The sequence below is a fragment of the Lupinus angustifolius genome, chromosome LG13 (genome assembly GCF_001865875.1).
Source record: "Lupinus angustifolius cultivar Tanjil chromosome LG13, LupAngTanjil_v1.0, whole genome shotgun sequence".
Classification (NCBI taxonomy): Eukaryota; Viridiplantae; Streptophyta; class Magnoliopsida; order Fabales; family Fabaceae; genus Lupinus; species Lupinus angustifolius.
Window position 1 is genome coordinate 14,798,234 of NC_032021.1, and position 60,260 is coordinate 14,858,493.

The 60,260-nt window shown below is 33.1% G+C and overlaps 3 protein-coding genes across 5 annotated transcripts; 1 reads left to right on the forward strand and 2 right to left on the reverse strand.

Annotated features, from left to right (window-relative positions):
* On the reverse strand, window positions 5,915-7,182 carry LOC109363333. 3 transcript variants are annotated; one of them, XM_019609566.1, is made up of 3 exons: window positions 6,992-7,182; window positions 6,159-6,431; window positions 5,915-6,094 (listed from the first exon to the last, which is right to left on the reverse strand). In XM_019609566.1, coding segments are annotated over exons 1-3 (372 nt in total). In that variant the 5' UTR covers window positions 7,090-7,182; the 3' UTR covers window positions 5,915-6,093. The 3 variants fall into 3 exon arrangements, with proteins under 3 accessions (XP_019465111.1, XP_019465110.1, XP_019465109.1); XM_019609565.1 differs by having other exon boundaries at window positions 5,915-6,088; window positions 6,135-6,431; XM_019609564.1 differs by having other exon boundaries at window positions 5,915-6,431.
* LOC109325610 (elongation factor G-2, mitochondrial) lies at window positions 28,134-53,220 on the reverse strand. The gene is made up of 20 exons (XM_019558064.1): window positions 52,708-53,220; window positions 50,386-50,607; window positions 49,857-49,978; window positions 49,608-49,758; window positions 48,877-48,948; window positions 36,377-36,472; window positions 35,129-35,217; window positions 34,979-35,045; window positions 34,296-34,334; window positions 33,995-34,055; window positions 31,884-31,993; window positions 31,712-31,786; window positions 31,559-31,627; window positions 31,335-31,456; window positions 30,118-30,243; window positions 29,799-29,919; window positions 29,592-29,692; window positions 29,443-29,503; window positions 28,530-28,583; window positions 28,134-28,449 (listed from the first exon to the last, which is right to left on the reverse strand). Exons 1-20 carry the CDS (start codon window positions 53,122-53,124, stop codon window positions 28,345-28,347), a joined length of 2,280 nt encoding a protein of 759 aa, XP_019413609.1. The 5' UTR covers window positions 53,125-53,220; the 3' UTR covers window positions 28,134-28,344.
* Window positions 58,983-59,964, forward strand: LOC109325114 (uncharacterized mitochondrial protein AtMg00810-like). Its single transcript, XM_019557263.1, has 2 exons — window positions 58,983-59,033; window positions 59,460-59,964. Exons 1-2 carry the CDS (start codon window positions 58,989-58,991, stop codon window positions 59,919-59,921), a joined length of 507 nt encoding a protein of 168 aa, XP_019412808.1. The 5' UTR covers window positions 58,983-58,988; the 3' UTR covers window positions 59,922-59,964.

A 60,260-nucleotide genomic window follows, 5' to 3' on the forward strand; every position in this document is an offset into this window, starting at 1 on the left:
AGTTCTAAGACATCTTTAGCTCTTTCGGCACCTAACTTCATTTTGTTTGTCTGTTTTCCCTTTATGCATTCAACACATACCTCAAAGTCTGATATATCTAAAGGGTCAATAATTTCATCTGTCACAAGTCTTTGAATTCTTTGTTTAGATATATGACCTAAACGCTTGTGCCATAAGGTGGCTGAATTCTCTTTTAATTTTCGTTTTGTACCACATGAATTTGTTTGCAGTATTTCATTAGTGGAAATGGAAACATCAAGCATATACAGATTATCTATTAAAGAACCAGAACCAACAACATTTGAATTTTGATAGAGACTAACTTTATTATTTCCAAAAGAACAAGAAAAACCAAATTTGTCCAAGCTGGAAACACTAATTAAATTCCGCCTAAAAGACGGTACAACAAATGTCTCAAATAAATCCAAATGAAAACTAGTTCTTAAACATAATCTAAATGTTGCAATAGCCTCAACTACAACCTTTTTACTATCGCCCACAAAGATGAATCTCTCATCATCACTTGGTTCCTGGCTCCACAGGCAACCTTGCATAGTGATACTAATGTGAGTAGTAGCAACAGAATCTACCTATCAAGTATCATTAGGTACAAAAGTCAAATTAATTTTAGAACAAACAAGAGTTAGAAATTTACCCTTCTTTACACGCCATGAGGCATATTTAGGACACTCTTTCTTCATGTGTCCTTGCTTCTTATAGAAGTAACAGGTAAATTCTTCATTACTCTTCAATTTATTTTGCTTAGAAGATCCTTTCGCAACATCCTTATTGCTCTTCCTTTTCTTATTTTAAGGGGTCATAGCCGAGTGAGCACTTTCAGTCTTATCTCTCTGCAGCCTCTCTTCCTCTTGCACACACTGAGATATAAGCTCATTAAAGGACCATTTGTCCTACTGAGTGTTATTGCTCACTTTGAATTGCCCAAAGTGTGCATGAAGAGAGATCAAAACCAAGTACACGAGTAGGTCATCACCAAGCTCTAACTTAAGTGCCTTGAGTTTTGATGCGAGATTAGACATCTCCATAATGTACTCCCTTATGTTCCCTTTGCCTTTATACTTCATGGAGATGAGTTTAGCCAAAAGTCTACTCGTCTCCGCCTTTTCATTCTTGGCAAAGAATTTTTCTATTTCTTCAAGGAAGTTCCTTGCACTTTCACCCTCAGATATAGAGCCCCGAAACGCATCTATGATAGAGCGTTTCATGATCATCGGGTACATTCGGTTAGAGCGTTCCCATTTTTCAATTTTAGCCTCATCGAGCCAAATCCATACAGCCGAGAATAATTTCTACGGCTTCCTTCCAGACCTTAAAGTTTGTCCCATTCAGTAATGGGATATTACTGATTTGAGCAGAAAATTTTGCAGCATTGGTAAAAGACACTGAATCCACATAACAAAGAATTAATAACATCTTCAAATCTAAACAAACAAAGCATGTAATATATATAAAACAAGACATGTTCACATAATAGACTCATCACAAGATACCTAACACAACATCAATCTCTAGTCTTTGGACAGAGAAATCAATTTGTAAGTGGTAATAATGATCAAATATTAACAATTAGTTCTGTCAAACAATACCCTTTCTTTGGACCGACTATTATTCACATGAAATAAAACTTTATAATTGTTACATATTTATCATCACAGGTATGTTATTATTTGGTCAAATTGTATCTTCCTTTGAGCCAAACACAATTCGCATAAATAATCTCATACTCATATGTGTAATTTCAATTAATTTTCACAATAGAGGTTACTTTGGCAACATATTGCATTAATTAATTCAAAATAATTACTAGACAAAAGGAAAAAACACAATATGGGTCCATTACAAAAAAATATAATCTTGGAATTAAAACTTTCATATTTGATATCTTTTATGATTATCAAATCTAATCCCACAATATAATTCCAAATCAAAAATAAATATTACATATATATCAACGCATAAAAAAAATGCAATCTTAATCAATACAAAATATTATCGAAATTCCAAAAACAAATATGCTCATGCATATTTTAAAACATATTTCAATTATTATGCAATTAGGGTTCATACAAGATTTGGGAAAACATGAATCATAAAAAATTCAGAACCTATGCTCTGATACCATCTTGTTGGGAATTCCTTATAATTGGTGAAATATCAATCATAGGATCTTGAATCTCATGATTCTCACACACATATATGAAACAAAGGCCATAGTATCATACCTGAATCCATGTTCCTGGATGTGCTCCTTTGATCTACGTTTCTGAAAGAGGTTTTGTGGTATGATGACCTTCCTCAACCAAATCTCTGATTCCTCTTGGGACTTGCGTTTTCAGCCTGATGGGGAGAGGAGAAAACTGAATTTGATTTGGTGTGTTTGGGACCATAACCTTCCTTATGCGTTAACTTATAGGGTTCTCATTATCCCCTATGAGTTAACCTGATGGGTATCCACCCATTAAGCTCATATCCGTTATCAGCTTTTAGAAATCTAAGGGGTGTCAGTAATTAGATCACTTATAATATAACCTCAGAAATAAATAATTGATATCATTATATCAAATATATGATACTCACCTTAATTAGAAATTATAAATTTCTAAAGAAGATGACATACAATAGTAGTAGCTTTGATAAAACAATACATTCATGTGTTTTGGTGCTTGAAAAAATGTGATGAATATAAAAATCTTGTGCATGGGTTAAAGAATTAAAGCTAGCTTTAATAGTTTACAATCAAAATATGCGGTTGGTATTGATTTTAATGATTGCATAGAAAAAGGAGAATTGACTCAGAAGTTGCATGTGGAATGAACATTATTGCATGTGTAATGTGTTAATATGTAGTAGATCCTACATTAAGAAAGTTGCTTGTAAAATGGACAATGAAAGGTGTAAGGGGTGAAGAGAAGCCAAGCAAGCATGTGACTCACTTTGATAATGGATTCAAATAAAGGAAAGTGTGGGTAAATGAAAGACACCGCTACCAGACTCATAATGTGTTTCTTATACCTACTTTATTTCATCACATGAATATTATTACTTCCTCATTTCTTAATTATTACTTGTTCATTTCAAAGATTTTTTTTGGTTAAATTTCTAATTATTTGTTTCAATTAGAAGTTTAATATTTTCATGTATACCCTTAATTAATCCTTTATTGATTCATGTACTCATTGATTTTTTTAGGATGGTTAGAGTTCAAGAAGAAAAAAGAAATACCTACTGATAGTATGAATTAATTAGTAACGAACTAATAACTAATTCATCCCTTTAATTTGTATTATTTGGATCTAATGAACTAGTCAAAATAAATATAAAAAATGATAGAATATATTAGAACTAATTCATCATATTGGAGGTGTGATATTGTTCTGAATGATGAATCGTTATGTTCCAATGAGACTTTATTCTTGAACAAAACTCTATAGATTTATTGGTATTGGGGAGGGTCCCATTGGCATGAAAAAGATATTATTATGAGTGGTAATATATATACATTGTTAGAATAAATAGTTATACATTGTAAGTATATTATCCTTTATTCATTTATATTACTTGTATCTAAAATTCAATGATAATTAAATAATAATGAAGATGACGTAGTGAGTATAAAAATCTTTTTAAATGTCCGTGTATATATTTTTCTCTCTATTATTATACAATAATGTGAGAAGGACAAGATACATGATTATGGTTGATATAAGGAAAAGATAGTTGCTAATACACATAATTATAGAATTGTTTAGATGGTAATAAATGCAATATCAATGCATAGAATAGAAGGGCATATATATGCTCCACATGCCTCTTTTTAATGTGATTTAAAGCAAAATTTGTTTACATTCCAAACATAATTATACCGTACCCATATGTTACTGTTGTTTCTTACTTTCCTATGCTATCTGTTTAGTTATAATGAATGACTCTATTGTCTATACTTGTTTGGATCTCATTAAAGTGTTGAAATAATTCTACTTTTCTTTCTACTGATTCCACACTCGGCATGGTAAAAAACTGATTTCAATGTGTTTTTAGTTTGTGTGAAATAGAGGTATTTTGATCATCTTATAAAATATTTAGTAATATATTGATTTTTTCTAAGACCCAGTTGGCTAGTTTAATATTGTTATTTAGCTTGAAGATTGAAATATTTTGATTTATCCTTATATATGCTTATGATTAATTAATGTTGTTCAAAAACAATTTAATAAATTACATTCAAATTAGACTGAAAACTAGACCTAAATGCATGAGAAACATGATATTTTTTTACCAATACTAAAAACAGTAAAAAGCAATGTGAACCTGACCTATCTAATTGAATTCAACTCATTTTTAAGTCGGTTGAATTATATTTAATTTTAAGTTTAAATGTAGATTCACTCAATCCAATCTAATCGAAACTCTTTATATTAGATTGGATTGAATTTTGGTCTTGACCCAATTCTATATAAGATCAGAAATCGTACATTTTTCCTTTTTTTAAATATACAAATTAGTTATAAAAAAGAAGAAAAAAAAGTATTTTATAAAGTTTACCCATGTCACTAGCTCATAAAGTTTCTCTCTTTGATATCACTTCATAAGGTCCCCAACCACATAGGAAGCTTATACTAGGATCAGACAAGATTTGTAAAAGAAGTATGGTGAAGAATATATAATTGAATAATTCTTAGGTAAATTTAGCAAAAGAGAAGAAAAAAAGGATTTGGTTGAATTTATTGTCTTCGAAAGCCATATGAGAAAGCATTTGGTTGGTTTCTAATAAATGTCAGAACTAGCATAGTGAAGTAAACCTTATCAGCTAGTGTGCTTTAGAGATATTACACAAAGTAAGGGTCAACACTGTACAAGCCAAAAAAAAAATATCAACATAGTTTCTTTAGAGTTGAACTCATCTCCAATATTAAAATATAAATAGAAAATAAACTTTCTCAATTTAAATTTTTTATTGAAAATAATATAAAATTATGGTAGTTAAAAATTTGTTTGTGTCCAATATTATAATTTTCATCTAATATTGGACTTTTCTGTAGAGTATTTCAATTCATAAACGTATGGCATAGAAACCACCACCACAAAAGGAAACTATACTCTATAAACACTTAACCACATGCTTTTCTTTCATTCTCCATCTAAACATTAATAAAAGGAAGAAGAAACTTCTAAGGAAAAATTATTTCCTAGCCATGATTTTTATTTTAAACTTATTCATTAAGATTAATGGAGAGTAACCACAAGGGTAGTTCATAAAAGAAAAAGATATCAAAGTTACGTGGTGAAATTTCGGTTCTTTTAATCAAGAACCTTCATTAATTCTTTGACATGGACAATAATAGAGGGCCTAGCAATTAAAGGCTTTCAATGAAACTGCAAAAGTTAGCAGGCTTTCTGGTACTAGAATTCTTCACCTAAAAGGAAACTTGTTGCATTTAATTCACCTCAATAGATTCAACTAAGTAACATAGAAATTGAAATTACCTTGTGTAATATTTCTAAGGAAAAAGCTTAATTCTTTAACCTTAGTTTTAACTAATTTAATGTTCCCATTAATTTAACCTTTGCTTCTCCAATTTGGGTTACAATAAAATATTATTTTCAATCACTCCAACTTAACCAAATCTCATGCACGAAACCAACTTCATGTGTATGTAACATGCATTACCCTCTCAAATTAAAAGGTAAAAAATGGGTATGAAAAATCATTAGTAATCCTATTTGTCCATACAATTTTACATCCGTTTCTGAATTGAGTTTTGGAAGAAAATGAATAGAAAATAAAAGCTTTAAATTTATCTCACCGATGTAATGTATTTCATGGTCTTCAAGCCTTTCATTTTCCTTTCAGACTCGGAAAAAGACCCTAAATATTTAAAAATAAGCATAGAGATAAGCTTGAAACATATGCCATAGATTATGGGGCTAGTAGATATTAAAGTTACATAGTTTTATTAACAACTTGCTAAAAAAGCCACTCAATACAAGATAAGAAATAGAAGAAGAACACTGAAAAGAAACACACACTCTTACTACAAGCTATTAACACTAAACAACTTTTGACACAAGCTATAATCTATAAGCTATAATTGATTTTGGTTGAGATGCTTTATTTGTTTCTTTCTTTCTCATCTCTTTAACACATTACATCCTTGAGAAGCTTGTACCTGCGTGTGGTGGTTCGTGGCGAAGGCGTAGGGCTTTTCCCTTTCTCAGACCCACTCTCTTCACGATCATGCTGCTTTATTTTCTCACCGGAATATTCAGAACGGTTGGTGGTTCCGGCATCGTTTCCGGTCACCGGTTTTTTCGAATTGAAGCCTATATGTCTTGATGAACTCTTCTCTTCGCTTTGGCACCAATCACATAGTTCTATCTCAGGTAATTCCCCGTAGTAATTGCTACAATACCTGCCAAAAAATTCATTAAACTTTAAGTATAATTATTCACCTCGGTGTTTTAGATTCTTTAATCACAACATCGATCGCAATATTACAATTTCAGATACAATATTATCATGACTACAATTGCAGCCATATTGGTCGCATTTTTCCTACAATTACAATAAAACATGTTCAGCATAAGATAACAACCAAAAAACTCTTGTTATCATATGTGATTATGTTCTATAAAGATATGTATGTATAGAATAATGATAGGATAAGTATCTTTATATGATAAATACATGTGTGTATGAAAATTAAAGATGATTCTATTATGACAAAGAAAGATGAGAATGAATGTATGTATATGGGTATATGGGGGATAGATATTACTTGTCCTAACACTGTCTTATTCTCTGTTCCAAGCTAATCAGAATGATACTTTTTATTTTTAATTTTTGTATTTATTCACGTGACAATATCTGATTGACCTAGGACTGAGAATGAGACATCATTAAAGACATGTGATTGTGTTCAGTAAATGGGTTATGTGTATGTAATGATTGAGAAGAGAAATAGAGTTATACGAGTGCTGGAAGCGATGAGAACACTTGTTGCAGCGGAAAAGCTTTTCAGGGAAACCAACATCACCACACATGCAACAAACAGTTTCAAGATCAACCATTATTGTTTTGTATACACAAACTCAAAGATAGAGCAGTGAAAAGAAGAAAAAAGAAGATGAAGATGAAGAGAGAAATAGAACATAAAACTCAGAAAGAAGAATATGATATATGAGGTGAGAGAGAAATCAGAAAATATGAGTGAGAGAGAGAGTTTATATATAATATAGAAAGCAAGAAGCTTTTTATATTTAGATTTGACATCACATTGAATGTGGGTAAAGTTTTTTTTGTATTATAAGAGTTTAATTTTAATATAATATATATGAGTATAAACTTTAAATATTATCTTTTAATAATAAATATTATACAAATTAAATATTTTTTTAACATCTTTACAAGGAAAGATTGACTTCTAAATTATTATTTTTCTAAAGGCACATGTATTTTTCTTCCATGAAAATTTGTTTGATAGTTAAAGAGTATATTCTCATATCAAATTAGTTTTTTAGGAAGTCTATTATTTTGTTAAGAAAAAACACAAATGAACATCAGGACTTGTTGATTTATGGTGATACTCTAGTGAAAACTTAATCAATTTACTCAATGTTATGTTATATGAAAAACAATATATATGTATAATCAATATAAGATTTTAATATTTATATTTATATATAGTCAATATATTATTCATTACTTATCTATATTACTTTTTTTGTCTATTTTATGTATAAAACTCTCATATTATCAGCGTATACATTTTTCTATATGAGAAAACTATAATCATTATTAATAAATGGTAAATAATGAACTGTTTGTGTATAAAATTCTCATATTATTATAATCATTGTTAATATATGATATATTAATATTAGCCAAGTATTAAGTATGTTTTAAATTAGGATGAAGGTATTAAAACATTAATTTATCAATAAAGTGTTGGTCTAGTAGTATAAAATTATATTAGATCTTTATGATAATCAAATGGCTAATGATTCGATTCTTGTGAGCACACTTGTTGTGAGAGATAGTTACACATCCAAAAAGATTAATTCTTTATTAATTAATAGGGTAAGGAGATATCATTAATAATATAAAAAATTGCTATATAATTCTTAGTTTTATAAAATTGCAATGATCGATAATAATAGATAAATTGAAGTGTATATAATTTTATTGTTAAATTTAATGGTAATTAACAGAGTCTTTGTATGTATATAAGAAAATATTGTTGCAAAAAGAAGAAGATAAAATTGACTTCAATAATGGGTAATGGAGTATTAATTTTCAAACATTTAAGTTGTAAAAAAAAGTATGGATTTAATATATATACTGAAAATATGGAAGTAATTTTTGTACTATCATTAAATTAGTCATCATTCATATTCATATGTTAATTATTACTGTCTTTCAAATAAAAGTAATATAAATAAATAGTGAATGGTATACTGATAATATAAAAAACTTTATATTAATATTGTAAAAACTTTATACTAATAATGTAAAAAACTTTAGAATTGTAAACCGTAAATGATGTGGATATAAAATTATGAAAAGTGGATATTTGAGTCGGTGTATGAATCTGGTATATGATATATTTAATTGTTTGTTTTGATTTATAAAATTAAGGTAGTGGATATGTACAGAGGTAGACCACACAGGTTGCTTGATGTCGTTTTCAGCTAGGGCAAAGGATAAAACAAGAGACTGAAAAAGGACAATTCTCACCCATGGTTCACCTTCCTTCACCACTATTTCTTACCTATTTTATTATATTTTACTTTCTTTCCTTATTTTCTTCCATTCCTTGTCAACACTTTTTATAATAGCTATTAAATTCACATCGAACGGTCATCAATGGATTGATAGGTAAGATACCCGATGAAGTATCATCCAACAACATAGATTTTATATTTTAAAATCCGAAAAAAGTATAAATTAAAAAAGTTTAAATTTGATTAAATAATTAGAATTTTGTTGCAAGATAAGCTAACAAATAACAAATATAATTAGAATAATGATAAACATGATTACAATAAGTTATAAACATTCGATTTTTTCCACTCAAAATAATATCTTTTTGGCGTTTTATAAAAAAAATGATTGAAGTTACCGAGTTGAACCGGTCTAACTAGCTGAAACACTAATTTTATGCTTACTCACCTAATCAAATCGATTCATACAAGTTTTAGTGCATGACCGATTGGACGAACGACTCAGTTTAATCATTGATCGACTCCTAGTCAAATATATTTAGTTCTAGGCCCTAATGTTTAGACTCATGGAATTTGACCCCTAATATTTAAAAACATTATTTTATCCCCTAATCTTTATCAAATAGGTAAACGATCCCTTATTGTTAATTTCTTTCAAAATATGCCCTTCAATCTCTTCTTGCTTTGTTGGAGGATTTAACACTTCAGACCTAAATCCTTAATTATAGAAAAACCCACACAATCTACGATAATCCGAAAACAAAAAATTGAATTGAACATTATTCTATTAGTCCAAAAACAATGCATTTAGAACTACTCAAAGGCATGGCTTTCTATGTTCTTTTTGATGTTGGGAGACATGAAAAATCAATTTGCTTTGAGATATTTGTCATCTTGCTGCTCTCAGATATGTTCCAAACTTCCAATTGATATCAATTGCAAACTCCTTTGGTTTCTAAAATGCCTTTTGTTTTCGTGAGTTTGATGTCATTAGGAGGGATCACAATGTGTCTGAATTGGTCTGGTAGTGTACTATATAATCAGACCTGTCTCATTCTATTATTTTAGGATCTAGACATACCTTAGACTTGTGTAAGTACATATTAGATATGCTACTCGTAGGTCCTTGGGTATCCAATAGATTCATGGATACCAAAAAATTCAGAAATATTTAAAATTTTGGGAACAACAACTTAGACATCAAAATAATAAGAAAATTGATGATTACAATAATTACAGGACATAAATAAAATATAAGTACACGACTTTAAATTGACATTTAAATATAAATATTTTCACTAAATAACATAATTTAAAATAAGACAATAATACATATCCAACATCTAAGATCTACCTATCAACAAAATATTCCATAACAGTTATGGATTAACACATAACATCACATTTATGATGAAAATATGTGTAGCTATGTTACTATATATATATAAGGAGTAACTCACATGAGAACATTGCTCTATTATGATAAAAGAGAACAATTAATCTCACAGTTTTATATTGGATAAACTCTTTTATGTTGAGTCATTCCCTATATAATTTTGAAGTTAGAAGTGTTATGTAACATATATGGGAATGGAGTATCTCCTGGTATAAGGAGATAAGTTATCTCCTCCTGCCAGTGAAATCATGACATGTGTCATGTTTCATCATTTTCTATAAAAATATATTTAAAAATAAACAAAATATCACACATGTTACATTTTTACTGACTAGAGGAGATAAGTTATCTCCTGATATGAGGAGATACATTATTCTCAACGGGCAAAAGTAATTGAAGGACACTTTTGGACGAAATTAACAACAAGGGGTTAATTGCACATTTGAGAAATATTAGGAGTGAAATAAACCTTTTTAATTGAATGTGACCGAAATGTGATGAGTGTAAAATGCATTTTCCCTTGATTTTATTATATGTTAACACCACCTTACAAAGATAGATTTTATTCATATTTATACATATATTTAAATTTTACAAATAATACATAACATATTTATAAATAAAACTCCAGAAATAAGCCCCAACCCTTTAATTCCTAGAATATGCCTCACCCTTTCACATGTTGGAAGGAGGGTAACCAACTTATAAATATCCTTTTTTTTGCTTAAGTTTTTAAGTTGAAAAACTACATTAATATGTCGATAACACAAAGTGGTAAAAAAAAACCTAGTCCAAAAGTTAGCACCTCAGAAACTGACTTTTGAGCACTAAAAAAAAGTCAAATGTTAAAGAACAATCGGTTCATTTCTATTAATGAAGAGGTAAGTGATTGTTTTTTCTCATATTTCTAATGACAAAAATATATTTTTATAATAAATAAAAGAATAAAAATATTATTACATATTTTATTTTATGTGTTATTATGTATCACTTACTTCTTCATTAGTTGAGATGATAGATGTTGGTATCTCATAAATCAAAGTGGATAAGAATAGGGATGCTGACTTGGAGAATAAAAGTTGAGGGGCTGATTGTGAATATTATATTTTCTATTGGTATTAATGGGTAAATTTCACTACATAATATACAATAGTATTTATTCTCACTTGACACTTGTATTGAAATACAAATCCAGATGAATAAATATTGTACAAACAAAATGTATTTAAAGAACAATTAACGATATACTTTAATTTATAATCGTGTTGAATATGAATGGTGTCTATGAGACACATTTAACCAATCAGACATTTCTAACTCATTCAAGTAACTAAAATAAAAAAAAATTGTCAAATTCAATGATACAATTTTTTTAACTATTTTCGAATTGCCATGTTTATGTGTATATAATCTTGGTAGGCAGATGATTACGACTTGAAAATGATATGGTTGTTGATACGACCACTCAATTTCCTTTGGTCCAGTAGTGTAAGACACCATTAGATTTTCAGGATGATTGAAATGTTAATGATTTGATTCTCGTGAGCAACACTTATTGATACTTAACTTTATAGGAGATACCTAACAAAAAAAAATCCATTCTACTGGTGTTATCATAGTCTTCGATCATCCTTAATGACTAAGCCATATAATGTAAATGAGAAATCAATAGTGTAAAATAAATCTTAAAAAAGTTTAAATGATACACATTGCTCTTGAAAATTTACTTTGTACTTTCGGATAGCTTAAAAGTTTATACTTTAGAATAATGATTAAAAAAAATCATATATTAATTCCTTTTTATATGTTTCCAGGTGTTCTCAGCTGATAGTTGAAGGTTGACTTTTGTTAACAAGTATAGGAGGTGTGGTTGTTTGAGATTATTTTTTTGCATAAAATTCTTACTTTTTTTAAAATTAATCACTTATAGTATAATGAAAATGTTTGGGCCAGATATAATCAAAATCTGTTAATTAACTTTGAATAACTATATTATAGATTTGATCATAGAAGAAATAGAAAGATGGCACAAAAACCCAAAACAACAAGTAAAAAACAAATTATTAACCAAAGAAAAATATATATACATTAACAATATAAAAGTTTTTTATATTATATTATTATTAAATCATTCATTATCGAAGTTATGCATTAATACCGAAAGAGGCTTTATTTATAGAGCAGTAAAAAATAAAAATCTTAAAAGTTGTGAAAAAGAATGATACAAAAGGACGAATGAGGACCAAGCTCCCCAAATTTTACGTACTCGTACTTGTAAACATTCTTTGTCGCTATATGCATAGAGGACACATGCGTCATTCAACATACTCCTATCTACATTTTTTGCGATAAAATAAAACTCAAAAGTACTTTCATGGATGGGCTATCTTGTGTCGGTTTTATGTCACTTATTGTGTTTTTAGTTGAAAAAATATATTTAAATTAAAAATTGAATAATTAAATATTATATTAATCAATTATAATAAATGACACATTAAACGTGCTTCTTGTAAGAGAAAATGTACTCTATCCTTTAACAAAGTCCACTATGCTATAACTAGTTGTACAATATTTTTGGTACATAGTATTTATTTTTGAGTAGGTAGTATATTAATTTTATAAGACACTAATGGTATAGTGGATTTAGTGATATGTGATACAATGGATTTGGTATGTGATAAATTAGATAATGTAACTATGAACTCAGATTGGATACTATGTGCTGCTTTATAGTCATTGAACCTGGTGCCTAAACCTTTGGGATCTCTAGACTATTGGTTCATGGAACCCAGATTTGTAGATTTTGTGATAGAAAAATGGAATAAGTTCAATAAATATGGGCTATTATTCATTTTGGGTATTGCAATATGAAACCAAAATTATTTTATTATTTATAATAATTTTTTGCTTAAATTTTTTTAAAAATCTGAATCATTAATTTTTTAAAGTTTATATGTCACAATTTTATATGATACTGGACTCTCTAGTAATAGAGATATATATTTTCATTCATTCTACAATTTTAGCTCCAGTAATGACTTCTATACTATGGAGAGGGTTCGTTCTATGAGACTTCCATCTATTTTGATTATTTCAGAAGGAAAATTATACATAAACTAAAATGATAATAACCGGATAATAAAAATATAAAGGGTAACATTATTCTACTATCACATCATGTAATTTTTCTTTTATTTGTCTTACTCAAGAACCAAAACTCTTGCCAAACTGACCATCGTGCATTTATATTAGGGTAAATTACACCAATACCTTTTTTGAATTTTAGAAATTACACAAATCATTTTTTTTATACATACAAAAATCCCTAATTTATTTATATATATTATACAGAAATAAGTGTAATCTTTTAAATAAATAGGGTGATGAGTATAATTAAGTTAAATAAACTATGATGATACATTGTGGAGACAAATCTAAAAATATATGAGTCAATACCATTTTATTATTTTTGGTTCATTACGATATAATATAAGAATGATTTAAACAATATTTGTTAAGAATTGTTGATGCATTTGTAACAAAAAATAATAAAGAAATATATGTATATTATTTTAATTTGTATCCACAATATAACATGTTTTGTTTAACTTAATTGCATTTATCACATTTTTATGTTTAAAATATTACACTTATTTCTCGTATAGGGGTGATCAGTGTAATGAAACAATATAAATTAGGGGGTTTGTGAAGGTGTAGAAAAGTAATAAGTGATTTGTATAATTTCACTAAACTTAGGGATTGCTAGTATAATTTAATCTTTATATTATTATAATTGATACTACAAGAAAAATAAAATAAGTTTCTTAATTACAAACTTTACAGATATTGTTCATGAAGAAAGCAAATGACATTGTTATTAATTTATTTGAGTTGGTACTTTAATTATAAGTTAGAAACAATAAAACCAAATAAGAGAGATTAAACAATAAAACAATATTGGGTTTGAAATTTTTTTGGACTATTCAAGAATTTTTCAATTTTTGCGTGATCAAACTTGTAAGGTCGAAAAATATGAGAGGTTGAATTGAATATTTAGTCTTTTAATATTTTAATGTTTACAAAACTCAATATATATTTATACTTTATTTTCTAAATATATTCTTGTTTATTATTTCTCTTTTTCACCTCCCACTACAACATTTATTATTTCTCTAAAAGGAATTGACAATGGTTTTTTATTATTATTTCTTTTATATACTTTTGGAGTACGGTTTTAAACCATTGTCTATTATATTATAATAGAGACAAATAATAACTATTGTCATTGTATTTGACCACAGTTTTGACAAACGTTCCCTATCAATTTATAAAAACTGTTCTCTTTCATTTATTATTTCATATCTATTATTTTTCATCATTCCAAACCCTCAACCCAAACCCTCACTCATGCCTCCTTCAACTCCTAAACCCTCCACATATTCATTTCACTTTAAAATCAATTTGAATTCGTTCGATCTATGAATGCATTTCAATTCGTTCAATCTATCAATTTGAAGTTGTTCAATCTATCAATTTGAAGTTGTTCAATATATCAATTTCAATTTGTTTCTGTGACTTCTGAAGCTTTGTTTCCTACTTCTTTGAAATCTATGAATGTCGTTTGGAGGAGAAATCTATAAATGTTGTTTGGAGGAGATCATTTGTATTCGATAGCTCCATGGTTTCAATTCAATAGCTTAATGGTTTCAGTTCGATAGCTCCATTAGCTCTGTGTCTTTCGTCTCTGGACACTGGGTGTCAAAAAGATGTCTTGATACGTGTTCAAGGAACTTGTTAAGGTATGTTCAGTTATCCTTAATTTTTTTATTTTGTTGTTAGATTTGTTATATATTCAAATGTTTTTTTTTGTTTTCCTTTAAACGTGTTGTACATCATAGCTCTTCCTTGTTGTTTTGTTTAGAATTTCTTTGTTGCCTTTATCATTTCCATACATGTATATTTGTACTCTTACATTGGCCTTACTACTGTATATTTGAACGCTTCAAATGTGTATCTAAGTAAAGTTATGGTTTTCTACTTTTATCTCATATATGATTCTTATTTTGCTATTTCTCATATATGTTCTATTCACTTGTAATCATTTTGGCAAGAGAGGGAAGTTGTAGATGATTTAAACGAAGACAAGATAACATTGAATCTGAAAAAATAAATAATGAATAATTTAGTTAGCCAGCAAACCTGAATCCTTTCTCTTACTCTACAAAGAAAGATTAGCTTTCAGATATCATACATCATTATATTACATTTTCATCTTTTAACTCTTTTAACTCATGAACTCATTTTTATTAACACACTTCTTCATTCACCTCACCCTTTTATCTATTACTATCTTTGAAGAACACCATTCCATCTATATTATCCTCCTATTCACTTGGAATTGTAGTTATTTTACATTACAATTTATTTTTATATTGAAAATATTATAGTGGTTGCTCTAGTCCAAAGCCAATATGAATATTTGAATTATTTTACCTATCTTCTAGCAATTCCAATTCTTTCTCAACCAATGACTTAATTAGTAGAGTGTGTCTATTGAATCCAACAGTATCAGAGAAAAGATTAAAGCTTTCAAGTTCTGATGCAATGTCTATGACAACCTCCAACACTTGCTCCATTCCAAGATCCTTGATGGTTCTTTTATTTTCTACTTTGTCTTTCGTCATCCAAATTTCCATCTCTATTGTGAACCTCCTTATCCTTGGAACTTTAGTCTGTGGACTTTGTTGTTTCTTGAGAATTTGAATTAATTTATTTGACTTATCCTTGATGGTTCAACCTTAGTGATTCGAATACAATCCATAATTCGTGAGAAGTAATATACTTTAAGACACTTGCTGCTAGTCCAACCATCACTTGTATCTTTTTTAGTCCAACCATCACTACTTGTATCTTCAAATACAATCCTTTTTAGTATTAACTTAAGTCCTTGTTGATAACTAAAACAAGGTATCTCCTCGATTGTAAAAAGGGCTTGATAAAATAGATTATTGTAAGAGTGTGGAGCTTGCAGCCCAACTCATTGAGCAGAAGGTGAGGATTTTGATTTTGATTCTGATTGTGAGGCATGCAAGACATGGTGATTTCTTTAACTGTGGTGTTTGAAGATGATTGTAAGATAGAAAACTTAATATAGTCCAATATAGTTCTTCCCATTGAATTTTCACTAGGACATAGCACTCTGTACTCTGTACTATAATACATCCCTACCTTCCTCAAAACTCTCAACTATTTGGGTCTCCTTGTTCATTTCTTGCATTGGAGCTATGTAAACTTTAGCTAATTATTCTAGGGATATGAGACCATTTCCATCATGCCTTTCACTTGTACAAGGGCCATGTGAGGTTACTGCATATTGTTTTACCGTGTTCATAAAGAAGAAGAAGCTTATAGACGTTAGTGGTTTTTGAAGTCTCGGGTTTTTTTGGTTTTACATCATTTCTTATGCATCTAATTATATACACAATGTAATGCATTTTGGAATATGTGTGTTAGTGTATTGGATTTACACCTTATTTAATTACTGTTGTTGTTGTAGTATATGATAAATTGGCAACCAATAAATTTAGAATTGTATATATTCGTAGAATTGTTTGTAAAATTCATTGCATAAAATCCATTGTTAATTTTAGAATTGTTTATATCTTTAAGTGAAATGAATATGCTGCTTTATTAGGAGCACTAATTAGTTTCATTGTACTTGTGTATTAGTAGTTTTGTAGATACTACTATATGTTGGACTAATTATTTTTAATTTATATTGATGCAGCAGAATGATTTGGAAGACAACTTGCCGCATAGACGGGTCTTGATAATTGAAACACCAAGATTTCATATTTTAGATAGTAATTATATTTTGTTAAATAGAAATGGAAACATAATTGTGTGTCTTTTGCGTTATTTTTTGACAAATACATACATAATTATATGTTTGTTTAATCTATATATATTAAGTACTTTTATCATATTCGCAATATGTTAAACGTGATATTTGACACAAAATATATGATAAAAATAATTATATGTGATACAATGACAAAATTGTTTTTAAATAGCTGAATAAATAAATATTGTTTTAAATGAGAAAATGCAACGATTTTAAAGCCAGACTATTATAGTCAATGGTTTTTAACTATTGGTGTTTATGATGAGCAAATGCAACAGTTTTTAAGCCGTGCTAAATGACCAATGACAACGATTTTCTCCTTTTCCTATGGGCAACGGTTTTTAACCGTTGGTGTTAACGCTGGAAAAAAATTGTTGCCTATTTAAAACATTAGACAACGGTTTTAAGAAAGTGTTGTCAAAAGTCAAAAACTCGTGGCCTAAACAAAAGGCAATGCCTTAGACTACCACAGTTATAAAACTGTTATATTTGATAAAGATAACATTTTTTTTATATTTGGCCACGGTTTTCAGCCATTGACATAGGTCTAAAATGTTGTAGTGTCATATTTCTTCATTTCTTTTTAATTTAATTTCCAATCTAGATTAAATGGGATTAATTTATTCAACTTTTTAGGTCATTTAATGATTTCTTAAACCATAACTTTAAACAAAAGGAAATTAGTAAATATTGGAAGAATGAAGAAGATGTAGAGAGTGAGAAATAGTGCAGAGTGAAAACGTGTGTATGTAAGAGAGAGTAAAAGTGATTTTGTGTAAAGGGGAGTATTAGAGAGTAAAGAGAATAGTATTTTCTGGATAATACATCTTGTATTTCTTATTGATTCATCAAAGTAAGAGTTTCCTATTTATAACATACATGGCAACAAACAAACCTAACTGAATTTTCTAAAAACGAAAACTTCTCTAACTAACTAAACTAACCCAATTTTGAATCACTTCTAACATCCTACCTTGATTTAAAATATATTACAAACATATTGCATTAAATGGTTCCCTTAACTTCTTAAATATGCCAGCCTTTAATGGCTTTGTTAGGATGTTAGCTAGTTGCAATTCTGTCTTGTAATGTCTCAATTGAATCTTGTATTTGCTTACTTGATCTCGAAGGAAATGATACTTGGTATCAATGTATTTGTTTCTACCATGAGATATTAGATTTTTTGGCAAATCAATGGCAGATTTGTTATCAACCAGTAGCTTAAGTTATTCTACAACAGATACCTTCAATTCACAAAGCAGATTGGACAACCAAAGTTCTTAGCAAGCAGCTAAGCATGCTACAATATATTCAGCTTTACAGGTTGATAAGGCCACAACTGATTGCTTCTTTGAACTCCAAGTTATAGGTGTACCTGATAGTAGAAATATTTATCCCATTGTGATTTTTCTATCAACCAAGTCTTCACACCAATCTGAATCTGAGTATGCTACAAGTTTGAGATTGTTGTCACCATTTTGATGAGTTGAGAACATGATTCCATATCCAAGTGTTCCCTTGAGGTATCTCATGATCCTCTTAGTTGCTTGTAAGTGTGATTGCCTTGGATCAATCATGAATCTTCTAATTAGGCCCATAGTGTATGCAATCTCTAGTATGGTGTGACAGATGTATCTAAGGCTGCAAACAATTTGTCTATATACTGTTGCATTCACTACAGCTTCACCTTCTCCAGTTGTGAGCTTTTTATTTGGTTTAGTTGAAGTTTTTGCTGGATTGCAGTCACTCATATTGAACTTCGTTAGCACTTCAAAGATATATTTCTTTTGGTGCATTAGAATCCCTTCTTCATAGTATGAGAATTCTAGTCCTAGGAAGTAGGATAGAATTCCCAAGTCAGTCATCTCAAACTCCTTCTTTAGGCTTTGCTTCAGTGACTCAGTGCCTTCTACACAACTCCCAGTGATTACAAGCTCATCAATATACAAACATATGATTAGTGTGTCAGTTGCACTTGATATCTTAACATACACTCTGTGTTCTACTGAGCATTTCACAAAGCCAATACTATTCAGGAAAGAGTCAATCCCCATATTCCATGCTCTATGTGCTTGCTTTATGCCATATAATGCTTTCCTTAGCATGAGTACCTTCTACTCATGTCCTTTGCATATAAAGCCACAAAGTTGTGTTATGAATACCTACTCATCAAGTGGTCCATTGAGGAATGTTGATTTTGCATCCAACTGCCATAACTTCCAATTCTTCAAGCTAGAAAGTGCCACAATCAGCCTCACAAATCCTATTCTGGCCATAGGAGCAAACACTTATGAATAGTCCAATCCATATCTTTGCATAAACCATTTGGCCACAAACCTAGCTTTATGTTTAGAAATTGATCCCTCAGGCCTATGCTTCACCTAAAAAACCCATTTAACAACAGTTCTATCATATCCCAAATATGGTTCCTTTCCATGCTCTTTAGTTCATCTTCCATTGCTTTTATCCATACCTTGATGGATATGGCTTCTTCAATTCCAATAGGTTTAACATCAACCATTAAAGTTAGATGTTGAATTAGGTCACATTCCTTAGTAATGGTGCTATCATAGTAGACTTGATAATCACAAAGTCTAGATGTGAGATTTTTACTTCTTGTTGGTCTACCATCTGTCAAGTGTTGATGCTCAATATTCATTGTCTCCTGATTGGTCTTCTTTTCTAGGCCAACTTCATCACATTCTAGTTGCAGCCTTGGAATTGTACTAGTTGTAGGTTGTGCCCCACACCAAGAGTTTAACTCGTCAAAATAGACATTTGTGCTGAAGAGGACTTGTTTTGTCTTGGGGCTGTATAGTTTGCATGCTCTAGTGGAATTGTATCCCACAAATATCATAGGCTCACTTTTATCATGAAGTTTCCTTCTCCGTTGATCTGGAATATACCTATAATACAATGAGTCAAAAACTCTGAATTGCTTGACTAATGGCTTGATTCCACACCAAGCTTCCTCTAGAACCATAGAGTCTAGCCTCTTTGTTGGGCACTTGTTGAGGATATGGGCAGTAGTCATGGCCGCTTCACCCTAGAAGCTTTGTGGAAGACTTTTCTGCTTGAACATGTTTTTCACCCTATTTAATATAGTTTTGTTTCATATTTCTATAATCCCATTGTGTTGGGGAGTGTAAGGGGTTGTAACTTCATGAGTTATCCCATGCTTCTAGCAAAAATCTTCAAACTCTCTATATGTGAACTCCCTTCCACCATCAGTTCTCAAAGTTCTGATGCACTTTTCTGATTGCTTCTCCACTAAAATTTTGAAGGTTTTGAAGTTTGGAAATGCATCACACTTGGTCTTGATCATATACAACCATAACTTTCTATTAAAGTCATCCACAAATGGGACAAAATATGTATTTCCTGTTATTAATGGAACATCAAGTGGCTCACACACATTTGAGTAGATATTATGAAGGACATCACTAGCCTTAGACATTGTATAAGTGCTGAATGGTTTTCTAGGTTGCTTACTGATTAGGCAATTAGCACAACTTTTCTTTTGATTCAACAGTGATGGAAGTCCATGGATCATATTCTTTGAACTAAGTAGGCGTAGGTCTTTGAAATTTAAATGGCCTAGCCTTAGGTGCCATAACCATGAGTCATCATCTAAGGTAATAGCTGAAAAACAGCCAATATCCATGGTGTTTAGGCTTGCCTAAAAAGTCATGTTTTATGCTAGAGGGACTTTCATGATCCTTCTTTCAACAATATCAGAAATTTCCATAGCTCAATTAGAAATGTTGATCTTGAATCCCCTTTCAAGGAGCTGACCCAAACTGATTAGGTTGCTCCTCATACCAGGTACATATAGCACATCAGATATGATTGCACTACCTTCATCCTTTCTTTTGATCATCACATTTCCTGTACCTTCAGCCATGATGAATCTGTTATCTGCAAACCTCACTTTATTTTTATTTTCTTCATCAAAACTCACAAGCCAGACTCTATGACCAGTCATGTGTTTGGAACAACCTGAATCTATGTATCAAATTTCACTATTATCCACTTCTTGATTGGTAGTCATAGTCAACATGATTGGTTGCTCTTCAAGACTTACTCCATTATCTTCTTTGGCCATAGTTGCTCGATGACCAGTGTTTGGTTGATCTGTTCTATGATCTATATGAATGGTTCTAGCCACCCATTCATTGGAGTAATAATCTATTCTATTACGGGGAGTCATAAGGTAGTCTGATGGTGAAGAGGGCGATCCTAAGGAATAGAGTGTAGGAGGTTGTGGGTTCGAGTCCCACCATCAACAAAAATGGGAGTTATAAGGGTGGTTTGATGGTAGGGTGTATGAGGTTGATGGTGGAGTCTCACCCACAACAAAATACTAACATATTAACAACTAACATACTAACATTTGCCGATCAAAAAAATAATAATTTATTCTATTACATTTGAAGCATTTGACTCTCTTTTTGTCAAATTTCTTCTTATTTCCTCTCCAATTGTTGTCTCCCATTTTATTGGAGCTATATGTTTGATCTTACTCAAGATTGATCTATCCTTGAGATTGTGAGCTTCTATTGGAGCCAGTTCTGGAGTCTCTTCCTCGACTCCAACCATTGTATGCTCTTTTTGCACTATAGTTGCTCCTTCTTGAGGCTTGAGTCCACAATGCTTGATTTTCAACAATCTTCTCCACACTTCTTTCATCGAGCCTCTAATCAAGTGCTTTTAGGGATCTCTACAACTCTTCTACCTTCAAATCCTCCAATTTCTTGGATTCTTCGATGGCAACCACAATGTGGTCAAATTCGGGGTTGAGAGTTCTTAGTATCTTTTTTATAATTGTTTGATTTAAGATTGCTTCACCACAAGCCTTCATTCCATTGGTGTGAGTGATGATTCTATTGAAAAACTTAGCCACATTTTCATTGTTCTCCATTTGCATCAACTAATATTGTATCATCATTGTTTGCAATCTCGCATTCTTGAGTTGTTTAGCTCCTTCACTGCATTTTTTTCAAGATTCTCCATGATTCTTGTGAAGTTGCATCCCTTACAATCTTCTCAAAATGAGCCTCATCAACACATTGATGAAGTAGGAAACCTTACAATCTTTCTTCTTGTTTTCTTTGAAGATCAGCATCTGTACCTCGGTAGGATTTGCAGGGAGATCTGGAAATCTCTCTTCTGAGTTCACTTACTTCTTAATACCCCAAGATGGCGTTCATTTGCACACGCCATCTATTCTAGTTTTTGTCATTGAGAACATGGAAGTTTTTTGAGAAATTTGCACTACTTGGCCCCATTGCTTCAATTAACATTGTGCTCTTAATACTAGATGTTAGAAGAATTAATAATGAAGAATGAAGAAGATGCAGAGAGTGAGAAATAGTGCAGAGTGAAAACGTGTGTATGTAAGAGAGAGTGAAAGTAATTTTGTGTAAAGAAGAGTATTAGAGAGAATAGTATTTTATGGATAATCCCTCTTATATTTCTTATTGATTCATCAAAGAGTTTGCTATTAATAGCATACATTGCAACAAACAAACCTAACTGAATTTTCTAAAAATAGAAACTTCTCAAACTAACTAAACTAACCCAATTTTGAATCATTTCTAATAGCAACATTGTCTTTAATGAAGAAGCAACAATGACCTTAGAGCAACTCTTGAAGAAGATTAAGATGAGGCTCTCAACTATCTTCAAAGCAAAAAATTTAAGAAAAGTTCTGTTATAATGATATGTTAAACTTGTTAGAATATATTAAAGAAAGTGAGAAATGAGTTACATTTACATTAAATACATTGTTTCTTTTAATACTATGTTGTTTATATTTCTATGACTATTAATTATGTTTCACTATTTGCACAAATCAATAAAGTATAAATTAAGGATAAACTTGGAAAATATTTATCAGCAATATCTTTGATCTTGTATATAAACTGATAATTGGAAAGAAATTTTTTAACAAATGAAACATATAAATAAAAACTTGATAGTATTATGTATTCCCTAAAAATTTTATTAGATTGTTAAGAGTTTTTTACTTCCATGTCCCTCATCCAAACATGAATGATTAATGTTTCTAAAACATTTACATTATTAAAAGAATTCATTTTTTCATAAAATTCCTCAACCATTTTAACATGAAAAAGATGCTTCCATAATAACATATGAGTTTTATACATTGTTACTATATCATTCATGTTTAATCATCATTGATTCTTCAAAAAAATGATACAAATAAATGTTTAATAAATGATAGATGATATAAAAAAGTGCATTAATAATATGGTAAGTGTGTATAAATATTTACACTCACATTCCATAAATATTATGCTCTCATTTTAAAGTTTCATACGAAGTTATCTCCTAAAGTAGAAGCAACAACCTTGTCAGAATCCAAACTAGGGGACACAGCTTGGCATCATAGCAATAGCAAAGTGCCAAACCATCCCCTAACCCTACACTTTCCTTTCTTGAAGGTACCACTATAAAGGTATCACTTTCTATCACCTTCAAAATTTTGCAAACTCTTCAAGAAAAAAATAGTCATCTTGAGAAAAAGATGTATATATTAATAGTGTAAGAGTTTTTCACACTATTATTACATCATTTACTGTTCAAATTTATACATATTTGACTTTTAAATATAATTAATACAAATGAACGGTAATTATTGTAAGGATTGTATATATATCTTTATATTGATAGTGCAAAGAGATTATAAGGTAATGAAAGCTAGGTTGCCAGAGAATGCAACCCCACAATAAATCATTCATAGCATTGCATGGCCCTTGAAAGACCCTACTGAAGGGTACCTTTCCTTTATGGCATCATCCTCTTCTATAAAACTTTCTTTGAGTGACTATAATGTGCCCACAAGCCCAACAGCCTACAAATCTGTTTGCACCTTAAAAGGGGCATTAGGTACCGTACACACAGCACCATTACAAATTCAAGGTTTAGTGCCATATGTGGTGGACCCTAATGAGTTAGTACCAATATTTTCTTGATAAATGTGACCATATATTTGGCTTATAAACAAAGTTTGTTTCCCTTGCAATTTTATTATCTGGGCCCATCACATGTGAGACTTACCCAGTGGTATTTGGTGGAGGCTTACAAGATTTTTAGGGAGAAGGGAAGTGAAAGATAAGTTCCGATCTTCTCCTGAGTATTGAAGAGTCCACTACTAAAACATAAAGGGATAAAAGATTTTGTCAATTTTTGAAATTTTTTATTACATAATAATTTAAAATCAGAATCGTTATATGTTTCTTCCTGTCATATCTTCATTTAAAACTAGACCCTTTAATAGTTGAGAAAATATAGATTCAAGAAAATTGGGTCGGAATGCCACCAAGGTTTAGGGTTAGTTTGGGTGTTCGATTTTGGAGAGGAAAGAATAGAAATTGAAGGCTTGAGAGTCATCTCACAAGTGTATTTCATAGTTCCATTGTTTTCCATTTCTCTTTTTTCCCTCCAAAATTCAACTCTCAAACTAATCCTTAATGTATGCTATCAAATACGTAGACACTATGGATACTCATGTGTGGTTTACTTGAATATATGGTTGTAGGAACATTTTCTATGAAATTTTCTTTAAGCTAAAACAATTGTGATGAATTTGATGTGGTACACATAGTTAATAAGAGAATTGATTAACTATGTATAAAGTTGAAAAATGGTGCTTAGAAAGTTCACAATAAACAAGTGCTCAAACAGAATCCACAAAGTGATTGTAAAATTGCAGTGTCTCAGTTTTGAAGGGAGGAACAACAATTATGATCATAAAGAAAGCTTTGGATAGTGATGGGACAAGTGAAGCTACTCTAGTGCTTTTGGTTATTAATGCATCTTAGAATATCTATAACTTAGATTCTATCATACATGCAAAATTTATAAATTATAATCGAGTGTACAGTATCAGTATAAAAATTTATATATAGTTAATATCATCATTCAGTTATATTACTTTTATTTAATAATCGGTGATGATTAAATATGAATAATAGATTATATAATAACAGTATAATAAACTCTTATCCTATAAGTCATTTATCATTTTCTCATTATAATAAGCAACATTCAAAATTCTATTGACCTTTTGCCGACAACCTTAATAAAGAATAACCCAACTGGCTAATGATGTTACATTAAATCCACTTTGTTATATGATTCTTCTACTCATATATTTGTTGAAAGTACTATAATGAATATTTTATCATTTCTGTTTGAAATGGATTTACAGAAGAAACTACACCAGATTCCAGCTCAAATTTCACTATGAAAGAGAGGAGATATCATTTGATACAAGACTATGTGAGATAAAATAATTAAAATATCATAATCCCTAAACAATTCATTCGATATCCTTAAATAATGTATTAAGTATGTTTTTTATGAAACATAATGAAGTATTTTTATACCAACTTTTATTTCTAAGAAGATATTGGTATGGATTTATCATATAAGTGACAAAGAAACATATGAAGATATAAACTATAGGGTTAAGGCTAAGAGAATGAGATGGGAAATGGTTAAGATGTTATGGTGAGCAAAAGATTACTTTAAAGCTTATAATAACAAAAAAATATTATTACATATCATAAAGCCCATATATGGTGCTTTATAGTCCTGAATATTGAGTGACAAAAAGCTAATATGAGCATAAGTTAAATGTCATAAAAATGAGGATGTAATTATTAATTGGGTAAGGAACTACTCATTTTTGGGACTATGGTTGTAATTACCCATCCCAAAAAGTGTTACTCTCATGAATAGAACTATTTATTTTTTGATCATCCTAAGAATCGAACGAGTCTTACACTACTAGACTAACATCTTGTTGGTAAGTATATATATTTAGTTGACTCTAGTGCTGATTATATAATTATATATAATCTTTAAGTAGATTTAGTATTTAATTATTTATTATATGCATTTATTATATCCGCTTATATATTAATATAAAAGTATATATATTAATTATATTTATTTTATATATGTACAAAATTATAAACAAGTTAGATTATATACCTGATGATCATGGATCATAGTCAAAATAAATTTCATGAATACAAATATTGTTAAATAAATATGATGCTTATGTAGGATTTTAAACCATGTGACTAGGAACAGTAATGAGGTTGGTTCCTACACAATTGAAAGAAAGGAAAAGAAACAGCAAAGGGACAAAAAGTTAGTATGAGGAAAATAATGGACAAAAACTATTCCCATATCATAAAAACCAATACCCACTAATGTGATGGTCCCAATTATAGGGGCTACTATTTGCACACTTACTTAGTGCATAATCACAACATAATATATACCTTAATTTGTGTGCTAATCTTACTTAGAGTGGGGGACAGAATGGGACTTATAAACTCACCCTAAACCATAAAACAACCATAATTTTGTGCATAATCAGGCACTGAAATCAAATCAAACATTAAAATAAATAAGCAAAGGTTATTCCCCATGTCAGCAAGGCACAAAAATATAATCGGTAGATAATTGGGTTTTATATATGAGAAAAAAATGTATGGAACATTTATATTTAATTATGATTCATTCTTAAAAAAGGTAACATAAATAAATGGTGAATGATATAGTAATTGTATATAAATCTTTACACTAACAGTACATAGATATTACACTTTATATATATATATATTTATTTATATATATATATTAGAGATTAAAGTTTTAATGTGAATGAAAAAATTGTATTCATTTTGATGATTCCTCCATTTCAAAGTATGAAGAATGCAATCAAGTAAACTAAGTAAATATTGACCATACCTGCCCTTATGAATAATGTGGCCACTGCCCCTTTTAATAATAGGAAAATGTTAAATTGATATGAAAACTTGAAAACACTAAAATATTTTCATTTATTATAGAAAAATGTGTATAAAAATGTGAATGAAAGACCTTTAAAAAAATATTAGATGAAAGATAAGAAAATGCAGTTAGAAAACTCATTCAATCATTTATTTACTTGGTAATAGGAGGAATTTTAGGTTAAAATTTTACAAATGTATCATTTTTCTGATTAAAATTTGGTGCTTAAATAACTATTATTATACTCCATTTTTTTTGGAAGCTCTGAGCTCTATACTTTTCTTCACCCTTCGTTTTGATGTTGCTATTCTTAAAAAAGAATAAAGGAGTGGTACAAAGAGATAAGTTATATCCACCAACCATGACATGTGTTTTATTTAATTATTTTTTACAAAAATATTTCTAAAATTAATCAAAATAACACATCATACTTTATTCTCCTAATATAAAAAAATACTTTATTCTCTTCTTAAAAATAAGTTATGTGGAGTATCAAGTTACCACTAATTTTCACTCAAACTATGGTTCCAAACCAAAATCTATCGACAAATTCTAACATGTTCCTTTATCTAATGGTTTTCTTGTTTTGTAAGATCTAATGTCTACCAATTATTAAGTTACTACTTAACTACATTTTTAAGAATATTTTTTAGATGGTACACATTGACAGATTAAGACCAAATGATCAAGAGTTATCATCAAGTCTTCTAAATAGATAAGCAAAATTAATAAATTAGTTCTCCAAAAAATTTATATTTTCAAATGTCCCTATAGTTTGAGTGAAAATTAGTGGTAAATTGATACTCCACAGAACTTAAGGTTACAAGAAATGTTAGGGGATACCCTTAATAGTACAAAAAAAGTTCATATGGAAAATGTCTCTAAGATTGACTCAGAGGTATTCTATATGTAAACCTGTATGTTCATTAAATTCCATTCTTGTATTTGTCTAAACAAGTAGTGATGTGGGTCCTGTCTTTTAAAGTATTTTTTATTTCAGATTGGTGAAGTTGTTTTTCTGTAGTTTTGTAGTTTAAAATCTATTTTAATACCATTTCAGAAATATTAACAGAGAGGTAAGGAACGTATCCCTTTCGGAGTATGTGACTACCTCTCCCAACAAATACCACTACAAGGAATCCAAACCCTTGACTTTTTGGTCTTTTTAGGAATCTAACAGGGTCATACACCACTAGCTTAACGACATGTTGGTGAAGTCACACAACCTTGATACTAACTACTTCAAAAATGTTTGATTATGTTGAACTAAATTATGTATAAAAAAAGTAGATTGGTAAATTATAGTACAGCAAATACTACAATTACAGCAGCAACTTTTATTTGCTTTCCAAAATTGATTGACCCCAAGAAAATGAATCAGACATATACCTTAGATCATTGTCAGAATTCCTTCTTTTCTAGATAAATTGTTGTCACAAATTTTAGAACCATGTACTCCAAAACATGGTTATTCAGCAGCTTTGTTCCCCTTGTATGTGTTTACCAATTGTGTCTGTACATCATGAGAAACTGGTGAATGCTCCTTGTATTCCATAGTGAATTCACCTTTACCCTGCAATTATTTAAGAACAAATACCAAATATAAGATAAAATTTATGACAAAGCATATATTATTGGCTAACATGATATTACCTGTGTCATTGAACGAAGAGCTGTAGAGTACCCAAACATATTGTTAAGAGGGACCTGAAATAATTTAACAGCAAACCATTCAGCAAGGACAAATAGACAACCATCTTTGCTAAAAAGTCCACAAACTACAATAACTTTTGAAATATGCATACAAGCAAGGTTTTAAATTCCAGTTCACAGCCACAAATGAGATCACAAATTCATAATATTGTGGTTTCGACTGTCTCTGCAACCATATCACAACTGTAATTGCGGCAACATCCCGCAATTGTCCACAGTTGCGTTAAACTCAACATAATCACAACCTCAATTTAAAACCTTGTGCACAAGATAAACCCATATGTAACAGGCATTCGGCAAATGAACTATTTACAGGAAAATTCCAGTTTTCCAAAATGGCGATAACAATTTTATACCATCCTGAGTTGCACTATGAGGCAGGACCACCTATTATTGCAACCAAATCTTGGGACCATGCTTCCGGTGGTAGTTTATTGAAATAGTATTAAATCAATTGTAAAAGCTTGCACATAAAATAAAAAGGCTGTGGGTGTTGAGACATATGGCAAAAACAAAACTAGCTGGCATGCTATCATGATTCTGGATGCCCCCAATGCAAAACCAAACATGCTATCATGACCATTACACTACAGCATACTTGTATGCCTTCTAGATAACACAATGTAAAAAAATTTACATTAGCCTAGGCATTGATTTCTATGTCAAATAAAAAACCACAAGTAATTCATACAAAGGACAGCCTGAAAAGTTAATGTAAAAGAAAAATGAACCAATCCAGACGTCCATTTACCTTTTATACCATCAAATAAAAATTGTAAACAATTCCAAGCTCAACAATGGAGGCTAACTATGAATTTTAAATAGTTAAAATACAGAATCTTTAGATGCTTACATGGGCAGTAATGATAGAATCGTCTCCTTCCTGGTCATTTCCAACAATAATACCTTTTCTCCTGTTCATGAGTTATAAAAGAATGTTAGGAAATTCTGAAACTTTACAGAAATATCCAGTATAAAAAATACAAAGTAAATAACCCTCACTTGTTGATGTCACCAGCAACTGCTCCTTGAAATTCTGTTGGTACTTTTAGCTCAACAAGCATAACAGGTTCTAAAATAACTGGTCTGGCAGCTGTGTAGCACTGTTAAGATAACATCATACAATTTGTTATGCTAAGGTTACCATAGTGATACCAATAGGACATGTGCAATGCTGTTCATAAGATAGATATCAGATATGGAAGAGACCTGTCTAAAAGCATAGATAGAAGCCATCTTAAATGCAAGTTCACTGGAATCAACAGCGTGGGCAGCACCATCTATCAAGACAACTCGGAGATTTTCAACTGGATGACCAATTAAGGAACCCCTGTATGAAGAGCGAAATTAGGTTTGGCATGAAATTTAAGTTCAAATCAACTCATGCTCAAATTGTATAAACGAAGAAAACCTAGATTATTAGACTGATAGAGTACAATGTCCGATATGACATTGATGAGCAACAAAAATAAAATCAGAAGTTAGAACACAGAAACTACAATAAAGCAATGACGCAAAAATCACTCACGAGTTGGCAGCTTCTTTGAAACCCTTCTCAATTGCTGGGATAAAATTTGATGGAATAGCTTGCCCAACAAGCAGGTTTTCGAATTCAAACTTAGTTTGTGATCCTGCAGGAAGTGGTTCAATGTATCTGCAATCATATAAAAAATATGACATGAAAAACAGATGGGGGTTGAAGAAGGATGGAAAATCACAATTAACCTCTACCATAGTAGTTAAAATAATTGAAGTAACAAGGTTACATGTGTGATCAATCTGGGTAAACCATATTAGCAAATCCAGAATAAAGCTATTACTTTATCTCATTGGTGGACTGTGCTGTTCGCCTTTAGTCTAATGAATTTTGATCTTGTGTGAATTTTGGTTTTTAACAATATCATTATGCAGGAGACTTAAATCTATGCAAGTTTCATACTATTTATTTCGGAGTCGCGGTGTGGGCCCTGGCAAAGGGTTATCTTAAGGGGGGCCATTTTCATTTGATATTTAATGCTAATTTCAATTTTGTCCATTTAGACCAAAAAAGTGCTGGGTAGTTTAAAATTCCTAGGGTGGAAATAAATTCCTGCACTTCGAATCCCAGTACACCTTTTGGTTTGTATTTGGGAAAGTTCTGAAAAGGTTGAGTTTCAACTTTCAGATATTTGCATTGTGTTCACTGGCAACTATTAAGATAAAGTGAATAACTTCTCTCATTTTGGTCATCCAAATTTTGCATTGACTCGTTTAATTAGAATTTGATGTTTTTTAGCACAGACAGTGCATCTCAACATATCCAAACGCCAAGCACAAGTAGTGCAATAGCGGCAGGGTAGAGGCTTATCAAGTTCTTTTTTCTAAATGTGATATTAAACTCTAACTCATTAACTTGACTCATGGATGGGTCGGATGGTTTTAATACTATTGAAATGGATCCTGAATGGATCAATGGTTTACTTTTTAGGCCCTACTAACATCTGCACTAAGGGCATTGTTAAAGGATTCAAAAAGGGGAAACTTTACATTGGAAATAAGTATAGAAACTTTAGGTTTTAAGGATATATTAAATACTTCTAATACCAAGTTTCTACTTTTAGAATCCATGTGCCCATAGGGACTTGTTAGCATTTTCCTAACTTTTTATCCATCCATTATAATCCAATCCAATTTCATCCAATGTCACTCCTAATTGTAGCTAAGTTACTACTAATTATAAAATAAGAAATACTAATCTATACTTACCCAATTACCCGACCATATTGACCTTGCCCTCCACTTTGCTTCTTATGTAAATAATCAAAATCAGCACGCTGGGTAACAGTTTCTCTGAAGTTTACACGAGGCTTTCCAACTGAAGCATCAACCTTAACAAGTAAAGATGTACGAATGAAACTTCATAAGATGAAAACATTCAGCCAGTATCAACAATGAATTGATAAAAAAAATTGTAGTTAAAAAATGGGTACCTTGTACTCTCTCTTAATGCGTTCAACATAGATATCTAAATGCAGTTCCCCCATTCCAGAAATGATTGTCTACCCAAAAAAGTGCATTAATGTCATGATAAGAACACTGAATTTGTCACCTAAATGAGAAAGATAAACAGAATAAAAGATAACCTGCCCGCTCTCTGGGTCCAAACCAACTCGGAAAGTAGGATCCTCTCTTTGGAAGCGATTCAAAGCCTTTGAAAACTATAAGACATACACAAAAAATGTCAATTATGTGATATATCTTTCTTTCAAAGACTAGACAGGGGGTTTGGCATGTTACACAAAAGAAACAACTTACTTGTCCTCCAGAATCTTTTGAGACTGGCTGTACAGCTAATGACATAACTGGCTCAGGAACGTTCATAGAAGTCATTGTGTACCTAACAGACCCATCAGTAAAAGTATCTCCTGATGACCAAGGAAAAAATATTTAGGCTACTACACAAATAAAATAAAACAAAAATATGAGAAGTAAATTTTGAACACAACGTGATTGTCACAACAATACATATCTGGCCTATCAAACACGGAAGACACAAGATTCAATTGAAAATGTAACACAGGAAATAATAACAAGACATAGAAGAAAAAGGAAACAACAACGATCAAGCCTTTAGCTTGCTAGGTGGAGTCGGCTATATGGATCGAACGACCACAATAATGCTCTATCATAAATCATGTTCACCGACAAAGCATTGCTTTGTAAAACTTTTTTAATCATTTCCCATATGGTTTTCATCGGTCTCCCTCTTCCTCTAGGAATTGTACTATCCTCCAATCGCTCTCCACGCTCCTTGTGAGTGTTTCTACCAGTCTCCTCCACACATATCCAAATCACCTAAGGTACGATTCTACCATCTTTTCTACAATGAGTTACTCCTACATTCTCCCAAATGCATTAATTTCTAATTCTATCTTGTATAGTATGTCCACTAATCAGCGCAACATTCTCATCTTTGCTACATGGAGTCTTTTCTCTTGTTAACATTTTATCGCCCAACATTCAGTCTCATATAACATTGCAAGTCTTATAGTTGTGCGGTAAAAGTTCCCTTTAAGCTCGAGTGATACATTTTTATCACCTATGACATCTAAAGTACTCTGTCATTTCATCCAACACGCTTGAATTCGATGGTTTACATTTTCATCAATTTCCCCATCGTCTTGTATGATTGACCCAAGATACTGAAATCTAGTAAATTGTAGTATGATATGATCCCAAATCTTTACCTCTATAGTAGGGTTTGTCCGCCTCTTGCTAAACTTACACTCGATATACTTCGTATTACTCCGACTTATATGAAATCCATGTGCTTTTAAAGTTTGTCACCACATTTCTAGTTTCCCATTTAATTCCTCTTGAGTCTAACAATATCATCCACAAAAAGAAAAGAAAAAGAAAGAAAAAAACCATGTTGGGAGGAACTTTTACTGCTCACGATTCTCAAACAAGTAATTAATGTGTCTGCCTTCACGAAAAGGAGGTGCCCTGGTTGAAACGCAAACACCCCATGTTGGTGCCATGTCTGAGTGTCAAATGTATTCAACAAGATCCTTGTACAACACATGACTGATAAATGTCTAATTGCATATACACATGTCATTGACAAGGTCATTTAAAATTTGAACAAAATTACAGCCTTAGAGGTTGATCTGTTTTAAACTTTTAAGCAGTTTTAATAATAAAAAAGAAAATACAGCAAGGCTGCTTTTGTCATGTAACAAATCCATTTCCCCCAACTACTTCAATTAATTTTTCCACCACCTAAAGTCCTCTACACTCTACTGTCCTAAGTTGTGGACTCTTAATTATGAATCTTTTTCCTTATACTTTAACTTAAAAACATATGTAGCATATGTGTCCTGCACTTCTTAGAATTTGATGTTGCCCTCAATCAACAGAAAGGTTTCAGCTTCTTTTTCTTTCTCAGGCACTTCGGTTACGCTCTTTACTTCTTTATAGGTTTATCTGATGTGATTCAGCTTCTTTTATGCCCTCCCATACTTATTCTTTAATTAAAAAATAAATGGAAAATTAAATGATCTCTTTTGAGGTTTGCTTTAATTACACTGCACATACAGTTTCAGAAATTACACCGACCTTCCTTGTGGTTTATGTTCACATTGCATTTTCGCCCTTGAGGTTAATGGTATCATCACACTTACACCCCCACCCCCTTTACATTATAAACCTAAAGGGAGGTTGATATGATATTGGAAACACAAGATGTGTCAAGTGTAATGAAACGAAACCTCGTGGAAGATTGGTATAATTTTCCCAAAAATATATTGTCCATGTTTTAACATTACTTGAACCACCATCAACGGATTCACAGAAAAATCATGCTAACAAAAACAGAGCAATGTAGAACTCAGGAAAGGCAGAGTTGGGCTAAAAGAAAGTAGAACCTGATGCACAATCGACACCAAATACAGCAACTATTTGCCCAGCATGAGCCTCTTGAATGTCCTGCAGGCTTGGAAGAAGTATCCCAATTAGAATTTAAAAAATAACAGAACATACCAAAGTTCTTGAGAATGAATCTAGCACAGATAAAAAGTTCTATCGATTTACTCAGCAACATAAAAAATAATATGGCCTATGACGTACTCGAACTATAATTTACCCACTCAAACAAACCTACTTTTTCCAAAGGCATCCAATTTAACAGGAAGATCCACTAATCAAACTGAAAGTCTAAAAACTAACCTCCATCTCATTAGAATGCAGTCGAACCAAACGAGGAACCTGAATTAACAAAAGAAAGATCTCAGCCACAAATATCTTATACTGGCAACATGTAATGCATAAAAGCAGATACATGGAAATGATCTTGTGAGTTCATAACAATGTATTTTTTTTCAATTATGTTCTGTGCCACTAAGCTAATAAAAGCTATATCTAATATCAGTCTCGGTGAAGAACTGTTTGAAGGAAAAGTATAAAATGAGTAGACAATACATCATGCTACCACAAAATGCAGGAGAAAACCCATCCCATGTATGATTAAATTAGATGCCTTTTATGTTTATTAGGTTGCTTAAATAATCATTCTATACTGTTAGTAAGCAGAAGTAAGAATTTGAATCCATCGACTAGTTTAATAATCTGGGAGTAAGTTACTGTTGAAAAATCTCAAGAAAATTTATGCCTTTGTAATTTATTCTCCCCATGACAATTTTATTAAAACAGTAAAAAACTGTAGATTTGGAGTTAAAAAAAATACCATAATAGAATCTTGAATGAAGTTACCTTTCATGGAAATGATAAAATCGAGGAAAAAACAACATAATTACATAACAAAACCAAAAAGAAAATCAGATCCACAAAGCAAAACACCCATGTTCGCAATACTAATGCAATCAAACAACAAAGAGGATCCTTAAACTTACCTTGATCTTCTTGCCAGTGTTAACATTAATAATAAAATCACCCTTCCGAATGACACCCTCATAGATTCTTCACCAGAAAAAAGAAGATCAATATATATAAGACTAAGCAGAGTTTCAAATAGGAACGACCAGATCCTAAGGTTAGGGTACCTTAGATATGTTAACTGACCGAACCGCCCTTCCTCCAACTTGAAAGCCAATGCCACAAGTGGCCCATCTGGACTTCCAGGCAACACAACCTAGACAAGTATAGACTGTTACATTAATAACCAAATAAAATATTTATTTGACTGGGTTTAGAAATAGCATAGCAAACATATTTATCATGATTTTGTGGAACTGTGCGTGTGCAATCTTTGCTATTCTGGGGTGCATATGGTTATAGATTGCCCAAATTTTTCAAGTTGTTTCTGTGTCTTTAGAAATGTTGTGGGATAGAATAAGGCTTTTGGTTTCTCTTTGGTGCTCAGCTCATGGTCCATTTAAGGGACTAGCTCTTTCTGATTTGCAATGAGATTGGGCTGCAATTGACCATAGTTATTCTTGATTTTTATTTGTTGGCTCTTTGTAATTTTCCTTTCTAGTAGTTAGCTTGTCTAGTCTAGGACATCCTGTCCTCTTGTATTTTAATTCACTTCTTCCAAAATGTATTTATTTTTTCATCCAAAAAGCAAAACATGGTTACTTGAAACAAACTTATCAAAATTTAATATGATTATAGTAATAAAAAATACCAAGATAATAACATTCTTGATAAGGTGGGGTGTGAATAAAGATGAACTTTACAACGTATGACTAATACCGATCTGCATGAAGGATGTGGTACCTTCACAACCCAGTCCAACATTTAAAAGAGTAAAAAATCAGTTTTATCCGTAAGAGAACAGCCATAACGAATGACCAATACCAATCTGCAGGAAGGATGTGATACCTTTACAACCCGATCCACCACAGTTAATGTTGGCTGATGGACATTCCCATTTGGTACTGGAATAAAGGTAAACTTTAATGGAGCCTCAAAAGGCAACCCGGATAATGCAGGATGCGGCGGAACTGAGGAAGGATAACAGGACATGGATCAGAGGACATACCCATCATACCGGAAGGATGTTTATGGCATCATAATAATTTGAGCCATTAATCCTGTCTTCGAGGAATAAGGATTGGAGAATCCCGGTCAAACATATGTTTTGAGAGGATAGCTGTGTGATAGTAATATACCAAACTGAACCCAATGGGCCAGCCTGTTCGTCACTTTCATAGTGAAACTTACTATGCATGATTCAAGAAATTGGCATTAAAATTCAAAAGTTAATTTGCAATTACCGACAATCATAATAACAGCACACTATTAAAGCAAAACAAGGATAAAGTTTCTAATTTCTATGAATCCAGTACCTTCTCCTCATTCTTCGCTTGATCAAGGGCATAATTATTAACTTCAATGGGACACGGCAAATAACTAAGTACACCATCCAGAAGTGTCTGTACCCCCTGTACCAGAAACAGCAGAAAATGAAAAATGTAAGAGAAACAAGCTAATGACACAAACAAGCGATGAGCATGCATGAAATATAGAATGTTCAGTTTGGATCATATGGATAATTACAGTGTTTGGACATGCCTAGGTGTGAGTGCATGCATGAGAGAATATTTTAGGAATTTGGACTTGAAAGCAAGGATGATAACCTAGCTGAATTGATGACAAAAAGATTCTTCATTTAGACATTTAAAGAAGCTTAAGAAAGCATAAAGAATATTATGTCTCAAATTGTGTCCAACCCTTCATTTTTAGGTCAAAATTTTTGTCTGTACTGTTGTTCCTGTTCTCAGGATTAAGGATCCACCTATTATAGCATTACTCTGCAGCAAATTCACTTCGCAACAAGCCGTTAGGGATTTTTTGGAGAGAATTGGATCTGCCCTAAGGATTTGCATCAATTTATCCTTACAAAGTGTAGAGGCTTTTGCTCATGTAAAGAAGCAGACATCTTATTGAATGTAAGAAAATGAAGAAAAATGAGAGAAAGAGAGAGAAGAGATTAGTAACTGAAAGAGAGAGAAAGAAAACTGAATTGTAACTAACTCTTCTAGTTAGTTATTTCTATTTCTGAAATCTTACTAATGAATGCTTACTCAATCCTATTTATAGGAAAAGAGAGGCACTTAAGGCTAACTGTTTTTAGTACAATAAGAAGCCTTCCGGCTATTTCTAATATACCCCCTGAAAAAGTGTTTCCCTTTTTCTGTGTTCTTACAAGAATACAAAAGGAAAGCAAAAGAAAACTAGAAGAGCAACAATGATTTAGATACACTAATGAGTTAGGGACAAAGCATCTGTCACTCTAAGGGACTTTCTCATTGAGATGAACTTGGACGTTGACAGAGGCTTTGTTAGAACATATGCAGTTTGATGCTCAGATGGAATATGCTTGATTTGAAGAGCCTTTGATTGGATTTTGTCTCTTACAAAGAACAGGTCCAGTTCAATATGCTTTGTCCTGTTGTGAAGGATAGGATTGTGAGTCATAGCAACAGTGCTAAGGTTATCACATAGGATCAGGGGAGTTTGATATTTGTATTGCAATTCTGAAAAAAAAGGATTCAATCCAAATAACTTCTTGAGTAGCTAGAGCCAAGCTTTTGTACTCAGCCTCTGTACTTGACCTGGAAATAGTTTGTTGTTTCTTTGATCACCACGTTACAACATTTGGTCCAACAAAGATGCAAGCTCCTAAGATGGATTTTCTGTCATCAAGGTCTGAGGCCCAGTCAGCATCACAATAGGCCATGATAGGAATAGGCATGGACGAAATAACAGGCTTGATTTGTAGACCTAAGGATGAAGATCCTTGTAGATATCTCAGGATTCTCTTCACTGCACTCCAGTGTTGATGTAGAGGTTTGCTCATGAATTGACAAACCTTATTGACACTAAATGCTAGGTCAGGTCTAGTTGCATATTGCAGTGCACCAACAATTGATCTGTATAAAGTGGGAACTTCAAACTGTTCTGAACCAGATTTGGTTAACTTGCAGGAAGTTCCCATAGGTGTAGGAGTAGATTTAGCAGTATTCATGTTAGCTCTTAGTAGAAGATCTCTGATATATTTGGATTGAAAGAGAAATAGAGACCCATCAGCTAGGTGTTTAACTTCTATTCCAAGAAAGTAGTCAAGAGATCCTAGCTTTTTGAGAGCAAAGTTGTTGCTTAGTTTGTCAATAACTTTGTGAACTTCAGATGTAGAGGAAACAGTGACTATAATGTCATCAACATAAACCAGAACAAACACCTTGTATGTAGGAGTAGTTTGAATAAAAAGAGAATTATCACATTTGCTGATATGAAATCCAAGTTCAGCTAGAGAGCCTTTTAGTTTTTCAAACCATTGTCTAGGTGCTTGTTTTAGACCATACAGAGCTTTGTGAAGCTTGCACACTATGTTTTTGTCTCCACTATGAAAACCATGTGGTTGAACCATATAGACTTCTTCTAGAACATCATTGAGGAAGGCATTATTAATATCTAGTTGCTCTAGAATCCACTTGTAGGTAACTACTAGAGTAAGGAGGATTCTGATGGTAATAGGTTTAACAACTAGTGAGAATGTTTCAGTGTAATCAACCCCTAGTTTTTTATGAAACCATTTTACCACAAGCCTAACTTCGTACATGTTGACACTACCCTCAGCATTTTCTTTGACTCTGCAAACCCATTTACAACCAATAGCATGTTTATGAGAAGGTAGAGGAATAAAAGACCATGTTCCTAGTATGATGAGAGCATCAAACTCAGCCTGCAGCTTGCAACCAAACTGGATCAGCAATGGCTTCCTTAACACTTGTAGGTACTATGTGAACTAGAAGAGCTCTAAGAACCTCTCTGGGAACAATCCCAAATTTGGACCTAGTAACCATAGGATGAGTAGGAGCCATAGTGGTAACACCTTGAGAAGATGTGGAGGAGTTTGTGGCATTCTGACCAGGGGAGGGGGATTAGACACATGAGTGGTGGTAGGAGAATGATGTTGACTATTTGGCTGTTCTGTGAAACTGTGACTATCAGAAGCAATGTAAGAATTGGTGGATGATGGTTGTTGTGACACTGATGATTGAAAATGAGGATTTGACTCTGTGATATTTGGGATAAGTTTGTGTACGTGAACAGAGGGTGAATTGGATGACTCAAATTTGACTTTTGTATTAGAAATAGAGGAGGTATCAATAGTGACATAGGAAAAATGTTGCTCATTAAAGATGACATCCTTAGAAATGTAAAATCTTACCCTCTTTTGACAAACACTTGTACCCTTTATATGTAGTAGAGTAACCTAGAAAAGTACACTCAATAGACCTTGACTGAAGTTTATGACTATTGTAGGGTCTAAGTAAGGGATAACAAGAACATCCAAAAACCATGAGAAACTTGTAATCTAGAACAATTTTGAAAATTAGATAGTATGGAGATTGATTTTGGAGTGAAGGGGAAGGAAGTCTATTAATCAAGTAGACTCTAGTTGTAAAGGCATATTCCCAAAAGGATAAGGGTAGGTTTGAATGAGTTAACAAGGCTAGTCTAGTTTCAACAATATGTCGATGTTTTCTCTCTACAGTTCCCTGTTGATGATGAGTGTGAGAACAAGGGACTCTATGGTTAACTCCTAGGGAATTAAGATAGTTTGTGAAAGGTCTAAACTCACCACCCCAGTCACTTTGAACAACTTTGATATTACCCTGAAACTGAGTTTTAATCATTGTGATAAAATGCTGAAACATATGTAAGGTATCTGTTTTTTGCTTGAGTAGGTAAATCCAAGTGTATCTACTATGGGCATCTACTATAGACAAATAATACCTAAAACCTGATTCAGAGTATATAGGAGATGGTCCCCGTAAATCAACATATAAAAGGTCAAAGGGTGTAGCATATACATTTGTGGATGATATAGAATGAACTTTATGAGCTTTAGCACAACAACAAGCTGAACAAAAATCTGAGGCAATTTTATTCAAGGAAGGTATATTACAATTATTCAAGACATTGTGAGCAATTGCCTCATGGGCATGACCTATCTATAATGTCATAACATAAAAGAACTAGGTTTAGTGTGATTAGAAGTAGAAATTAAAGTAGAAGCTTGAGATGTAGTAGGAGACGTATGTGAGTGCTTGGGAACAAGATTTGGAAATGCATAAAGGCCCTCTATTGTGAGAGTCCCTTGTAGCAGAACCTCATCAGAACCCTCTGATTTGACAACACAATAGTTAGGATGGAACTCAAAACAACATGAATTATCTTTTGCAAACTGAGATACAGTCATTAGATTTTTTATTATTGTTGGAACAAGCAGAAGATTTTGTAAGGATAAAGAAGTAGTGGAACTAGTAGAATTAAAGTAGGTGTTACGACAACTTGTGATAGGAGCCTTGGCCCCATTACCCATATAGATCTAGTCTGGTCCAAAATGTTGAGTAGGCTCATGAAGCGGAGATGGATCTGAGGTTAGATGATTAGTGGCACCAGAGTCAGGGTACCATATTGAAGACTTGGAATCTTGACTACCAGTTTCAGCATTCATAGCATAGCCCTGACCTTGATGTTAATGAGCGTAAGGAGGCAGAGGTGGATGTCCTCTATGAAAGTTTTCAGACTAAGTGTTAGTATAACCTTGGCCAAAACCTTGATGAACTGCAGATGTGTAGGGACTAGCCACTGATCGAGGAGAATAGGATTCATATGGAGTAGGTGGCCTTGAATACGTGTTCAGAATAGGAGGTCCATACTGATTTTGATGTTGATACTGTCCATAGAAGTGAGAAGGAGTTAAGGTTCCATGATGACTGTCATAAGGTGCATAGTAACACCATGACACCTGGTTTCCTACAATAGTCACAAAAGAAACTGCCAGGACGATTGAAATTCTGCTAGAACGAAAACCACGACCACCACGTTTACCAGCACGTCCACCTCGAGTCTGAGAGTAGAAACCAGATTGAAAAGTGCATGAAGGTCTTGATGAAATACCAGAATAGCGAGGAGAATGAGAATGAACAGAAGGAGAAGGCATTGAGACAGAAAGAGGTGACTGAGGAGGAGATTGAGCCACAACATTTGCTGAGAGAGCATCATATACGGATTTATTCATGTTCTTGGTTAACCTTGATTCAAATGTGAGTAAAAATTGTTCCAAATCATGGATTGAGGGAGGATTAATCTGGCTTTCAACAGATGTAATAACATTCTGAAAATCTTCATTGAAACCATCCAGAATACAATCAACATGTTCTTCAAGAGATATTGGTGTTCCAATTGAAATTAAGGAATCAGTTAGGGATTTCACCTTAGAGAAGAACTCTGAAACAGTCATGGATCCTTGAGAAAGAGGCCTGAGTTGAGTTCGTAGTTGACGACTCTTAGCTTTCGTATGTGAGTTGCAAAACGCGTGTAATTCACTCCATAACTGCCACGAGTGAACACATCCAACTACACGTGGATGAAGAGCTTCTGAAATCGAATTAAGGAGCCACGAAAAAACTGTTTGATCTTGCTCTTCCCACGCTAAGAAACCAGGATTCACATGACGCATATTATTTCTCTCATCTAATATTATTTCTTTTCTCCTCAAATTAAAAACAATATAGTGTGAGCCTCGCAGTGTTGCCCAATAGCGGCCATGGCGGCATCATGGCGGATGGCAGTGGCGTTTTTTGGGCTACCGCCATTAGCCATTTGGGAAATCCCGCCTTTTGCTCCCAAAAGCCGCCATGGAGGTATGGTGGTGGGGCCATGGCGGTAATGGCGGCATTTTGGCTTTCTGGTCAGTTTTGTTTATAAATTGGGTTGGGATGGGGGTTTTGGGCCCATACATAGGTTAAAAATTAAAACCCTAACTATTAGAGGCCAAGATAGACCTGCTTGGAAGGTCTATTCGAGGAGGAAGACAACAAAAACTGGAGATATTGGGCCTGTCCTTGGGTCTAGGAATATTAGGCTTAGTCCTAATTGATAGTTTTAGTCTTGGTTCTGTCTTGGGTTGGTCTAATTAGTTATTAGGATTAGAATAGTTTAAATAAGAGGTTTCTCATGAGGTTAGAGGTGAAGCTTTAGAAAATTGAATAAGGATTAAGGGCTTACCCTTGTAAGAAGGTTTCTTTCTTGATTTCAGAATTCTTTCAATAAATTTGAGGATTGTTTTTCTCCTATCTTTCTCTATGCTCTCATCTTGGTTAGGTTATTTCCCATAACCTAACAATTGGTCTGACTTGCCATCTCTTCCAAAACGGCTTTTGCGTATCCTCCGCACTCGCTGTAAAATTTCTTTCTTCTTCTTCTTTAGTGCTTCACGTGACTGCTACCTATAGAGTCTCGCATCAATTCCTTGGAATGCACCTTAACGACACACGGAGAGGACATTAGCATGGAAGGGGAAGCAGTACACTAGTATCGTTTCATTAGAAGGCGCAACCCATCCCTTTCTTGGAATTCTTTAAATCCTCTCTTGCTGCAACGCTTTGGGGAAGATATGAAGGGCAATGTTTTTGAGCGATTAAAAACTCTTAAACATGAAGGAATATTGATGATTACCTATGGGAATTCGAAATCCTGGTGGCCCAACTCACAGATCCCTTTGAAGAACAGTTGTTGGGTTATTTCTTGGGAGGCCTAAAACCAGAGATTCGTTGTCGAGTACATTCTTTCCGGCCAACTGAAGTGTTGTGTGCGTGGAGATTGCGCGTGATGTGGAAGAAGAGATCTGCTTTGCTCAAGGACAGCCGCTACATCAGAAGGTTTCGTTCCCCCCATGCAGTCAAAACCAGGGCAGAATTGTGCCCAGTGTTCCGATGGGTTCATCTTCTACTACGATAGGAAATTACAACACCCCCCAAACACGTACATTCAATATTGGGGCAAGGAATGTCATGAACAAACCAAAGAGTGGATCATCTTTTAGGTCGAATAACCCTCACTCTGGTAGTGTGGATACGGCTTCAAGGAACAGGGGTGCCAAACAGCTCCCACATGCCGAATTCTTGAAACGGAAGGAGGAAGAAAGGTGTTTTCGGTGTGGATTGGCTTATGGGTTTGGACATAAATGCCCAGAAGGGAGCCTGCGGGTTACTATTTTAGGGGAGGACAAAGAAGGAAGTACAAGAAGCAGAGGCTAATCATGATGTCACGAGGGAAGATTACCAATATCAATGAATGGAACTATCTCAGTTGATCACAGGGAACTTTACCCCACCAAAAACCATGAAATTATGGGGACAAGTCAATGGTGTTTGGGTTACCATCCTCATTGATAGTGGTGCGTGCTAGTCACAACTTTGTCGCTAAAGATTTGGTCTCACGGACGGGTTGGGAGATTCAACCTACCAGAAGTTTTGGGGTTCAGATGGGGAACGGGCAACGACAAGAATCGCAAGGGTATTGTCAAAACCTAAATTTAGAGATGCAATACTATGTCTACACAGGAGATTTTTTCTTGTTTGACCTTGGTGGTGCAGACGTCATCCTCGGAATGACATGGTTCACTAACATAATTGGAAGATGCTAACCATGTCCTTTCATTTTCAAGGATTAGTCATTTGTATTCAAGGAGACAATAACATGCAGAAGAGTAGGTTCCCAACAAGATTTTTGGACAGGTTTCCAAGGCAGAGGTTGCAGCCATGATGATCTTCTACTCCAATTTGTTCCAAGATCAGAAGGGAGGAATTCAGAGGGAGGAGCAGAGCCTTGACCGTCTTCAAATGAGTCAATTACAACAAGTTATGGAAAAATTTCAGGCCGTTTTTGCTAAACCGGCAGGCCTTCCTCCTTGCAGATATGTAGATCACAAGATTCCCTTCAAGGATGGAGTGGGGCCCATAAATGTCCGCCCATATAGGTACCCACATTTACAGAAGAATGAGATTGAGAAACAGGTTGCAGATATGTTAGAGGAGGGCATAATTTGACCAAGCAACAGTCCATACTCCAGCCCCATGATTCTAGTGAAAATGAAAGATGATAGTTGGCGATTTTGTGTAGATTATAGAGCACTAAATAAAGTGACAGTTCCAGATAAGTTCCTCATCTTTGTCATAGAGGAGTTATTGGATGAACTTTTTGGGGCCGCATATTTTTCCAAGATCGACTTGAAGGCTAGATATCACCAGATCCGAATGAGCATAGAAGATATTCCCAAAATAGCATTTTGAACGCATCAAGGCCATTATGAATCCATCGTTATACCTTTTGGTCTTACTAATGCTCCCGCCACCTTTCAATGAGCCATGAATTCAATATTACAACCCTTCCTACGGAAATTCATGCTAGTTATTATTGATAACATATTGGTGTATAGTAGGGATTGGAAGAGCCATCTAGAGCATTTGAGTGAGGTATTGCATACTCTCCACTAGAGCTGTCAAAACGGGCCGGCACTATCGGGCCAGCCCACCAAAGCCCGAAATTTTATACGGTTTGGGTATCATTTTAGGTAATTTTTATTAAATACGGGCTTTTTAGCCAAGCCCGGCCGGACTATTATAAATCCGAGTTCAGGCCGAGCTTACCCGAGCAGGTTCGGGCTACCCGTTTTATTATATGTTTTAATATTTTTTGAGACTTTTAGCTTGGTAATAAGCACTAAATGAAAATTTACAAAACTTATAATAAAAAATAGATAATAAGTATTATGTTATTGTGTATTTAATTAGATTTAACTTTTACCACAAAAATATAATAAAAAAAATAATGTTTACAACAAAACTAAAATCAATATAAATTGTTTATCATAGAGAACACCACACAACCAAATTTAATATAATACTTCACAATGAAAGTGTTGACAAAGAACATACAAAAGATAATATTTTTGTTAGTATCCAAATGTTTATATATTAAAGTGAAGTTACAAATTATATTATGTTAGAGAGTGAGAGTCCACTAGAAATGAGAGATTTAACAAAAGAGTTATGTTAAAAATCATACTTATGGACTTAACATCACGTCTTAACTCAAACACAATGCATTAGATCTATAAGTTGGTTGCATTTAGCATAACAAATATGTTAAGAAAAATTTAACAGAACCCATTAATTTGTGTATTGGATTAGAAATCGCGAGAAATCGAGGATATCGTATAAAAACACTAACTAAATTTCAAGACAGAAGTTATCCTATAGATGTTGTATTCATGTCTATTCGAAATGCAAATCATAGTATTCATTCTTACGTTAATGGTAATGAAAAACAAGAAATACTTTTTCTCGAAATATGGACAAATGGAAGTTTAACTCCTAAAGAAGCGCTTTTTGAATCCTCCCAGAATTTGATTGATAGATTGATTTATTCCTTTTTTGCATGCGGACGAAGAAAACTTAAATTTCGAAAACAATCAACACAAAGTTAATTTACCTCCTTTTACTTTTGATGATCTATTTGAGAAACTAAGGAAAAATAAAAAAGAAATAGCATTGAAATCCATTCAAATGATACATATTTTTTGAATAGATTAAATATGTTATAATTTTGAAACAAAATATTTTTTAGTTTATGCGGGTCGGCCCGCCACAACCCGCTTAGGGCGGGTTTGGGCTACCATTTGATATGCATAAATTGGATACGGGCTTTTTAGCCCGATCCGGTTTAGCCCGAACCCGTCCGGGTAGCCCGTTTTGACACCTCTAGTCTCCACCATCACAGTTTCTTTGCCAATCAAAAGAAATGTAGTTTGGGCAGAACTACCATTGATTACTTAGGGCAATTGATTTCACAAGAGGGGGTGTTGATGGATCCTAAGGGGATTTCTAGGCTTAACGGGTTACTATAGGAAGTTTGTGAAAGATTATGGGAAGATTGCTAAGCCAATAGCTGATTTGCTGAAGGGAGCTTTTAATTGGAATATGGCAGCAACAGAGGCCTTTAAAGTGCTCAAAGAAGCACTTACTCAGTCTCCCGTTCTAGCTTTGCCAGATTTTAAAGAACCATTTTCCATTGAATGTGATGCTTGCGGGACAGGATTAGGGGTTGTTTTAATGCAAGGGAAAGGACCACTGGCATACTTCAGTAAGGGATTATCATATTCAATTCTGGGAAAATCAGTTTATGAGAAGGAATTAATGGCAGTGGTCCTAGCAATTCAGCATTGGAGACCTTATCTTCTAGGCAGACGATTCACAGTGTTCACTGACCAAAAGAGTTTGAGATACTTACTGGAACAGCGGATCACCACTCAAAATTAACAAAACAAATTGGCAAAATTGTTGGGATATGATTTCGATATTGTATACAAGACGGGAGCTACAAACAAGGCGGCTGATGCATTGTCAAGAATGCATGAGGACAAAGAGCTGCAGATTTTATCTAGACCTTTTTGGGAAGACATCATGAAATTGATGAGGAGGTTAGGTCTGATCCCATGTTATTAAAAATCATAGAAGAAGTAGAAAACAACCCAGACTCTCACCCTTCTTACACCTTAGAGAATGAGAGATTGTATTATAAGGGAAAGTTGGTGTTGTCCTCAAATTCGGTGTGGATTCCAAAACTCTTGCAAGAGTTTCATACGACTCCAACCGGAGGTCACTCGGCCATTTTTAAGACTCATAGACAGTTGGCTCAATCTATTTTTTGGAAAGGGATGAAAAAACCAGTGACGAATTTTATAGCAACTTGTCACACGTGCCAACGTAACAAATATCAGGCAGCGTCGCCAATGGGTTTGCTACAACCTCTACCAGTTCCTAATGCTATATGGGAAAAAATTAGCATGGATTTCATGATTGGGCTTCCTAAGGCAAAGGGATATATGCACTTTTGGTGGTAATTGATAAGCTCAGCAAGTATGGGCATTTTATTTTGATTAAGCACTCTTACTCGACACGTTCCATTGCAGAAATATTCACTAGAGAAGTGGTTAGATTGCATAGCATTCCTATTTTTATTGTGAGTGATAGAGACCCCACCTTTTTGAGTAATTTCTGGCAAGAGATTTTCAAGTTCCAGGGGACGAAATTGAAGATGAGCACAGCTTATCACCGTGAAACAGATGGACAAACTAAGGTTTTAAATCGCACAATGGAGACATACATGCGGTGCTTTAGTTCCGAGCAGCCGAAGACATGGGTCGACTTCATTCCATGGGCCGAATATTGGTATAATATCAGCTTCCATACGGCGGCTTAGAACACTCCATTTGAAATTGTTTATGGCAGACCCCCTCCGAACATAGCCAGATTCATACCTGGGGAGACCTTGGTGGAAGCAGTGGCACAGGACTTCATGGATAAAGATGAAGCTTTGAAGCAATTAAAGCACCATTTAGAAAGGGCACAAAACCACATGGTGAGACATGCAAATGCTCATAGATGCGATCATGATGTCAAGGTGGGAGATTGGGTCTATCTCAAAATTAGACCACATCGCCAAGGCTCGATGCCCACGAGATTGCATCCTAAACTAGCTGCTAGATTCTATGGTCCCTATTTGGTGATTAGACAGGTTGGGGCAGTAGCTTTTCAACTTCAACTTCCTTCGGACGCTCGTATACATCCAGTCTTCCATGTTTCACAGTTAAAGAAGGTCATCGGAAATCATCAAACACAAGAAGAGTTACCTCCAGATCTAGAACATCCGGCTGAATTATATTTTCCGGTGCAAGTTTTGAAGGTTAGAAAGGTTCAAAATCAGAATGCAGTTGAACAACAAGTTTTGATTCATTGGCACGGCAAATCTGTGAAGGAGGCAACTTGGAAGAATATGGTTGTGATTAAAGACCAATTCCCAAAACATTTATTTTTCACAGTTTAATTTTTTTTTTCATTTTACTTCATATACAAATTTAAAACGATTATTTAACAGTAGCACGATGTATTCCAAAAATAGAATAACACACAATATGAATGTTTTGCAAATTATATTTGTGTTTTGCTTTGATTTTTAGTTGTGGCTCTTTATAAGACATGTTAGTATTGTTTATTTTACTTTTTAGTGATCTTATGAAGTTATGAGACATGGATACTTGATGAATTTTATTAAACTTTATGTTATTGTTTGATTTTTGTGTTATTGTATTATTATTTTATTTTTCCTATTATGTTATATTTTTTGTCAACTGCCATGATGATGTCCACTATTTTCCCGCAACGCCTTCATGGCTGAATTTTGACAGCCGCCATCCGCCATGGGTAACACTGGAGCCTCGACATGACAGTAAGGTTACATTTTAGTGACCATGATGTCATGAGCTCAAATCTTGGAAACAATATATCCGCTTTCAGGGGAAGACTACATACATCTACCCTCCCCAAAACCCACTTGGACAGAAGCCTCATGCATTGGGCCTCCCTTATCAAAGAAAAACAATATGACACTCAAGCATATGGAGATAAATGCAAAAAAGGACTAATTAACAAACTCAAACAACAGTCCGTCAGAGAACTCTTGTAACCGACTGATTAGCGAAGAAAGTTGCCAAATTTTCAGAAGAGATAGATCACCATGACAAGGGAACTGAGAAGCTTAAATAATAGCTAGCTAGCCTTCAAATACAGCAGGTTCTAAGTAGATTTTATCAGAGACATATTTTTCTTTTATTATTTAACGCCATAAAGTGCCTTGTATTTAATATTGGGCTGGGGCCATGATGTGACCAGCACTAGAGCCAAAACGTTTGCGGAGTAACCTGACATTTATGATTGGTCATAGATAAATAACTAGTGGCCATTTTGATATGTAGAGTAATAGAAATGGATTCAATTTCAAAAATAAAGTCATTGGAGACCCAGCCTAAATTACATCATAAGCATAATCAAAATTAAAGTAAAAGAGAACATAATGTATGAAGGGGATGACTAAAGATGAAGCCCATACAGCATAAGTACACATGAATTCAAGGTAATTCAGTATTTACCTTATTTTTGAAAGCACTACCCATGAATACTGGTATGAATTTCTGTGATATGGTGGCCCTACGAACTGCTTCCTACACACAAAACAAAAATAAAAATATTTAAAAATAAACTTGGGAGGGGGACGGGAGAGGAAGTAACAACTGGTTTTTATATATCACTAAATCAAAAATCACATACACAAGTATCTGGGGAATGTTGTACTACTACTGCAACAGAATCTACTGGTGATGTTGATTAACTACCAATGGGCAGCGTATGTGACAAACATAAGAGTAAAATATGTAAAAGTATCATTCTTAAGAAATCAGGTGGAACCATAAACAACTCCCTTCACTAATAAATGAATCAGGGGGGAATAGGAACTACATAATTGGATGTGCTGTTAAAATAACTACAGTGATGAAGGACATAGTAGTTAATCCCAGAATGCGGCATGATGTGGCCAAAACCAAAAACCAATTTAGCGGTATAACTGGTTTACAGTGCAGCTACTAAACTAAAGATACCTGCCCTTGCACCTGTACAACGACACAACGTGGTATACCATTACAAGCTGATACACCTGTGCTTTATCTTTAATTGATAAACATCTAGAATGCTCAAACCTCCAGATTCTAACACTTCCACAGAATATGGTGGATAAACTAATTGTCAGAACTAGAACACATGGCGAATATCCTGTGAACTCACATACAAAACTCATATAAAAACAAAACCAATACCCACACACCTCAAGATCAGCAGCTGATATGGGCTCATCATTAAGAAAAGCTTCAGCAAGTTTATCGTCAATCTCTGACACAGTTTCTATGAGTTCACGTCTTTTTTCTGACACTAAAGCTTCCATGTCTGCAGGAACTTCTTCAGTGACAATATTTTCACTGCAATAAACCATGGTTGAGTAATCTGAAGAATAATGCCAGGGAGACTTAATATGTTAATCATGGGAACAAACAAAGCAGAAGTTTTAGAAACAGACCCCATTGGACCATGAAAGTAGTAGGCCTTTAAATGCACAAGATCAACAAGTCCCTTAAAATCATCTTCCAAGCCAATTGGAACTTGCATTGCAGCACTATGATGTCGAAGCTTAGATCTTGCCTGAAAAATAAAACAAAATGGTCTAAAACTGAAAATAACAATTTGATTTATAGAATAATTAAATATTATAGGCATCTAATCACAAAAGCAAAACTGAATAGTCTGTACATTTTATGATGCAAAACATTGATTTGACTTAGGTTCTATGTGTATACAAATTAAGACAAACTCATAAAGGTTTTGTTGAGGACCAGTTTATTATAAAAAAATCAAGTTTGAAAGAGTTTTGAATTCAATTTTTTTCTACCACCATGTTACAATATAGTTCTCTTTCACAACTAAACAAAAGTGTTTAAATAGCACTATAACAACAATCAAGCCTTATTCCCACTAGGTAGGGTCGGTTGTTTAAATGGTAAAAAAACTACTAATATATATGATTGCCTCCATTAATCTAAAAAAATTACCTGATTTAAAACTTTCCATGGATCTGCTCCCATCCGATCAAGCTTGTTGATAAATGCAAGTCTTGGAACTTCATATCTTCTCATTTGCCGATCAACAGTAATAGACTGACTTTGCACCCCACCAACACTACAAAGAACAAGAACAGCACCATCAAGGACACGCAGAGCCCTCTCAACCTCAATAGTGAAATCAACGTGACCAGGTGTATCAATTATGTTAATCTGCAAAGACAAATTTTACAGGAGTGCAAAGATAAATAAATGAGAGAAATAAAAGGCATTATCTAAAAGGCTTGAAGAATTATTTACTACCTTCCCATCAATAATGCAAGGAAGGAAAAATTATTATTATTCTTTACCTAACTCTCAACATTTCTGATTGACTTTTTCAAGAGACAAATTGCTTTGGTTTAACACACTTTTCTTTCTCATCAAATGATAAAATTATATTTATTTCCCTCCCATTTCAGTTAAGCATGATCAGAAGCTGTGGTAAGTGAAGAGAGACAAGGAGGAAAATTTTAAGCGGTTTGCTGTCAAGTCTCTTGACCTAACAGTAATAAATTATAAGAACACAATTCCATAGACAATTGCCTATTTAGTAATTTACTTCAGCAGCAGGAGTCCCACAGGACAACATTCAAAACTTCTTATCCTATTAAACCTCTCCCTAGTTAAAAGGAAGAACTAACACTACCATAATTCTTACAAAAATTAAAAGAACCACAAGCATAATGAATGCATAACAGTGCATCAGTTTGTTGCAAACTAATTTAACAAGAAACAGTGTATGCATCGCATGTTTCCTTCAAAAATCATTCTCTTCAATTCAACATGAACTTAATTTTTAGATGTTAGGAACTGAAAAATACTGATAGTATCAAGCAAGAATAATGGAGCTCAGCTCCTTACAACAGAGGAAAGTCCTCTGGAAAACCAAAGACAGCAAACCAACAAAATAAAGAAAAGAAAAATAAGGATCCACTGCCATGCAGTCCTTCCCAAGCCAAAGGCATTTCAAATTCAGATGTACCCCTACTCTTCTCTGCAACCCTCCTATACATCATTTGCTGCCCCAGCTCATCCGATGCCCCTTGTCCATTCTGTTATACTTTCCCTCTCTCCTACAACTGATTCCTCTACTTCTATTCACATGGGTCAATGGCCCATCAATGCCCGGTAAAGGCCCATTATTACACCTTATAGTCTTCATAAAGACATAAACACTACACAATCATCGAACACCAGAAAAACATATCCTTCACTGTTGTTATACATTATACATACTTCAAAATACTCAATATCCCTTCAAAGTTCACTCACTTCAATTCAACTATTGTACCTTATACTCTTCAAAAACACCATTGAAGTCTCAAACACCCAAGTTAGTTTTCTTGATTCCTATTTTACATATTACAATAAACTCACTAACCCATCAAAACTCAAAATTCACCCACTTCAGTTCAACTTAAACTCAACTGTAATACCTTGTAGTCTTCAGAAACACCATTGAAATCTCAAAACCTCAAAAAAAAAATTGGTTCGTATTTCCCATACTTCAAGAAACTCCCTATCCCTTCAAACTGGGGGCCCATTTGTTTAGGCTTGAAAATTATGATAATGGCAAAATTAGTTTTTTGAAAAGTCAAAAAATAACATATGTGCAAATGTCAAACGTAAGTTTTTAATCAAATAACCACTTTCTGTGAAAAGGGCCCTATTTCGAGTGTGTTTGCTAACAATGTCAAGGAGCTTATAAGCTTGTCGACTAGCTTATTTAACCAAAAAACAAGTTACCTATTTTCGTATGGTAACATGACTTATTTCGATAAGTTACAAGCTTCAGAGCTCATATTTGATAAGCTAGTTGGGATAGCTTAAGGGCTGATGAACTATGTGCTTATGGGCCGATTATCCAATTAGCAGTTAATCTCGCCAAACAATTCTGATTCAATCACCAGACTTATCCACTTTTAACTAGCTAATCAGCTTTCAGCTAGCTTATAAGATTCCAGGTAGCTTATAAAGTTGTCAACTAGCTTATTAGCTACATATTTTCATCTCGTATAACTCCTCCTTTATAACTATAATGATAAAAAATACATAGAAGAAAAAAAGATTGCAGCATTCTCAAACACAGCCTTAAACTCAAATATTAACCTTGCAGTCTTCAAAAAAACACTATTCAAATCCCAAACACCTCAATTTTTTTGTTTCTTAACTCCGATTTTACATACATCGAAAACTCACACTGTATCTACTTCAATTCAAAATTCAAATCCCACTCACTTCAATTCAATTCAACTGAAACTCAATTATTACCTTATAATCTTTCCAAGTACAGTAAGTAGCAGCTGATTGTATAGTAATCCCTTTCTCCCTCTCCAAATCCATCGAATCCATCTTCGCGCCAACGCCATCTCTTCCCCTCACCTCATGGATCTCATGGATCCGACCCGTATAGTACAAAACCCGCTCCGTCAGCGTCGTCTTGCCGGAATCTATATGCGCTGAGATCCCTATGTTGCGCAAACGCTCCACGGAGTCCTTCCACCATGGCTCTTTCGAATCGTTGGCGCGCGCGAGGTTTCCGCCGGCGGAGAAGTGGCGGAGGTGGAAGGTGGCAGCGAGAAGGGAGGAGGATGGAGAAGAAGGAGAGGCGGCGGCGGTGGTGGTGGTGGAGGAGCGGATGGTGTAGTAGAGGAGGCGCGGCGCGGAGGACCTAGAGAAGCGAGACATGGTGAAGGTGGACGTGTGTGGGTTTGGTTTGGGTTTTTGATGGCTAAAACCCTGAATAGTTTGAAAGAAAATTGATTGAACCGGTTCGAGTTTAAGTTCAAATAAAGAATTCGATTTTTGACATAAGTAATGAATTAATCTTTTTCAAGTTTTGGTCTTTCTAATAGTCCAATAGAATCTTATATTATTATATGAATGTCTTTGTGGTGAATGAGAGATTAGTTTACACTTACATTCTCTTTGGTTTAGAAAGGAAAATGAAATAAAAGAAAATAGGAGGAAAGAAAATTAAAGGAACGAAAAAGAGGAGAAACTGATGTGAAAAATTAGTTGTTTTTGTTCTCACAAGTATTTTCATACCGAAAGTAATCATGTCCGAGCCAGAAACATCAACATATATATGGGGCTAAGACTCTCCTGGTAAATGTAATATTTATAATATCTTTTTTCGAATCCGAGACTTTGCTTAAGGGGGATCAAGTATGTACTACTTGAACCAATATTCGTTGATAAAAAATTAGTTGTTTTAAAAGAAAAATGAATGAAATAAAGTTATAAATTCTCTTCTCTTATTTGTTGTGCAAAAAGTAAAAGAAAAAATATACTTGTGAAATTACGTAGACACCCCAATAAAAAATATTATATTTACATCATTATTGTTGTTATTATTTTGTTTTTAGTATGTACAAAATATAGGAAATTCATATTCTCTTTGAGTAGAATAACTCAAAGAAGTATAAATATCAAACAAAGACTTTTATAGTTAAATATATTGACTTTTGGTATCATGTGAGTAGTAAAAATAACACTTAAAGAAAAACACTTTTAAAAAGGAATAACACAAACATATCACCTAATAAATCATAAGTTCTCTAAAAAGATTTGATGTTGAAAATAAAATAAAAACACATACATTTTGTTATTGTGCAAAATATTCAGACTCTACCACAAAAAAGGGATAAACAAAAAAAATTAAATGGGATTGATGCGTTAGAACAAGTGAAAAAAGAAGTACATTATTTGATTACAATTAGAAAAAGGAAAAACTGAACTAAAGCATCCAAATTGATTTTTTTTAAGATTATTCTTAATAGAATAAGAACATTCTTAATATTCTTATTGTGCGGTTCTTATTTCTTGAGTTTTGTTCTTAAACAAGAACAATTCTTAGTAAATAAGAGCAGTTTTTGGTGAGGAGATATGACATTTATGTGTTGTGATGTACTTTATCAATTTTATACATTTTATTTATCTTTTAATTTACTATATTGTAATTTCTATTATATTTTGAAATTATATTTTTGATGTATTTTAATTAATGTAATATTTTTATTTATTTATTTGGGTCCACTTATTTTAATTTTACAATTTACAACAAAAATTTATATTTTAGTTATAATTTAGTTACAATAAATTATAGCGATTTTTAATTTATTAATAAATAAATAAGTAATTATTCTTAATAATTTGTTATCTTTATTGTAAAATATAAAAGTGTGAGTAGGTTGTGGAACACAAATAAAAATAAGAATGATAATATGAGGACCCAAATAAGCATAAAAACTATGTTTGATGCTTAGAATTTTAAAGTTCTATTTATTTTTGTTATTATAATAACAAACTCATTTGGGGAGAAAGTGAGTTCCTAAGATAAAATATGTTTGAGAATAGAATATGAGAAAAGTGATGGTCTAGATATAAAACAAGAGTATTGTAGTCATTTTATCAAAATGATTTTTTTCTTGTGTTTTCCTCTCTCACTAGAGAAGAAAATATTTTAGCATGTAGCCTACATATTTTTCCTTTCTCTCATCTTTTCTATTGTCAACCAAACAAGAAAAAACTCACTTTTCCTCTATTTTTCCTTCCATCCCTTTTCATTCCTTTCATTTTCCCTCAAACCAAAGACAACCTCAAAATAGATTACACAATTTACATTTAATCACATCCATTTATTTTTTTAAATCAAACTGTCCATAACATTTTAATTTAAAAATCACTTAATATTAATATCTACCTCTCTCATTAATTCCTCTAAGTTTTTTGGTAATACTAATAGTATTTATTTAACTTTTTGGTAATGACTAATCTCTTTCGAGTGCATGATTGTCTCTCTCAATAAGTATCACTCATAGAAATCAAACCCGCGACATGTTAGTCATCCTGAGATTTAGTGGAGCCTTACATTTTATCTCTCTTATCTATCTATTTTCACTGGTCAATATATTTACTGGATATTTTACAATTTCACTGAATCTTAGACTTACATCATTCATATTATTCTTTTTAATTTTTTCATTAGAAGTAGCTGGAATTATTATCCCACTAATTCAAGTGACTTACTACTTTTAAGCCCTTTTTGTAAGTATTCATTTTTCTACCTAGAAAGTTTTACCACTTGCTTTCACTTTTACACATATATCAATGATAGGCAAAAATGTTAAGCTTCTAACATTAGTTAGTTGGTCATTTAAGGTAGACAGCAAAATAAATACATAATTGGAGTTTGTCCAACTCTATATTAGGGGCTGCTAATTTTTGATAACTTACTAAGAGTGTAATATTTATACATCGATAATATTGTATACATTAATGAATGATAGATTACTGATCATTTATAAAACTCTTATGCTAGTAATGTATATATTTTTTTTCAATAATAAAAGGTAAAATTTTAGTTTATAGTTTTTTGGTATTACCAATGGTATCCCTCACCCTTTTTGAGTAAGGAACTAATCCATTTCGGAGTGTGTGATTGTACCTCTCAATAAGTGTTGCTCCTGGAAATCGATTGTAACTTTTTCACTTTGCCTATTTTAAGGCTGTCATCTAGTGCATAATGATATACATCAGTTTACAATTTACTCTTCCTAACATTGGTATCAAGAGCCACGTTAACACCCTTCCTTCTTATTTCTTTAATAGCAGTAAAGAACCAGAAAAAAAAGTGCAGAATTTACAGTGCAGAAACAGAATTGCAGAATTTTTTTTCTAAAACAATATTTTTTCCAGTAGCAAAAACAGAATTATAGTAAGTTGAGATAATAGCTACTGATAATTTTGTGCAACCAGCGATTTCACATTTTGATGGTCACTATGAGCACTGGACCATGTTGATGGAAAATCTCTTAAGGTCCAAAGAGTATTGGCAAGTGGTTGAAGATGGTGTTGCAACACCAGAAGAATGTAGAGAACTTACTGTTGCACAAAACAGAGAGCATGATGCAATGAAGTTGAAAGACTTGAGAGCCAAAAATTTCTTATTTCAAGCAATTGATCGCTCTATCCTGGAAACCATTCTTTGCAAAGAAACTTCCAAGGATATTTGGGATTCAATGAAGATGAAATATCAGGGTTCCCCTAGAGTCAAACGTGCTCAACTTCAAGCCTTGAGAAGGGACTTTGAAACTTTGCAAATGAAGGAAAGTGAGTCAGTTACTAATTATTGTTCAAGGGTCATGGGAATTGCACACAGCATGCGAATTCATGGAGAAAATATGGGAGACACCCTCATTGTTGAAAAAATTCTACGGTCACTCACCCCAAAATTTGACTATATGGTGTGTTCAATTGAAGAGTCCAATGACCCTGATGAACTCTCCCTTGATGAACTTCAAAGTTCATTATTGGTTCATGAACAAAAGATGTATAGAAGTTCAACAACGAATGAACAAGCATTGAAGGCTTCTACCAATACCCATTCCAATAACTTCAGAGGAAGGGGTAGGGGTAGAGGTAGAGGACACGGAGGTCGAGGAAATAGAGATTCCAGCAGGTACTTTAAAGGCAATCCTCACCAACAACAAGAAAGAGGTAGAATTTATGAAAAGTCCAAGCTAGAGTGCTACAAATGTCATAAGTTTGGTCATTATGCCTCTGAGTGCTACACAAAATTGCCTAAATACAAAGAAAAAGGAGAAATGTCTAACTTTTTAGAGGAGAAGGAAGAAGAAACATTGCTGATGAAATCTCATGAGAAATTCCAATCTGATGTATGGTATGTTGATTCTGGTTGTAGCAACCACATGTGTGGAAGTAAGTCATCTTTCTCTTATTTAAATGAAAACTTTTGATCTAAAGTGAGTTTTGGTGATTGTTCTATTATAAATGTGATGGGAAAATGAGATATTAAAATTCAAACCAAGAATGGTTTGGTGGAAACCATCTCTAATGTATTTTATGTTCCTGACTTGAAAAGCAATTTGTTGAGTGCTGGCCAATTGCAGGAAAAAGGTTATATAATAACCATACAAAAAGATGCTTGTGAAATATATGATACTATTAGAGGAGCCATTGCAGTTGTTGAAATGAGTTCTAACAGGTTGTTTCCATTGAAGATTCAAAGTGCACAAACATGCTTAATGAGTGAAGTGAAGGATCCCTCATGGCTTTGGCATTTCCGCTATGGCCACTTAAATTTCAATGGATTGAAGACTCTTCAGCAGAAAAACATGGTGGTAGGTCTTCCACAAATAGTCAGTCCATCTCAAAATTGTGAAGAATGTGTTATTGGCAAACAACATCGTTCATCATTTCCACAAGGAAAATCATGGAGAGTAAAACAAGTTTTGGAGTTGATTCATTCTGATATTTGTGGGCCAATTAATCCTACATCAAATGGTGGTAAAGGCTACTTCATTACATTTATTGATGATTATACTCGAAAAACTTGGGTTTATTTTCTGCAGGAAAAATTTGAGGCTCTATCAATTTTCAAACACTACAAACCACTTGTTGAAAAAGGAAGTGAACATGCAATCAAGGTTCTCTGCAGTGATCGTGGTGGTGAATACAACTCACAAGAATTTGCATACTTTTGTGACACATATGGAATTAAGAGGCAACTTACAGCAGCTTACACACCATAACAGAATGGCATTGCAGAAAGGAAGAATCGAACAATCTTGAACGTGATTTCGACCATTTTGAAGATGAGTGGAGTGCCAAGAAACTTTTGGCCAGAAGCTGTAAATTGGAGTATTCATTTGCTGGACAGAAGCCCCACCTTTGCTGTAAAGAACATGACACCAGAAGAAGCATGGAATAGACACAAGCCAAGTGTTGAGCATTTCAGAATTTTTGGTTGCATAGCATATGCCCATGTTCCAGACTAGAAAAGAAAGAAACTTGATGATAAAGGTGAAAAGTGTGTTTTCCTTGGTATTAGTGAAGCCTCCAAAGCATATAAGTTATATAACCCTCTCACTAAAAAGATTGTGACAAGTAGAGATGTCATCCTTGATGAAGAAAGAACTTGGGAGTGGAATGGACAACAAACTACTCCAAATACTTCAGAATTTGGACTTGAAGAAGAGGAACAAGAAAATGAGCAGCAACCTTGTACAAATAATTCACAAGTTGAACATGGAAGAGAAGAAAAAGTTGCAACACCAACAAGAGCAGAAACTTCAACATATGCATATGTTGAACCTCCTAGAAGTCGCATTCGAAAGAAGCCATCTTGGATGGAAGATTTTGAGGTAACTGGAATTAATCAAATTGATGATCCTGTTACTCATTTTGCATTATTTTCATATTGTGATCCTACAACATTTGAGAATGTCGCCAAGGAAGCAAAATGGCAAAAGGCAATGGATGAAGAAATTGAAGCCATAGAAAGAAATCATACATGGGAGCTTGTTGATCTTCCAGATGGGCAGAAAACTGTTGGTGTAAAATGGCTTTTCAAAACTAAAAGAAAAGAAGACGATGAAGTTGACAAGTACAAGGCAAGATTGGTGGCAAAAGGATATAAGCAAGAATATGGTGTGGATTATAAAGAGGTGTATGCTCTAGTTGCAAGACATGATACCATCAGATTAGTAATTGCCATGACAGCTCAAAACGCATGACCTACTTATCAGATGGATGTTAAATCGGCATTCCTTCATGGAACCTTGGATGAGCAGGTATTTGTTGATAAACCCCCTGGCTATATTAAAGTTGAAAATGAACATAAAGTGTATAGATTGAAGAAAGCACTTTATGGACTAAAACAAGCTTCAAGAGCTTGGTATAGTCGAATAAATGCATATTTTTTTAAAGAATAATTTAATAGATTTAATAAATGCCCATATGAGCACACACTCTTTGTTAAAGTTGGATCTGAAGGAAAAATACTTATTGTTTGCTTATATGTTGATGACCTTATATTTACTGGAAATGATTTGGGAATGTTTGAAAATTTCAAAAAGTCTATGATGATTGAGTTTGAAATGACTGATCTTGGTTTGATGCATTATTTTCTTGGTATAGAAGCAGTTTAATCAACTAATGGATACTTTATTTCTCAAAAGAAGTATGCCCAAGAACTCTTAAACAAATTTCAAATGCAGGATTGCAATCCTGTAAGTACTCCATCTGAGTATGGCTTGAAGCTAAACAAAGGTTCTGAAGGAAAAAAGGTGGATAGCTCACTATTTAAGCAAATTGTGGGTAGTTTGATGTATTTAACTGCTAATAGACCTGACATAATGCATTTTATCAGCGTAATTAGTAGATACATGGAAAATCCAACTAAAATGCATCTCTTAGCTGCCAAACGAATCCTTCGTTATCTTCAGGGAACAAAACAACTTGGGCTATTTTTCAAGAAGGGTGAAAAATCAGAATTGATTGGGTTCACTGATAGTGACTTTGCAGGGGATCAAGATGATAGAAGAAGTACTTTAGACTATGTCTTTATGTTTGGTATAGGTGTTGTCTCATGGTTATCTAAAAAGCAACCTATAGTCACATTATCAACTACTGAAGCTGAGTTTGTTGATGTTTCAACTTGTGCTTGTCAAGCCATTTAGTTGAGGAAAATACTTGAAGAACTACATTTCAAGCAAGAGGAAGCTACTACAATTGTGATAATACCTCAATCATCAAACTCTCTAAAAATCTTGTACTCCATGGAAGAAGTAAACATATTGATGTTAAGTACTATTTTTGAGAGACCTCAACAATGATGGAACAATTGTCTTGAAGTGCTGCAGAAGTGAAGATCAATTGGCAGACATTTATACCAAACCTCTCAGAGCACCTTCATTCCAAAATTTGAGAAATTTGTTGGGTGTTTGCAATCTGCAGCAGCAGAGTTAGTAAACTGAAAATAGAATTTTCAGTTTAAGAGAAGGAATGTTAGATATTTT

Bases quoted from the DNA above. Each gene is read 5' to 3' on its own strand.
- LOC109363333 (XM_019609566.1), bottom strand. From the start codon at position 7,089: ATGGTTGATCTTGAAACTGTTTGTTGCATGTGTGGTGATGTTGGTTTC. The intron at 6,432-6,991 runs GTATAACTCTAT...ATTTTTTGGCAG, and splicing joins TCTCATCGCTTCCAGCACTC to GTATTGTAGCAATTACTACG.
- LOC109325114 (XM_019557263.1), top strand. From the start codon at position 58,989: ATGGATGTTAAATCGGCATTCCTTCATGGAACCTTGGATGAGCAG. The intron at 59,034-59,459 runs GTATTTGTTGAT...TTTCAAATGCAG, and splicing joins ATGGAACCTTGGATGAGCAG to GATTGCAATCCTGTAAGTAC.
- LOC109325610 (XM_019558064.1), bottom strand. From the start codon at position 53,124: ATGTCTCGCTTCTCTAGGTCCTCCGCGCCGCGCCTCCTCTACTACACC. The intron at 31,457-31,558 runs GTACCCATTTTT...TTACTTGTTAAG, and splicing joins GCATTAAGAGAGAGTACAAG to GTTGATGCTTCAGTTGGAAA. The intron at 30,244-31,334 runs GTAAGTATAGAT...ATATGATTGCAG, and splicing joins CAATATGGTCGGGTAATTGG to ATACATTGAACCACTTCCTG.